Source organism: Argopecten irradians, chromosome 6 (genome assembly GCF_041381155.1).
Source record: "Argopecten irradians isolate NY chromosome 6, Ai_NY, whole genome shotgun sequence".
NCBI lineage: Eukaryota > Metazoa > Mollusca > Bivalvia > Pectinida > Pectinidae > Argopecten > Argopecten irradians.
This window is the reverse complement of record NC_091139.1, coordinates 12,503,700-12,566,808: the sequence shown is the minus strand read 5'-3', so window position 1 is coordinate 12,566,808 and position 63,109 is coordinate 12,503,700. Positions and strand designations below refer to the sequence as shown.

General features: G+C 35.6%; 1 protein-coding gene across 5 annotated transcripts; it reads right to left on the bottom strand.

Annotated features, from left to right (window-relative positions):
- Nucleotides 1-27,177: 27,177 nt before the first annotated feature.
- LOC138325015 (uncharacterized) lies at nucleotides 27,178-59,738 on the bottom strand. Of its 5 annotated transcripts, none has more exons than XM_069270350.1 (3): nucleotides 59,578-59,738; nucleotides 35,926-36,424; nucleotides 27,178-29,502 (listed from the first exon to the last, which is right to left on the bottom strand). In XM_069270350.1, exons 2-3 carry the CDS (start codon nucleotides 36,013-36,015, stop codon nucleotides 28,615-28,617), a joined length of 978 nt encoding a protein of 325 aa, XP_069126451.1. In that variant the 5' UTR covers nucleotides 36,016-36,424; nucleotides 59,578-59,738; the 3' UTR covers nucleotides 27,178-28,614. The 5 variants fall into 5 exon arrangements, with proteins under 5 accessions (XP_069126451.1, XP_069126453.1, XP_069126450.1 ...); XM_069270352.1 differs by having other exon boundaries at nucleotides 59,589-59,738; XM_069270349.1 differs by lacking the exon at nucleotides 59,578-59,738 and adding an exon at nucleotides 40,428-41,059.
- Between the last annotated feature and the right edge of the window lie 3,371 nt (nucleotides 59,739-63,109).

The window sequence follows — 63,109 nt, the reverse complement described above, 5'->3', positions numbered from 1 at the left end:
CTCCGAACAGAAATGGGCATGTGTTTTATTTTGGGTGGTGGAATGTATCTCCAAATTTATAAAATGCAAGAATGAGTGCATGAATGTAATTGAACACCTTGGTGCAATATAATAAGACAATATACATATATTTATAAGCTGTTAAAGTCATGTTTATTAGTCAACTTTTCCAATAAGGCGGACACATGATGGATCGGACAGGAAATTCTGATGTCTGTAGAGGTTTTATACAGGCAATCCGACACTATTCACCGCCTCTCTGTGATATACGTATAGGTTAAATCACACGGATGGTGTTCCGTCATATCGTGCTATACGTAACCTTATACTTATGTTTCCGAGGGGGGATTTGATACGGGCGCGGTCATTCCTTCCTTTGGTAACAAAATCCGGTAGCTATATCTGTCGTTTCAATCAGTGTCGTTCGATGTTGTTTGCTTTATTGTCGTACATTGCATAATATCCGGTAATAATTTTTTTCATTATTAATAAATATTAATTGTCAATTTTGTAATGGTTTACGCCTACCCAATTCAAACGATAAAATTACATTACAACACGATAATAAGATCTTTACTTCTAATATTTTGTTAATTTTGAAAGTCATTTTGAAAGATATAATGCACCATTGACATTGCTACGTGCCAACGCTAAAGCATGAATGGCTGCCTAGCAATAATGTATCTATAAAGACGTCTCTTATCTCTCCTTACATAGTAAAAATTATAAGAAATAGAAAAAAATGACTTGTGACCTTTTATGCTGTATAATTTCGTATAATATTCAATGTTTCAAGGAGGTATCGAAGATGATGAGCGGAAATTTGGAATTAACTTTTAATGCGGTTATAAAATCAGTCACAATTTTATGGTAGTCAATGTAATTCAATTCCGACAATTTTATAGCATAGCCATAAATGTTTTTGAACATATTATATTACTATAAAGTTAAGAATAAATCCATCATTATGTTAAAACCTGGAAAACAATTAACGCCATTACCAACATATTAATTTTATCATCTACAAGACATTCATTACAATTGTTGATGAGATATTTCACACTGGTAACATGTCTTGTGGTTTCCACGAAGTAATTTTCATCTGTGATAACCTTGGTGAGACGGTGACCTTGGATTTACATTTCAGCTCAGTTGTTGTCTTATCTTTTATTTTATTTTGTATGACGAAAAAGTAAAGCATTCAGACTTTTTCGTTAGACCTCTAATATGTTTGACTTTTTATAGTTGTTATAGAGGATATTCTTTCATACCTACGGATGTAATACGGGCTGTTTTAGGGCAATTCACCCATGTCGCCTGAGGCTGCTTTGCATGGCTACCCATGCAATAAAGCCTCGTGGTGTCACGACATCAACAAAATTACTATTTCCACGGTAAAATTTAAACATTTTTTTCACAATTTTGACTGGTTTTACTATATAAGATGCAAACAACGGAATTAACGTTGGAAATATCACGTTATTTATCATGTATGGAAAATTGATTTCTACGAATTTATTTCAAAATGGCGGGATATTATAGTTGTAAAATTGCAATAAAACGTCGAGGTATGAAAGAAAAATACTCTTATATAAGTGGATATTAAGGATAGGGATATTCTACCCTCGGATCACAAAATTTTGTAAAACCTTCGGCAAGCCTTTCATTGTTCAATATATTTTGAGTTTATGATATCATGGACATAAAACAAACGGGCATATAGACTATCCTTCCGATTTTTGTCTATGTACAGGTTTACGACGGGCGCGCAAAAAAAAAATATAATTAACAACTAAAAAGCAGAATTTTTAGCATTTTTTTGCGCGAGCGTTGTGAACCTCTGTTAAAAGATGTATTTTAGTTTGTAGTAGCCAGTGGCTAGATAACTAAAATGATATCCCGTGCAAATAAAAGTGTTACAGTTTAGTTAGAGAAAGTGCACTCTAAAAACCATGTGTATTACATACAAGGTATGTAAAACATTCTGTCTCTGTACTGGCGAATATTCTACACGACAAGCGGAAATAAGTTGAATTCGAATATAAAGTGATTTTATTGTTTCTCTAATTCATTGCTGTCTGTCTTTCTATTATGACAATTATGTAATGTGATAATTCAGATTTTAAGTACAAATTACATTGCAATAAAATTAGGAATTTAATTATGATTACTTAACAAAGCATGAACTATTCACGAAATTATTGAAATAAGAATTTTATCGTACATTTACGAGACGTATAGTTGATAATTGTAAACGTTAATGAGATATATCAATTTTGTTACTAATTTGTTTAGTAAGGAGTGGTTTTCTGAATTTTTATCTGATTATATTATGGTTCTTGGAAAGACACTAAATATATAATACAGTAATTTGCATGCGTTGCCATTCAACACCTGACACTTATAGGCAGCCATTTGTTAATATAAACGTGGATATCCAATCCTATCGATGACCTTGGATGACCTTGAAATAGTATATCCGATTAAAAATAAACGTAAATAATTCCAATTGAAGGAGTCTTAGTTGAAATCCGTATCAGTACTAGTATTCCATTCGCAACGCCTATATGACGTAGCCGTCGAATGTTTTTTCACAGTAGAAATATTTTATTTTATTATATTTTTCGCAGTGAAATATAAGATTTTATGTTGAAAATATAAGTGATATTTTCACTCGTTTTTGACCAATCGAAATGCAGCTTTGACAGTGAAAATATCATTTTGATTGCTACGTCATTAGTTTGTGCAAAAATATGACGTTATATTTTTGTGTAGAAATATGACATTATGCTCACAAACATACGACGTAATTATCGCAAGGGTAGATAACCTTTGGTGAATCTAGTGGTGCTGGTCATCTGTAAATGAAAGCGAGAAAACAAATGTAATAATTAGAATATTCCTCTATTTTATTTCACCAGTTTGCAAACATTTAAGCTTAGGATTTTCCCCAATATAGCTAATATGAAGAACTTGATATACAGCATAATAAACTTGTACAGTATTGAAAAATTATCCTGCAACCAGCATATTTTCTTTTAACCATCTGTATTTTTTCACGTGCGCTGGTTCCATCGACCTCCTATTGGTTGTTACATTATTTGAAACGGATATGTTTGTTTTGAACATTGTGATACGAATATGTTAATAAATGTAACACTGTTATATCTAATAATCATATTATTCATTTTTGTAATGTTACAAGATAAAAGAGGCTCGCCACTTAAAATTGCCTTTCTGAACCCTCGCCAAAATACAGCTTATATTTTAAGACGCTAACCATGTAGTCTCTATACATTGACAGAATGTTTAACGTAACCAAACCACTATGACCTATGATTTCATTTTTCTTTCTGTATTGCAGACTTTATTGTCAGAAATATTAATAATTATAGGTAATCATTCAAAGGGAGTATACGATGTTGTAGTCGATACTGAAACCACTGAATTGCTGTATCTAGTAAATAAAAAAATGTATACTTGTATTCTTATTGTTATCATTTCTGATCTGATGTTATCAAATATTTATTGTGACAATAACATTTGTAAAAGTGATGTATTTACATCCCTAATACTTTTAAATCAAATATAAATATGGCCAGGCATGACTGATTTAAATTCAGATTCTTACATATTTTCTTGGTGTAGCTAAATATTCCTCTGTAAATATTCGGAATTTATACAAAATCTTTGCTTGAAATCAATAACGTACGTGCAGTTATTATTTTGATCTGATAAATCACAAACATTTCGAACACCCTTATCAAACTATCTTTTGTTAAAAAGGATTTGTTACTAATACACAATACAAAAAAATAGGGTTGCACTACAAAATTAGTCTAAAAGATTCACCTGTACTGCTCCAGACAATCTAACCCATAGCTTCTAAAATATATTAGCAAGGAACATTGACAGCTAAGTTCTTCAGGGCCGAGTTTCAGGAACATTCCTTAACTTAAAATTTCCTGTAGGAACGCATGACAAAACCCTTAAGTTTTTCTTAAAATCTGTAATGGTTTCCCGTTTAAGTTAAGGAATGTTCGTGAAACTGGGCCCTGAAAACATTATTTCTATAATTGATAAAGTCTTAGATGAGCAAATAGAAATATCGCAGATCTAGGTCACTATGTTCAGATCATATAATTAAATTCACCAAAGCATATCACTAAGAAAGAAACTATTAATATTAAAGAATATTTCACTTACAGTTTGGATGATCACAGAACAGTGCAATGTTTCGAATGACTATGTTACTCTCACTAAGGTATGTTGTTGTATTTATGAACAAGAGGTCACTAAACTGCATTAAACAGTCCAAATGGATTAATATTCAACAGAAAAAATCAAGATGAAATAAAAAAAAAAAGTAATAAACAAATTAACAATGAAAAGGCAAACGCAATAATGTGGAAGAATTCTGAGTAATGTGTTAAAATGTTACTAATATGGTGAAATAAAGACTTGACCAGTCATACATAGCTACCTAGCTAGTGCCTGGACGGTGCCGACATTCTGTGGCGAAATTCACACCCACCGGTCTGGCCGCCTACCATTAGGCCGAACCCAAGGGACCACCAGTCGGCCTTTATATGTCTGTTTGTTTTCAGACTTGTCGCCAATAATCAAACAGAATTTCGGGAGATGTTAGGGAGGACAGTGGGTACCCTAGGGGACTGATCTCACAGAAACATAGACAAAGAAAGCTAAAATCAGTGAATGAGTAATAGCTAGCAGGTTCGGCCAGAGATTGATGGCCCATCAGGGACACACGTTATGTATATACCATTCATAGCAAAATTAACGAAAATGGTAATAAAAATCGAATTTCTACTGAAATATTATCTTTATATGGTGTATAGCTATTGTCAGCCTACAGAGTCTGGACCACTCATTTAGGTTTACTATATACTAAAGGTATTTCAAAGTCACGTATTTTTAGCCATTTGTCGTATTCCGTTGTTTTCTTCTTTGTACTGTAACCACAGATGTGAATATAAACGATATCACTTTAACTCTGTCAGAATATATCATCGAATTTTAATCAAAAAAAAAAAACAACATAGCAATTTACCATAAAATACTCTTGCTTGTAGCAACAATTATTTCCCATTGATTATAGATTGTTTTCGTTTCATAATACTTAAACAATTACGCCGTTTTTATGACGCTGTTTTTATTTACTGATATGATATTGTTTTAATTTCTTTGAAAATCAAATTTTAAATATATTTCAACGGATTTTAATACATTGTATTTTGAAACATATTAATTGGATAAAAAAAGAAAATCTGAAATAAATTTTTTATCACATATATTGAACACACGTGTCGGTGGGTAACAGGATGCTCACTTTAATTTTTATTTCGGGGAATTTTATTAAACTATGGTTAGATAGTCACGATTTACACTAGTATTTTTTCCAGATATACAATGTGATCCAGGTCGTGCCTACCGCAGCCAGAACTGTGAGATGATACGTATTCTGTACTGTGTCTAAAATGTTAGACCACATTTGACCTAATTTTGAAGGATATGGTCGGGTGAAGGATAAGTGTGTAAAACAAAACATGTGTGTATAAATATACGTAAAGGAATTAAAATACACGATGTAAGTTATGGTAATGGCAGAAATTTACATGATTTTACATTAAATATGGATTTGTAGTGTAAAGGAACATATGCAAATTTACATCAAATCTTATTCTGGTTTTCAACATAAAGTGTTGTCTTTGCGATTGATATGTGAAATATCCCTACAATAAAAGAATGAACCATGATTTTAAAATAAACCGTGATCCAGCTCTGTCACGCATTTAATTTATCCACACCGCATAATACCCATTCTTATACATTAGCCAATTAAAGGCTTTCGTTTACCACAATCTGTCCGCGGGGGGTCCCACTAATGGTTCATAAGTCAGTAATTATCTCCCTTGGTCAGGTATGACTAAGGTATTGCCGGGATTATAAGTAAGATCACAGTGTGTTATTCCTTTGTGGTCAATTCGCATTTTAAACCACGATCCCCTCTTATTAGATCTACCTGAATATAGAAGGTAAAACGATTTTGTTCTAAAAATGAAACCTTGCTATAAATATATGAAAAGCTCTTCTGATTCAAGAACATTTATTCGGATAAGTCTTTTCACCGGCGTAACGCTTAAAATTGATACGTACATTAATGTGAGCATTTGATTCGATAACATGCATACCTAGGGTTAGGTTCAATTCAACAATGAGAAACTTGTTTAACATAGTATTTTGGAACTTTTCTTACAAGTTACATTTTAACACAATAAACCTGTAAAATAGCTTCCTTACATGTCAGTGTAATGACGATAGGAAACGCAATGGACAGATATTGATATAGTTAACATCTTGGGTGCGTTCGTAGGTTGCTATTTTGCCAGGATGAAAAATGCCGATGCTAGAGCCGGTTAAAGCTGTTTCGGAAACACAAAATTTTAAAACAATGTGTTAAACTGAGTGAAAAAATGAAAAAAAATGAAAAGAGCATTTCGTTTGTGCATTTTCGAATGTATTAAATCTGGATAAAATCAGAGAATGGATTCGCAATGTTATTTAGTACAGATGTCAATTGTAGAAAAGAATATGTAATATATATATGTAAGAATATGTAAGTTTTTTTTTATTCGATCATGCATGCCCAATGTGAAAACATAACGAAAGCGGCCAATGAAAGCTGTCATGTTGTTTAATTGGAGGTGATGGCGGCACCAGACCCGTGTGGTAATATGTATAATCCTCTGTGTCTGATAGATGTCGGTGTGACAGGTGTGACAGCCCAGGTGACAAGTCTCAGACAGGTAAGACGAGAGATATGCTCATTGATTAACATTTGATTGCAACTTCATGACATATCTTTAATTAGATAATTTAAATAGCGGAAACGGTGTGAGTAGAGTACATACCATCACGTTCATGTTGTGGTGTGATAGGGCTGTTATCTCGTCAGGATGTGTACATCATATGCCGTCATTAATTACATGTTTATCATCATTCCGTTAATATAGCAGTTAATTCCTACCGATTTGTATATATTATGTGTAGGTTGTTGAACGCTTACAAAAGGTCATGATTTACATTTGTGCATTTATTTGGATTTTTTAATAAATTTAATTCACATGTATTTTCCATATCTCTTAGAAAGATAAAGAAATATCTTGGTACCTGAATGAAGTACCAATAGGAAAGTATTCGTGTTGCTAACAGCCCTTGGATTCGTGTCCCCGTTTGGCTCCAACCTTCCCGGCGGTCCACGGGAACGCCCAAACCATCCCATCAATTTGATTTATTCCCGCCATCCAAACTGACACTTCCATGTCTAATATTAATTAAAGTCTGGTGAACAGAATATTTACGTTCATTAAAAAACACATGACCTTATAGTGAAACAATACATTAACAGGATATTGAAGGCTTCTGGATGTCGGTATGATATATATTAATTAATATTTTTGTAATGGTATTTCTGTCGGTATTTGTTAAAAAATGTGTCTCTGCAAACATTTTAAAACCAATGAAAAAAAAACAATATGTCTGTGTATGCTTTTCTGGTTGATATATACAGGTCGAATACGCATGCTGCTTAAAGTTATATTTTATGGAATGTTCACTCTCACAAATGTTATAAAACATACAATGCGTGAATTGGATGAATATCTATGATGATTTATTTCCATGAAAGCGCTAGTATAACATTAAGATAGGGGAAACTGTTCGATGCAAGATCATGCATTTTAAAAGAACCGCAACAGATCAATTCCATGTTTAAAACTTTCGGGTAACATCGGAAATGTGACCGACACCGTCTAAGTCGCATCACGTGATCAAGATCGGCGATACCCGGACAGTTTGTAATAGATCGGAATACCTCGGAGTGTTCCGATCTATTTTAAACGTGCCTATGACTGAGTATTTACACATAGGCAGAACGTTCTAGCATGAGTGACAAATATAGTTTCAGATAACGGTAAATCATTACCCAAATAAGTAGCTACATATCAAGGTACATCAAACAGAAATAACAAAACTTGTCACGCTAAATATTGATTCCATACATATTTGCATTTACATATATGCAAAATAAAAAGAGCATCTATTGCCTATGGAAATCTTTCAGACAGTTTAGATATTGATAGTGTTAATATTGTCTAGCAGTCCTATATCAAGTGTAATAAATATTAAATAAATAACCCCATATATATGCGCGTATTACTCATAAAACACAATCTTTTCCTTACAACAGCATTCCTATCCAAATTTGAGATCAATAGAACTGCCAAGTTTAAGTTTTCAATGTACTATTGTGTAGGCTTCATATATAACATAAGGAATACCACAGCATTTATAATTAAGGGTAAACATAGCATGGTGAAAGCGGAGAAATAAGTTACAATAGATACAATTTAAATTCATAAAAAGACAACTGGTAAAGTGTCATGGTAGGCGAACTAGGAGATACGGAAGGCAATAATGCCATGTTTTATTATACGTGATGAGTGAGACACAGTACAGAACTTATTCAAGGTAAACATATTTTCGCCATTTACCTTTGAAACCCTTGAAAGCGTCATCAACCAGACGGATGTTTTAAAAAAAATGGCAATGTAGTAAATTTCGCGAATTTGGGTATATACGCGAATTTAACGAAATTAAAACCCTTCGTGATTTCTTTTGTTTAAAAGAGATTTTGTCAATTGATCAAATATTCTTAGTTACATAAATTGAAATGATAGAGCCAGATAAGTGTACCAATCTCCTTCACAACTGTATGGATGATCTTTGAAATATTCACCAGTATTCTTTCTCATTTATACTTTTCCAACTGCACAAAGGACCGATCGCATTGTAAACATGACGTAGACTTCTGTCATCTAAAGTATACATACATGTAGGATAAGATGGAACCTCTATTAGTCAATTCACCACTCATCATAAGATCGGTATTTGAAATTAAAGCAACAGGCTAAAGACGAATATATACTTCATAATTTTCAGTAGATTAAAAAAAGGATAGGTTTTGCACCTAGTCAATTCTATGGGGTTTCTTGATTCCATTTATTGTAACATACCCAATATTTATGCATTTATTTGTATACAGTTTCTCCACTGAACAATATTCGGCGGTACTCATTCATTAATGAAAGAGATTAAATATTTATTTATTTCGGGATATAAAATGTATCTGGAATAAATCCTGTTTGCATATTTGAAAGTTCTTCGAACATGTACGGACATAACTTAACGCTAAAAAATTTCTCACATTTACCAAGCACATAACGAAGACAAAACACATTTTCTTAGTTTCTACTTCAATCAGTAAAATAGCTTTTAAATATTCAGATACTTGATTGACGACAATCTTTCGTATCATATAACATATTTTCTGTGAAGATACTCTAGAACACGTCTTTGAGTCTACGTGTTACAAGAGTAGTACAAATACAAGGAATTCCTATGTACAAAATAGTCCGAAACAAATATTACATGTAATGTACTATTTATGATTCTGCAGTATTTGGAAATTATCATTTCGTACTCACCATAAGAATTTTATAATTAAAACAGAGAGGGACCACGAAATTCATTTTCGGCCAAATTAAATATACATTATAAATGTATTTAAAATTTTATTATCGTGGATATTTTACATACCATAATTATGCCTAATCATAGTTGTTTAATATAGCGGAATGTTTTAATGTGGCTATAAGTTGGTCGCTATGTATAACCACTAGTTGAATATTGATGAGGTGGTGGCGTGAATGATGTATCTATTATATATATATGATTGTTGAATCAGACATGTTTTATTACTAAGACACATATTTTAAATAGTTGATTCGGAGCCGCGGGGACTTCCCCATACTTGAGGTCTTGTGTTCACGCAAATTTAATAACTACGATGTCATAGACTGTAGAGGGTAATCAAGGAAACAACATAGGATTCCGTGAAAACATAAGCAATGATACTTATAATAGATTCAAATGCATTTATTATGTAACAAATTAACATCTTGAACGTGTATAAACGATAATAAGCGAACGCTCATTCCGTGTTATATTAAAGGTGGCAGAGGTGGGATTCCATTCTTTTTGTTTTTGCAAGCGAAAGCTGCAATCATACATTAGACTCTAAAGCGTTAAAGTTTCACTGGAGAACGATCTGGCAGTCATTTGTCAGGATGTAAGCGTGCTGTTTATATCTGATTACCGTTAGTGGATCATTTATATGGGTCTATATTTTGGAGATTTTAAATAAAAACAGGTAAATCAATTTAAGAGGTTTCAAATTTTCGCTATTTTGCCATAATGGTATTTGGTATGTTTAAAGCATATTACAAAACATTTCGCGAATATAATTTTCGCGATCAAAGCAATGGTCGTGAAACCAAACAATATCACCTCCGCGTAAATAACTGTACGGTAGGTTACAAAAATTACCATCGACCGGGAAAAGAACAATAAGATGCATCGTTAAGAACTATGGAAGGACGAAGGGGTATGGACATGTATAAATCTCAGTTTTATAACATGTAGTTAAAAGCGACCAAAATATGAATTGTGGCGTTGTGCTGGTCCTAAAAACCTTATTGTCTGGCTGAAAGCAGTGTACATTTGAAGATTGGCATTGCCATAGTCATAAAGATAGATATTAATCGAATGGTTTTCCATTGATCTGGTTTTATCTGCATTGTCATTCATACTTGAACCAGCACCAACTAGTTTTGTTAACAAATTTCAGCTCTGCCTTATCTAACGTGGTCCCAACGTAACGCATAACATAATTGTATATTTTGAAATACTAAAGAGTGATTACCGAAATGATTATATATGAGTGGTTACCGAAAGTGAATAAAATGGGTTTTTTATATGTATGCCTGCATAGAAGAGTATTGACATAATTGCAATTTTATAGCATGCACATGCAAAATACACTTATCACTATGAAATAATACATTTGGTTGCAGCTAACAAAACTTAAATAACGAGGGCAAACTTATGATACTGTAAGCGTACATTTCTTCGCGTGGGTGTTATTTTCGCAACGTCAGTTTCCAATCTGTTTGTGATATGATAATTTCCATGACGCGTCTATGGAATAAGTAATGTCAAAGTTAGAATTTATTGATATGTTGGGGTGTGGAAATATTGGCGAGGAATCATTGAAAGCGAAATGTCCACGCTGTAAAGAATTCCACATTTACAGTATTGCATTAATTTTACGCCTATCACGCAAAGTGACATAGAACATAACACGGATGTCCGGGTCGATCAATATTCCACATCTCTTACGTCGAAAGAAAAATAAATGTGGTTTTAAGCTATATCTACACATGGAAATTTTATGATATATATATGTATATAATCGGCTATTACAGAATTATGGTATTCTCTGAACAGAAAACTTTAAGCATCAACTGTACATTTAGTCCTTATAATAAGGTTTTACCAATTGTTTTAGAAACTAATTATCTTCGTTTTATTATGAATAGTAAACATCACTTCTTTGAAAGGATCAGACAGGCTTGTAACATATGAAAATACGGTAATATGGCATTACTACGTTCTGGTGCACACCAGTGTGCCCTGAACCTTCTTATAGTATTTCAATAAATATCAAAATTAAAAAAAATATATATACTTCTACTATTTATGGTTGCGAGGTTTGGGTGTTATCAAAAAAGGGTTCAAGATTTCATTATAAATTCTATACAAGGGTTTGACAGACGAACCAGAACAGATATGTGTACATCACTAGGAGGATGGACCTCTATTGAGGCATATATTGATATAAAAATATTGTTCCTAGGCAGAGTGTGTAGAAGGAAATGAACTAATATGATTTTTAGAATTTTTAATGTTATATATTTTTTTAGATACTGTGAGTGCAGATATTCAAAAAAGTTTTATTCAAGACATTACTTGAATACATTAGAAATATAACTTATTTGAATATGTCTAAAAAAAATTCGATGATGGATCTTTTCCTACTAGATATGTTTGGAAGGCCTTAATCAACAAATCTGTAATTATGTATGAAACAAATTCGCGGATATTAAGAATGTCAAATGACGTAGAATACACACGAATTTTTATCATTACATGATTGCTTAAAACCCCATTAACTTTGCAAATTAGCTCTATGTCATTCAAATTGCCTTGAAAATGAAAGATATACAGGTAGTATGGAAATAATTGTATCTATACGTTTAGAAAATTCTCCAATATTATGTCACTATTGCGGACACTCTTACACTGATATTGTTAGTCACATTGTTTTAAATTGTTCATTAACTGATCAAATAAGAGATGAATGCTCAATATCATCAATCATAAATTATTTTTTAAATGTATACGCCCTTCAAGTTTTTGAGTTAATACATGTATTATTAGGAGGTCCCTTGGGCTTTACATTAGAAAGGTATGCGCGTATACTTTGAAAGGTATGCGCGTATACTTTGAAAAAAATGTTCCATTTGTATATGTAGCTGATTTACAATTACTGCAAACTTACTCTTGTATTTCTTTATTTATGCATATGCATACATTTACATTGAAATAATTTTGATATAGAAATATCCGGGGGATTGTGCACTCTTCTGTCTTTCTCTAATATACAATAATTATGTTGTGTATTTTCTCTCTCTCTCTCTCTCTCTCTCTCTCTCTCTCTCTCTCTCTCTCTCTCTCTCTCTCTGTCTCTCTCTCCCTCTCTCTCTCTCTCTTTCCGTATTTTGTAATACCATTTTATGTTATTTCCATATTTATTATTATCAATATGTACTCTTCATTTTGGAGGGAAATAACGATAATAATAATAATATCTAACAACTTCTCTGGTTGACAGGAGTTTTATGTATTTTACACAATGTGTTTGTTTGATTAAACTAATAATGGAGAGGGAATGTTTTGATGAACTACAGCCTAAATGATGAAGATGTTGGCATCCATTCCTTCAGTACAGCTATCATGTACTATAAGTGTCAGCCAAAAAGTACACGTTAACTGTATTCATGAAAGGCGAGTGTTGAAGTACACGGCCATTGTCTGGTACTGATGGCTATCGGCCATGTTCCCTGTAAATCAGGATCTGATTCCACCCCCTTCCTGTAATTTACATTCCCATTAGAACATTACAAATATTTATACTCTCAACAAACAATCAATTAAACGAGCGACAATTAGTGACGCAGTAAATGAAACAAGTGTACTATGTGCTATCAGTGGGGGAATCTGGATCTAGATTACTCAGCTTACGGGTATTAATGTTGTTAAGACGATTTGGGACAACATTCAATCTCAGCTGCCTTATTGGTATCTATAGCGTTTAGACTATTTAGGACAACCATCAGGTCGTAATTGTTTTATAAGTACATCGTCCTCGACAATGTCGCAAGTATTCAGAAAGAATTATTAGGTATCAACGCTTCAAACGCTACACCATCTTTCTACTTTATGACGTTTCCATTTTTAAAACAAACGAGTAGAGATCTAGTGGAATAGTATTTCCGACTGAAATATTTACAATAATGCCATTCTGTACTTGCATACTATAGAGTTATCTACCCTTGTGAGAAGGTATCGATTGTTATGTCATGTGTTTCAGAGTGTAATGTCATACTTTTCGGAGAAAACGATGCGAATTGCGCTCATAAAATCATGACGTAACAATTGATACCACCCCAAGGGAGCTAACTCTTTAAATGCAAAGACGGAATATTTATTTATTATCTTGTGACTTCACCCATATGCACATGTCAGTTGTGTGTTGTGATAATTTTTTTGTGCAAGGAAAGAAATGCGTTGTGAAATTCCGATGTATATAAACTAATACTAGTTGTATGCTCTGATTTTCCACTATTTTCATTGGTTTATTTCACTGTCACGTGAAGGGCGATATCATAGCAAATCGACTAAACGTTTTCATTTTTAAAAACACCGAGTCAATATTCCTGTAATCCCATATCATTTAGCATGAAACAAACTTTGTAAAGTAATTATCATATCTAATAAAACATAAGGACTATATCTATATCAAAATGTATAAGTAAAAAGAAACCTTCATTCAAGGTCACAGGGATCAAATAATAAAACAAAAAATTTCATTCGTTTTTTTGAAAGTTCTGATTCTGATCTAATTCATATGAGTAACTTCCCTAAAATAGAATACGCAAGGTTTATAAACTTCAGATGCAAAATGGTGGTGAAAATATTCTTAGAAGCACATTGAAAACTTTTTTTTCAAATTATCACTTTCTCTCTTTATTATGATAATTGCTTTCCTTGGCATGTTATTGATATTCAAGGAACGTTAAGAATACATAATTCGTCATGGATTTGAAGCGTATTTGAAAGCGTAGGTAAAACGTATTGAATTGGTTGTCTTTTGTTGTTCTAGTTCATATTTGCGACGACGTAACAAAATGGTGACCTGTACTAGATTGCGTACACTGCATGTTTGATGCTGAAATTCTTCGGAATTAAGGTTGTTGCAGATTTGTGTTAAACTGTATTTCCACTTTATGTTGATTTCATTTAGAATTGAGAAGTCAATTTGTATGTTTTGAATATTATTTACAAAGGCTTCTAATCATAAAAAAAATCAATAGTTCGTTCATATGAAGAGTACACTCATTTCAAATCGTGTATATAAAATTATTTCTTCAATTGTCGAAAATTAAGTGACGATTGGAGCCTTTGTAATTAAGATAATCGATGGTTGGATCCTTTGTAATTAAGATAATCGATGGTTGGATCCTTTGTAATTAAGATAATCGATGGTTGGATCCTTTGTAATTAAGATAATCGATGGTTGGATCCTTTGTAATTAAGATAATCGATGGTTGGATCCTTTGTAATTAAGATAATCGATTGTTGGATCCTTTGTAATTTAAGATAATCGATAGTTGGATCCTTTGTAATTAAGATAATGATTGTTGGATCCTTTGTATTTAAGATAAATGATTGTTGGATCCTTTGTAATTAAGATAATCGATAGTTGGATCCTTTGTAATTAAGATAAATGATTGTTGAATCATTTGTAATTAAGATAAAAGATGGTTGAATCCTTAGTAATTTAGATAATCGATGGTTGGATATTTTGTAATTAAGATAAGAAAAGTTGAATATTTTATAATTAAGATAAAAAAAGCTGAATATTTTTAAATTAAGATAAGAGAAGGTTGAATATTTTGTAATTCAGATTGGTAAAGGTTAACTTTTTTGTAATTAAGATTGGTGAAGGTTAAATCTTTTGTAACTGAAATTGGTGAAGGATGAATATTTTGTAACTGAGATTGGTGAAGGTTGAATCTTTTGTAATTGGGATTAGTGAAGGTTGAATCTTTAGTAACTGATATTGTTGAGGGTTGAATATTTTGTAATTACGATTAAGGTATTAACGGTCCATGTTATGCACTTCATTATGTGGCGTTACTTCTACACATACAGTTTACCATGCGAACCGGGTAGTAACACGAGAACAACGGACGTTTTAAACATGAGTGCTGAACGAATTCGGCAGCAGGCAAAAGGAGTCGATGTTTTCACATGGAATTGTTATATCGACCATAACATGACCAAAAACGTCAACTTTGTTTTACCAAAATGTTCATTTTGATAAAAAAAATAACCTTGAACCAAAGTATAATATCGACTATTAAATGGCCAAGAGGCGTTGTCTAAAAACATGTCAAAACGTTCATTATTTTAATTTAGATCTATAACAGGTACAAATACACACCATGGGTTTACAAAATTTTAACATCTATGATAATAGATATCGAGGTATTATTGAAATTGTGTTTGTCGCACAGTTTAAATGAATGTAGGTTTGAGTATAGTCACTGTACGTGTCATCTATCAAGAGTCATTTATGTCTGTGGTTTTATTTAACACATGACATCAATATACTTTTGTACGTAACAGGTTAAAGATTATCTTCTAATCTTTATCAGAAATCTATGGAAATCAGTATTACGCGTAAATCGTAAAGATATCAAAAGACCATAAAAGATTTATACAACACATTCTATGCTTCCATAATTCTCTTTAGATTTTATTTCAAACTGATTGCATTAAATATGTAACAGTGCATCTAAACTTGACACCGGTTCGACTGTATTCATTTCAACGTCTAAGACAAGCTCAAAGCATGTCTTCGTCCTTTTCAACAGATCATGCATGTTAACTGCTAGTTTAAATGTCTGGTTTTTGTTTGATTACTATTCCGTATCATTGGCGGTTACAGCCCTTACGGAAGTCAAACGCAGCTATCACCTTACCAAAAGAAACATAACAGACACTTTAATACGGCTACACTTATCAATTCTAATTTATTTCCCCACTAATTGAGGTTTACTGTATCAAATGCGTGAACCTGCTCGCCTTGGTCTCTGATGATAGCTACAGACAATGGTATGTGACCTGCATGCTGTGCTGTGCACTTTTATGCTGCACTTTTCTTTTATTGTCCAGAAATACAATACGGCGTGATTTGTTGAAGCCCCGTTTGAAGTTGTTCGTTGTGTCACAATCTGGTGTTGAATTCTGGGATAGACTGTTTACCGTGGAGCTATCCACCCGATGGTACAGAGCCACGTCATCAAACACATTACGATGTGTGGTCTGGCCAGGCTAACTCACGTATTGTCTTCTTGTTTTGAAAATTACCATAAGGCGAACGGTTTTTATTCTATTGCTTTGGTTAAAGGGGCATGTGTTCGCTTGTAACGACTATTGGGTGTTGCAATCAAGCTTAAAAGAAAAATATTATTTTCCTCGAACACCATAATACACAGATTAACCGAAAATTCAATCAGTATGGAACTTTCGACATTGATTAAGTCAGCCGGTGTGTCACTATTTACCGTCAAATTCCTAACAACAAACAACGGCTTTTGTTAATTCATCCATTTCATGCAGCGTTCGGTAGTAATTCTGGCACTGATAATATACCGAAAATGATAATAAAGTTAAATATATTTATGTAAGTTGTAATTGATCAATTTCTAGTTTTAACACTATTTGTAGAATCTTCACACTTTCCTGATTATGTCTGAACGAGAGCATGACCTTTAGAATTAAATAAGTCTGCCACCTTTCGATAGCATCCTTTTATGAACTTTTCAGGAATATTTGCATTGAAAAATCATCAACTTATCAGAGCATTACTTCTTTGTTATAAGACTGATAGTTTTGAGGTGATTTTTGTGTGTAATGTTATGATGTTATTACTACTAGATTTACTAGTTTAGCGTATGGAAACTTTGAGGAATTTTAACGAATTCTTTGACCCTTTTAAAGTACAATATGTATAGAGGATCGCTCGGAAGTCATTGTGGTGTGTGTGTTAGGAGCTGGAGGCTAGGGGCGGGGACGAAGAGATAACTCACCCGATCACAACAATGGTACGGCTGGTCTAAGTACAGCGCAGAGGTATGTGCTGTGTCATCACCAATAAACACGTCTAAATCAGGTCCCAAAGGTCGGTTGGTGTAGAACCCAACTCGGTTTTGTTCCTGTCTTAACGTTTTAATCTCTTTACGATAGTAGTCTAGTCCCATCCTTACCTAAAATGTCAACTATTCAATTGAATTTGTCATTTTTCAATTGTCAGTTTATGCATTTTTTCTTAAATTTAATTTTTCTTTTCCATTTTTCTGTTTTCTTTTTCTTTCTCCTCTCGGCCGCGATAACCTAGTAGTTCAGAAGTGCCGACATATTACCTCAAACTTCTGGGTTGCAAGTTCGAATGCCATCTGGGGCATTTGCTAATCACTGATTACTGGTCGGGGTTTTTCTCCGGGTACTCTGGTTTTCCTCCATTATCAAACCAGAAACATATATACATAGAGATTGGAAACTCCTTCTTTGTCTATGTTGACAGGCAGCGGGATCTCCGGTTTATAGGCATTTTCCCTTGGCTAACTACATTTAAGTGTATTCATTTAAACATGGTATTTTTGCATCAACACAAAGTTTAAACATCATATCATGGTTTGATGTGACCAGTTTTCCCGATTGATGTTATCTAATATGATTTTTGAAAGCATGAAAATCAGCAATTTTACCTGTTTTTTGGAAATGCAGACATTCAACCCGGAAGTGCAATTTGTTTTATTAATATGTAAGTTAATATATTATTTTTCTATCCAAAATCTAACTCAAACCATCTGAAAATTATTGAACTTTTATAACATATCAAAGTTATTCTGCTGCATATAACTATTGAAGAGTTTTTTAAAAACCCCTAAGCACATACAGAGGTACATCTGCCGATCATAAAAATGGCGGAGTTGCCAATCTCTATGTACGTATATATGTTTCTGAGCAAACGTGGCAACCCCGGCTGTTAATAGGACGTAAAACTACACTTTTGACACAGTAACATTTGGAAGAAAAAATATTATGTTTAATGTGTTATAACATATTTATAATACCCAGACGTTCTTTGTAATAAAATAAATGATATTGATTTAATAAAGATTATTAACTAGACAATAACAGGTAGATCATAATGTTTGCGGTCACGTCTTGCCCCTTAAGCACAAAATCTGACTCGATGACGTGATTTGTCTGATGAACAAACGGTAACACATTCCTATCCATTAAAATATAACAATACAGAGTATCAAATTCTAAATCATCAGTCTTTGATACGAAGATAAATTGATTTCGAGAACATTTGAGATGATATATTCATTCTTTATATGTTATGATTATTCGATTCCCTCCCACAACTTTCACAATAAGCTACTCTAATGTATTGATATTATCTATTCGATATTGTGTAGATTAAACTAATCTTATATTTCATGTCCTTTCTTTTTCCATACAAGAACTATATTTGTCACCTTTTCTTATGCGAATGGACATTCTATCTAAGATATTTCGGTTCCGTTAAAGGCGCCAACATGATTCTCGATTGGATTAAACACTTCTAGGAATGAGATAAAATGATCAAACAAACAGTATAGAAATGACTAGAACCATTCACTACTGACTGTTGTACCATGCGTTTTTCTTCCAATGTGATGTGAAATTAATATTTGGCAGCGATGGCATGTTGTTCTATTGACTTCCCCACGGAAATAATTCAATATCAGCTTCGGAGGAGTGTCTTACTTCTGTTGGTGGGCTTTTTTGGTCTTTTTTTTTTTTTTGTCTTTTTTTTTTGTCTTTGACGTAATGGTTTCTTGACGGCTGTATCTCTTTCTAACGTCGATCCCATGCGTGTATGTGACGGCTACGTTGAGTGGTGGAAAACTCCAGCTGAGATAGTATAATAACCTTGACCTCATCAATACGACATCGTGTGGGAGGACGGTCTGTTTATATAACAGCCAACAATAGAACAATCAAAAAGACGCGGTGCGGATGGCAGCCATCGAAGCAATAATAACTTGGTTTATGTTTTAAATTGTTTAATATTGCCTACACCACCGTAATATTACAATGCCAACCGGCTGTCTCTATAGCGATTTATAATTGTCCATTCTTATGTTCAATATCCGATATGGAAGTTTTTATTGCCGGCTGATGTATTTTAAGCAACATTTTCGCGTCAAATGGAGCTTGCGGGTTCTCGTTGCAATAATGATTTCTATGTGTGGTTAGGATTGTAATGACTGGCCTGTTTAGGGGAGATTGTGTGTTAATAGGACCTAACCCGGAACTTATAATAAATCGGCCGTTTGGTTTGCTATTTCTGATCTATTTAAGATATCACTGCAATGATGTATGTCCAGAGGATAGTCCACCAGAGGACTTTTGCAGCGGACGGAAAGGTGATTCTGACCCGAAAATAATAACATGATGCCAAATATAAATAGTGCATTGAAAATAAAGTTATTCACGAAATAACAATGATAATTTAACAAAAACATAGGGATGGTAACTCTTCTTTAAATTGATAATGACTCACTGTATGTTTTGGGTTATATACATGTATATACACACTTTTTAGGAAGCTAACATTGAATTCGCTCTATATAATGATGAAATCTTAGTAAGGTAAATGGGATCATATTGGAAATTTTACATATTCATACTTTCTGTTTGCCCCATTTACACCATTTTGCAACTAAAATTGACCAATGTAGAGAGTAATATCTGCTCTTTCTTTAAGTCCAAACACAACACCTGAACACAGAGGAATCAGAATTCAAACTGATCAAAAGAGACAGACTATTCATAAACAAAGTATAAGATAAGTTTCAAGTTGAATGAGATAGTCTGGTGCGTGTCACTAAAAAAATCAGCATTTTCATTCATTTTAATTCATGAATTGTAAAAGAAGAATTTGAGAAATTTATTTATTTAATACATCACTGTATATTAAACACGACGGTCTTTAATAATTTGCGTATTCATTTTTGTATTTAAATCTGTATTGCTTCTGCTCATCTAATTGCATGATTAATTTCATGCAGATTATTTTATGTACAATTCGTGCAATTGGACAAAAATCACGCCGACCGAAGTCTTTAGATCCTTACCAAATGGGGGTCATTTCGTGTGAAATCGCATCCACATAGTCAAGCATGGACATAATGATAGACGTCAAATTTAAAAAAAAAATGATAAAGTTCACAAGACATTCAAACAGTTGCAAACCAACTTATTTGCATATCATTCCATTATGAAATCGAAAAATATTTCAAAAATGAATAGGAGTGTTTTTCATTTTGCCATCCCAGTTGATCACATGGCGTTTTTATGTAAACTTTGTTATGAATACAGCTTAGGTTGTGGTCAGACAGTTAATAATGATCTTCTATAAATAGTCAAGCAAGTTGAAATTTGTTATAGGCAGGTCTTATCGTTTTTATCTTCATGGGATGTCGATAATTTAGAAATGTTTGTTAATTCGTCTCAAGTACCACATGCAGCCCCCGCCACCAGTGATGATGAAGAATGTTGGGATTGCCGATAATAGAACATAGTGTTTGTAAAGCAACCATTAGATTATATAAGAAGATATTAGAATGTACGATTCTTTTTTTAATTGGTATACATTACAGGTTTTAATATTCCATATATTTGATCAACAATCTTTTATCTTTTTCAGATGCGAAACATTTGAAAGGAAGTGAAAAGTATGATAATGTAGATGCACATAAAGTTTTCGAGGACAATCGATTCAACAATATGGTATCAAATCCTTAAGAGATGTAGAAGTGGTTTATGCCATTGAACCATCCGTAAGCAAGGAACAATGGTAAATATTTTAACATCTTGTCATAAGCATCATAGTATTCTACGTAACAATTTACTTCGTTCTTTCTGATGAACATTGCAGGAGGGTGTGTGTGTGTGATACGTGACCGTTAACTGTCACCAGTTCTGACCTGACCAGGGACATTGAGGAAGATGACTTGCAGATTATATGTGGTTAATTTGATGATACTGGACAGCCAGTTGTCCTTGGGAGCTATTGTTAGACAGGGTCGTCTCGTCAGGGTCTGTCTGTAACAAACAGAAACTACCCACGGAACACAGACCCTTGATTACAGTTTGATGACAAAGCTGAAGTGTTCTTATTTAGATTAATATTATTATACTAAACATGAACTGAGAGATTTATGTGTATCTGGTGGGGTCAATAGCCCAAGTGTTTGATAACGTACGCGCGATATTTGATATGCTCAAGGTGCAAAGTAGGTACGGGAATCAGAATCTATCACATATTTTTTTCGTTGGATATTGATGGTAATCTAGTCCGGATTCCGATCGAGATAAATGACTGCTCGCAGTAATATATGTACCACTGCTCATATTACAAGTTACAAAGCTGGTCCAGTATATTTGACAATTTTGCTCACAAGTCGCCGTATGTTGCCGGTAGCCATTATGTTAATTTAATTAGTGTTTCTATTCTCGTAAAATATCAATTAACAATAATTCTATAATTTCGCCATAAAAGCTACACTTGTTTATTTTTGTGCCCGCTGCAATGGATAGAGGTTGTCTCCCCTCCTATAATGAATTCAATCCCTGCCGGCGATGTGTGCGATGGCCTTGCCATGGGCTGGACATATTGTTCTTTGTTTTCTCGTGTCACTTGATTCGCGTATCAATTAGAAACAAACCAATGGCCATTTCGTGTCATTTATTAACAATTCACATGATGGGTAATTACAAAACAGTAATAGTCTACTTAGATCTATCTCCTACAACACATTTAGATTTAGATACATGTGTCCGATAAAGATTTATTAATGTGTGTGTGTGTGTGCATGTGTAATTATGAAATAAATCCAAATTCACGATTTGACAACCAATCTCGTATATTCTATGCTAAGTCATATCGCTCAGGTTGACTGCTTCCATACACACTATATTTCTATGGCATTAAAGTCCGAAAATTGTGCAGAGTCTCATAATTCAGGCAAATTCTATTACATGATATTGTTCTTTCATGTTACATTGGCTAAAATCGTTATAACCTTGCTAGATTTATGCATTCCACTGAAACTTGCTTGTTTTTAAGTATGATCCATGATTTGCTTATACATGTAAGAGCAAAAAAATAGGATATGAACATTGCACAAGATACACCTGCTGTAATTAATGTACAAAATAATAATGCAGCATTTCTTTCACATATTTGCCTATACCTACAATACTTTCACAGCCCAAATGTAATTAATATATTACTTATTTGCTCATATCTGCAAATCTATTACTTTTTTGCCTATATCTGCACTACTTTTACTGTCAAATGCAGTTAATGTAGCGTTGTTGTAAGTTGGGTACATTAAGGTGGAGACAGTATTGGACTAAGTTCTCCATTTCGGGGATTACCATGAATGACACGAATTTGTTTATGAAGAAGATCACTTGTAGGACAGACAGACAATGGTTTGTGTGTAGAGAGTGTGTTGATCTTGTTGGACAGGGCCAATCTACCGTCAATGTTTACAACATAACAGTCAGGCCATTCCACGTCTATACAAACAAGATCCTCAAGATATCCCGGGCTGTTTCAGAAAAAAAATCATCTTATGAATTTTGATAGCGAGACTTTGGATAGGTATCAGCGTGGGCTGGGTAGTGATGCAGAAACACTTGTATGTAAACAATAGCGAAAAATCAAGGTGTTTGAATATCAGCCATGTCTACTGTGACAAGTGGGGCTCGACTTATACTCCAATTATTTGGGGCTAATCACGTGATAGAAATCTATTTGGCTGAGTGGACAATACTTATCCAAACCGATATTACACGCCAAGGCCGCACAGTCACCCTTATACCCGGGCTAACAGACAGTACTTCTACCCTGTTATCGCCACCATAGATTCTCTCGCCTTCTTTACCAGACGCGTCGTCATGCATAAAATGTAGATTTGATAGTAAGCTCATCTGTAGCCTCGCCTTGTCACAAAGGGTGGAAAAACAAGCATGTCGTTTAAACGAATATGGTTCAGTTAATATAAGATCAGGGCATAATATAGAATACATGTTGTCAGTATGTATATTATTATGAGAAGAACGAAATTATCAGCAGATCCCTTATTTTGAATTCGAATAATGTATTATTTCGAATATTTCAAATTTAAAATAAATCTATACAGGAATGTGTGAATGATCTACAAATTATTTCTGTAACCTTATATTAATTCTCCCATGAAAGGTTTTGGGCACCGATAAGGTTACGGTATCCGGGCCTAAGTTTCGTAATGGTCACGAGCTGGCCTTCAGTCAGAGGTATTTTCTTTCACTTGTTGCTTCTAACAAAAATTGTCCAAAATTACTAAATCTATTATTGAAAGGACTGAAGATTTGATGCATGTGTGATTGGGTGTGTTAGGTAATGTAAATTATAGCTGTTGTACTGGATGTATTTAGTGGTGTAAAATTTATCAATGTAAAGTTTTGCTTGTGCATTTCGCTGTCAGATTTGATGGTTGTATTGGTAGTGTTAAACCAAAGACTAGCTGCAGTTGATACATTTAGTTTGATATCCAATGCAATCATCAAAGCTAGTAGTTTTAACATGTTTAGTAATGTAAATCCTTTTTACGTATATAGTTTTCTTCCTCACGGACTCCATGCTAACACTTTTTATTAACACGAGGAATGTCTTTCTTTTCCAGTTGACTGTGCAATCTTCAAACGTCTTACATCGTTATAGTACAATCTGTTGCTCGTAAAATGAAAGTGAAGAGGGATTTAAAGATCATTATTATTATTCTGTTTCCATTTCGGAAACTGAATGACGAGAAACATAATGAACCATGGAAGGTGTTGGGTACACGTCCTTATATAACAAAAGCTATTGTACAACATGCCGTGTGCTGTTGGGGACATCTTCAGACACACCAGGAACATTCTATCTAAAGGATGGTCTCATAAAGAAAAAGGGAAGCTTGACTCGGCATGATTATGTCCTATTTTCAGCAAGAGTAATTTTAAATCCAGTACTGTAAAGGACATTCCGGAGTACATGGAGCGAAAAATCTACATGTGTCTATAGCCTTGTAATTGCCAAATATGTGACAGGAAATGTGACTGTGAGCTCGATCGCAAGTTAAATCACGAGAAGAAAGAAACGAAACCAACTTTTTTTCTTTCTGTTCTGCTGCAAGATGCTATTGCTGATAGAACCTTCATGTGTTTTGAGATTAAGACGTCCAAGGATGTTAATCAAATAAAGGTTAATGTCAGCATTTATTCTTCTAATTCATCCAGTATATATTGGCCTTCGCATCACGGTAATGCCAGCTTCGTTTGGGTCATCTGGCAAAGAACATTATGTCAGATTCTGATGGAATATTTATGGTATAGTTCGTTTATCTCCCTTTGTATGTGAGGTTCGACGTTCGTCCGAATTATGTCAACATATGTACTTGTTACAACCGCCCCGATTCGCTTTTCTCTTTCCGTCCCCATCTATTTAGTGGGATGGTTTTCGACCACTCACTCCTATCATTAAATGATTATCGTTGAGTAGTCATCGGCTCGAGCCACATCGCGATAATGCTATAACTTGCTTTCTCCTAATGACGGGCAATATTTAGCAACCCTTCGTGCCATATAAGGTAACTTTAAAGTTCTGAAAAACATAACGGTTCTAGACATTTAGTATACCGACTCTTTATCTATTTATCAGACAACGGTGCATGTATGGCCATTCTTGATTACATAATTTATACTGTACGATTCATTGATGATGTATTGCTTTGTCCCTTACTGAGGCCTATTTGACTCCAACCGTACAAGCCGTATGCTCTTCCTACGCCGAGCCTCTTTGTCCCTGACTTAAGCTCTCACCAGACGGATCTGTTTGCAGGGATGCCTCGGTGTCGTTTTTGTTCCCTCCACTTTGTCTCAGACTCTGACAGTGCATCACAATAGAAAATGATATGTGCCTATGTAAAAGTACATGGTGCGTCTTCCATGATACATCACCCACGACAGTTAGTTAAGTGGGTGTATCTCTACAAGCTTACGGTATTATAACGTTGGAAATTGGTCAGACCTCAGAGTACAATTATGTTATATTCTCCGGGTATCTTATGCCCATATGATTAAAGCCACAAACGTTTTAAATTGATGTATATATTAAGCCAAGCGATACAGTGGAAGATAGAGAGGCAATGTATTAAACCAATTATAGATAGGGACACAGTCTATAACAATCATTGTCAAATTGATTACTTAGCCCATAAATACTCAGACAATCTGGTGAGGATGTCGTCGATACGAGGGGTGAAAAAAAACCACATATTGACGATCATTAAATCAGTTCTGACATCATCAATAATCACTTCATCTCGTTTTCTTTTCAAAGAGTTTGGAGATATTGTCAGAGAAAAAGCGTTCGTCATTTATATATTAAGTAACATGACAAAAGTGGGTGTGAGATGTTAGCGGAAGTGTGATTGCACGAAAACACCAGTGATGTAATCACTTATCCATTGATGGCAATTTAAAAGAGATTTGAAGCACCCTATCAACAAGCTGCAAAACCATCTTCATTCTGTCTAACATTGGTTATCATCAGTATGTAAAATCGCGTTAGGTCCATCCATGTATCTCACCAGTCAATAGAAGGCTTATCGGCTTGTTTAGATGTATAGTAATATTTACATTTATGATTTAAAGATTACCACATATGTATCGTGTATTCAGGTATTATCTCCTATAAATATATCAACCATGATTAATAATGCAAGAATTCTCTGAAATATTTTGTTAAATGTTTTCGTTTTCGTTTGATCCTGTTTCTTCTCGTTGTTTTCGTCTGTGTTACCTCTAACTCCAAACGCTCTATTTAAATCATATTGTCTTGTTCACCTTAATTGTATTTAGTTCCGTGTTTTCTTGCATGTCTACCAACGTTTCATTATTTAATAATACTTAAACCTCAAAGTGTGTTGTATTAATTCCCTGAACACAACTTCTGATTGTATACTTTGTAGATCAGCTATACAGACAAAGATGATTCATTGATCTTTCGATCACAGATGACCAATAAGTGCAGCCGAAGCTAATCTAAATAAATCAATTCGTTGCGATGTGCTGTTAAGTAAAACTATAAGTAAATCTCAAAGGCACAGAGAGGTGAAGGTATTGTTTTGTCTTTGGAATATTTCGTAGAAATAGATTAGTCGATAAATACCATGATATAACTCAAACCAGAGTCGTATCTGAATGTATTGGATTTAAATGAGATAATTAAGCAATCTTATAAAAATTAGAGGTAATTCATAGAATTGCATTTTGTTATGCATTAAACGGATATTAAAAAAACCACTATAGGCGTATACATATGCAATAGTATAGAAATTGATTTATACATATTTGTCTCATTGCGCATTTCACGTTACTACACAATAGAATATGGTAAATTTGTTTTGGCGGTATTGTCCTAGCAAATACTTTATCTAGTCCTCTTATGATTTTCAGGGTCGTTTCAAACTACACTAGTACAAAAGGATGGACGATTATTAGTTTTGGTATTTTGACTGCAATGAAAATTCAGCATTGTTAACGTTATTTGGCTTTCAGAGGATCAACTTATACTACTGAAGGTTTCCTCCTACAAATACTGACCATGTTTCATTAGGTTGAAATTTTTTCAACTGTAAAGTTGCTGAAGCCTCGACACTCTGTAAATACCCAAAGAAAAATATGATAAACATGTAGATTTTTTTCAGTATTTTTATATAATATTTTAGCTTTGTAGAAATTTTACAATAATTTAAATAGTCATAACAAATACCACATTCATTGCGATAACGTAGCTCTCACTCTAACAGACGCATGCACACCTCTACCACACACCCTCGCACCAGCAGCCATTACACGTGCTGTTGCTGCGAGCCCGAAAGGTTTCTACACACTATGGCAATATATCAACTACAAATGTTTGTGAAGCCATTTGTATCGTCTCGTCAGTGTTCAAGTTTTTTTTCCAAAACATCTTCCTTAAATGACTGAAGCTGTTAAACTTTGGAAAAACAATTTTGCCTTTCCGCGTTGGATTTTATTTGTGTCCTTAGATTTCCTGGTAAAAGGAAACACCACCACATACCAGACGAACCTGCCTTCGTCATTGAACACATACATCTCTGCTAGCACGATATGTGTGTAGACACATGTATACATTCTTGCTAGCACGATACGTTTGTGAACATGTACATCACGATGTGCATATGGACACATACATTCTCGCTAGCACGATATGCATGTGGACACAAACTTCACTGCTAACACGATATGGGTGTGAAAACAAACATTTCTGCTAGCACGATATGGGTGTGAACACAAACATCGCTGCTAGCACGATATGCCTGTGAACACAAACATCACTGCTAGCACGATATGCCTGTGGACACAAGCATCACTGTTAGCACGATATGCGTGTGAACAGAAACATCACTGCTAGCACGATATGCCTGTGAACACAAACATCACTGCTAGCACGATATGCCTGTGGACACAAACATCACTGTTAGCACGATATGCCTGTGAACACAAACATCACTGTTAGCACGATATGCCTGTGAATAAAAACATCACTGTTAGCACGATATGCCTGTGAACACAAACATCACTGTTAGCACGATATGCCTGTGGACATTGAAAGGTTACCCTTCCCTTACACACACTTGTCATGCTATTTGCTTGAAAGTTTGTCGCCACGGAGTAACACGGAATGTCAACGGAACCGACAGTAGCTAGTCCAATAACAACGATAAATGCAATATTATAATAATCAATAATATATCACAACACGTTAGCACGGGTCCGTGTCTGAAAATCATTGCACGCATCCATATCACGTCACCGCCCGTGCACAAGTCCTGTCTTGACGGGCGGTATATATATGTACTGGCTACACAACTTTACCCCTCCCGCCCCTCGCTGGATTTCATAACATACATAATAAATATCTGACTCTGGCTAACACCCACAGGCCGGAGAGTCAGATCGGCCTGTCTAAGTAACAACAAGTGGAACTTCCGACAGAACAAGTATCTCTGCCAATAATAATCCACGTTGGGCTGCGGCACCATTGTATCACAGTTGGCGCATGCGCAAGAACACATCTCTGTCACGGGTAAATAACTATAAATATCACACAGCTCGAGGCCGTCGCCGTCGGTTTTTCCGCTTCCGCTTGTTTCTTGGATTACCACATTCACACCAAACGTTCACATGAAGTTTTTCAAACACCCATACCTCCTCGTATGTGGTGTTTAGTCCCACCGTCGGAACTGGGTTACACCGGTTTGGGTCCATCTTAAACAAGTTGATTGTGTAGCCCTGCTCCACGCACTCATTTAACTTATAATAACACAACTTTGTTAAACATTCCACCGAGTTATAATACTTTGGGAAATAACCTGGCTTAGTTTTATTCCATATCTTTTTCATTTTACATTTCCATGACAAATGGTCCTTCCTTTTCAGTTTCAGTTTTTGTTTCCGCCGTCTACCACTGCGGGGACCCGCTCGCTTATGTCTTACATTTAATTGCATTAATCTTTGGTAATATGTCACATCTTCGTCAAAATCTTCCTCCTCCTCGTCCTCATCCTCCACCATAGCTCGACGTTTTTTCCGTCGCATGAATTTTTTAGAATCTATATACGAGTCCTGTGTTTGAACCGTTCTGTCTTCGTTCAATGTTTTCGAAATTGAATCTATATTCATATCAAAATCGTCCACAGAATCATCGAACTCATCATCGTCCTCGAAATCATCGTCGTCCTCTATAGAACGTTCTCTCATCGTGCTCCTTTTCACGTCCTCTTCATCCATGGCCATCCTCGACTCGTCATACAGTTTACCCATACGATATCGCAGATGTTGTGGGTCCACTGGGCGACAGCGAGGTACGGTGATTTCCGTGATGTTATTAAGTTTTGTCGGGGGAGGACGTTTTCTAGGATAAGCCAATACTGGGCTGGTCAACATCACAAAACAAAGCACGAGGGACAGAAACGCACTGGTTCTCTTTGCCTGTAACAAAACAAAACCCCATTAAAACTCAAGCTTTGATACGTGGATGAACATATATTTTTAGTTTTCAATTTTACGTTTTTGTTAATCAAAATAAATGAGCATTATGAAATATGAAATACAAATAGACACATCATACGTTGATATATAACTTATGTGAATCAGATTTTATACTATCTATTTACGGACAAACTATATCTATTTAGCCTAGATTGAACACACACCATATCAATGCTATTTAATTAGTGGGCTTCCGTAATACATCTAACAAGGGCGAATTACAGCCATTATTGCCCCATTTAACCAATTTGTTTCAGTCGGCATAGCTCGCGCCACCTTTTACGCTAGATTTAGTTCCCTATTGATTTGCTTTATTTGCTATATATAGTCATTTAACTGTTTGGTGCCTGTGGAAATAACCATAAACGTACTGGCTAGGCCGACAGACATACATTCGTATATAGATTATAGTTTTAAAGTTTATGGTACAATCATAGGAACAGAATATCATCAAAATAGCTAAAAGTCTTGCAATTTTATAATTAGGAAGGAAATTATGGCAGTAAGAATCTAACACGTGAAAGCAGTGACCATCGACGAAGCATATTTTAAAGTAATATCCCTCATACAGCCTCCATGAAGCTGTATTTTCCCAACATTGATACCGATCATTGGTTTGTGATGTATTCTGAAAGTGTCGATAGTTAGTCAGGAAGGGGCCAGATACACAGACATGTGGAATAGCTGATATCTATTACAGATAAAAAGGTATTATATATGACGTGTATTAAGTCTGATATTGGTAAACCTTTAAACACAAAATAAATAGCCCCATGGCCTCAACCCGCTCACAGAAGCGAAGCGTACTTGCGAATCCTGAATTGTGTCGACATAAATTACGGAAAATATTTCAAAAGCCGGCTTAGAACAGAACGTTAAAGTATTTTGACTGCACAATAAAACAAAACTTCTTTCTTATAATGACTGCTTAAAATCTTATAATATCGACTTTTAATCCCTTAATAATGACTTTAAGGCGTTATGTTGTAATCTTGTAACAAAGACTTTTTAACTTTCGACATGTATTTAAATCTTAAAAAGTCATTTTTACCATAACGATTTTTTATTGCTCGACTTAAATCAATTTTATCGTTATGGTCTAGTTTGCCTATGTGAGGTATAAGCATGGTATAATTATATCTTAGAGGATGATAAAAATATGTCGTGATGTCATTCAGTGTGGGGTTTGTGATACCCTAGTCTTTTTGTTTACCTACTTTCAAGACAAAATATAAAACAAATATCTATTTCATTTAATTATGCACATTTGCGTTGAAGATGGCATCATTGAAATAAAAACACGCCAAAAAATAATATTATTAAACTTTAAAGGAGGAAATGCTGAATACTTTGTCTTTGAATATGTTCAAACTATCTGGACGTTAATCAAGGTCTCCAGTAAAAAAGATCGTTAATACATAGAACACAAACTTCGTGTAAGCTGTTGTTACTAGTTTGACTACGTCGGTATTGGGTAACACACGAGCTTAAAGTCAGGTCCCAATGACACTCTATCCTTACAGTGTAATTAGACAGGCACTACTGAGACCACGTGTGTGGTGTATAGATGATAATGGTGACGTGGTAATACGACGTTACACCATAATCATAATATAAAATCAAAGTGGTTATTGAAAATACAAGGGAAATATATAGTTTTACTGAGAGTTTAGAACCAATTATGTCAAAGAAATAGAGCCAGGTGTTTCGGCACAGTGAGCGTCCATTTTCTAATAAAAATAATATCTAGGCCAAGTGTAATGCCCTTTAATATATACACCGTACAATTTTTAATCACCAAACTCCTACAACATCGATCATCTATGTTAAGCTATCTAGATACCTTGTCATGACATTGCACTGTTTTACGCATTAATTATCTAATAAGATTTGTATAAGTCATGTGCACCTGTAAAATAAATATTCTGATTTTATCAGTAGTTCACCCGTAACACCCTATAGGCAGGGGTTCCACCTCGTAACTCGTAATGTTATTATGTTCTAAGCTGTATGAATCTATGTCACCATACCAATACATGTCGTAATAGTATTATCAAAATATTGTGTCAATTGTGTTCACCATTGTCAAATATAGATTGTTGATTTGAAGTATATTAATAGATAATCTACTGATCAATTGAACAGCTTAGAACATTTCGTAAGCTAATACCTAGCTAGCTAACTCGTTCTGAAATTAATATCGAATTGTATATTTATAAGATAAAATCATATCATATTAAAAAAGACTAGTGTTTGACTAGAAATAATTGACTACAGAGGTAACATTTTATATTGTACTAAAAATAAAATATTATTATATTATGTTTTGAAACATGTTCAAATTTCATTGTCATATTTTGCCGATCATGATGTTTTCTATAACATTAATAAATGAAGTGTTTGTGACGTTGAACCGCTCGTACATGACGAATTGTTCATACCAAAGGTATACCAATAGTAACGTACATATTTACTTGAAGGTATCCTATATATCAAGGCCTGATTATCATTAGTGAAAAATCAATATACTGTAGCTTGTTTTGTAATTAAACAAGTAGATCAGGTGTTAAGTCAAGGTCATGTGAGGCATGTTGATTTAATTATTCAAATAATGATCCACAATTACTCTTATCGATAGGAGATTTACATGAACTTTAAATGAAAATGTTCGATAATGTACTATTACAAATTCAAAACTCTAATTAAATATCAAGATGTATTATGACGCAAGCAGTCTGTTCATTTCCTCTTCTGTATGACAGATTAGTTGTGATACGGTTTAATGCTCATGGAAACATAAACGGAATGTTATTTTACGTAATTTGTAAAGTCTTTGCTTTTTAATAATGAACTACAATCAGTAGTTGTGTGTGTTACCATTACGTGGTGTCTAGGGTCCATATCGTTCTGCCCGTGCTGTTAAACATCGTACTATCCACACGTGTAACATGTCCTGGAAAGCCACTAACGTATCTATATGGGTAGCACACGATTTCACCGTCGTTATGAAGTAGTTCAGATTAAATACGCCCCCAAATCCGGCGGTGTATAATATAAATATAAGTATGCGTCATCATACTAAAAAGATGGTTTCCCCCAACATACTAGAAATTCTTGGTTAAAAGACAAGATGTCAATACAGTCCTATATATAGTCTCGAGTGTTTGTTGTAGTGACTCCGCTAAAAAAAGCTACCGAAAAAACGTACAAGAGCGAGGCCGACTTTGATGAAGGGTTTTATTTAAATTTGGGTGTTGGTCGATTTAATCATTTTGGTATTTGTAGAGTACTCGATGTTATTGAATGTATGGAATGCTATTTTCACCTGCAGTATTATTCAGCTGTAACACGTTTTAATTTTCCGTCAGGTACGGGCATAGAACAACCTGGAAAACACCTGACTTAAAGGATGATTCAGAATACCTGTACCACTGCCTTCAAACATATATAGTTACACTCACCAGGCTCCATACAGTTGACGTAAAACAATACGCGTGTTTTGAGAATTATTCAAACATATCAGAAACACTAACATCATTATCGGCACATTGAGAGTTCGAATTTTGCTTGTGTTAATGACACCTGGGTATACCTGACAGTGACGTAGCGATACATAAGGCTCAAATATTGAATAACAATTGGCAAACACAATCATCGTAATGTTCTACAGTAGGATTAGGTTGTAAGAGTACACAATCACCCAAAACCGCATTGCTTTGTGAAGTCATACAATCGAAATGTACACTGAGCAAAAACACCAGACACAACAGAAATTTTCAAATTGATACCTAAATGGAAATATCTTTTACATTATAATTCTCAACTAATTCCCTGGTTACATCACCACTTACAATACAGAAATCTTTAATTCATATCGGGAATAAATCAGACAGCTCTGAAAGGCCTTACTCATAATGAGGATATATCGGACAAAACAAAAATCATTTATTCATTCCTGTTTTACAAATACGTCACATCAAAAATCTCTGATTCATGCTTAAAATTACATCAGAAAGAATTGGAATTTGTAATTCATGCTGAGGTCACAAATCAGACCTATCAAAAATCTAATTGACAGACTTCGTTAATTCCATAAGGAACCAGTCCTTAACTGAAGATTTTTTTCTCACTAAAACGTGATGATTTCAAGTAGAATAGAAATAAAGGCTCCTTTTATAAATCTTCTGATCAGTCATTATCTGTGGTTAAATCTGACACAATCGCTAGAATTTAACTTGTTCTGACGACGAAATCCAAACAGGAATTTAACCGTCACTACTTCCTAAAATATCGTAAACCACATAAACCACAATGCTAGCGAGCAGAGACTAAATTCGGGCGCAGGGACTCAGGCGTCATTATCACGGAACCCTTCCTAAGCAGGGAGGGACAGAATCATTCGAGGGAAAACCTGTCAATGGCCACGTGGAGAAACACTAGAACATTCCAAACTAAGGGAGGGACACACTTATAAAGGGATAAATCCAGTCAGCTTCTCATGCCATGAGGAGAACGTCATTCGGGGGGACATTCTCTCAGTCTCTAGCGGGAAAACAAGCAGATGGCGATAGTAACACATTGTTTTCGAAATCAGGGGGAAGGATATTTACATTTCACTGAGAAACTAACAATGTTAGCTCTTTTATGAAAGAGACAAATAATACACGTAATTCAGTACTCTTATTATCTAGTTTTCAATGGCAGGGATTTCGGCTCTGATATGGCTGCAATACAATTTACAAGAAAGTTGTAATTAATGCTTCTTTTTAAACAAAACACCTATTCCGTATCCAGGTTTGTTTTACACTTTTTTCAACTCACTGTAATTACATTAACAAATCAAGAAATGAATATTTACACCCCTTTGTTTGACATTGGTCTTTGTGTGATTGGAAGAACATGTATATGTAATTAATCTTATTAGTATTTTCCAAAAAAAAAGTTTATTAATGTTTTAAACCAAAAGTATTATGAATATTATAGCTTTACGTTCGACATTTATTCAACCTTTTTAAAAGTCACATCTGATTTAATAAAGCACTCCGCAAGATATCGTGAAATTTCAAATGATTTTGGACCCAAAACAATGGTATATTGATAAACATGTTTTCGTAATATCAACTTATATATTTTCATGTGTTTTGTTTACTTATTTATGAATAAATAGTTTTGACAATGAAGTTGACAGCGACCGCCCCGTGCGATGACTTCCCACCACCCTGACTGTTATTTGTTACTTTAGTTTGAACAATATTTTATTCAAGTAAACTATTATTACATACACATATACAAACAAGCTAATTGCTTTTTTGTGACTTTGCTGGGGGTATTCTACTACTAAACCACATCCTGTTCAGACTCTCAACCATCTGTGGCGGGTATTTGTTATAGCCTGATAGCATAACTTAAAACATTTTTCATGTTATTTTGTGAAATCAGCATTATTGCATCCATAACTAAAAAAAGATATAAATTAACGTTCTATTGAAATTAATGTAACAAAATAAATATAAAAAAACTTTAAAAGGGTCACTGAAGGAGATCCCACTTCTAGTGTCTAGATATTGTTAATAGACAAAAAAATGCATTCCACCATCTTCCTTCTCAAAGACGATAAAGGAAAATAGAAGTAAATTATGGGTATTGGTTTTTTGTCTCAACCTATGGGTAGAAATTATACATGGCCACGTCTAGGGGAAACCATAGGGAAAAATGTCAATGTCTAGTAAAACTTAATAAATGCTATAGATTTACACCGTTTCATGAATATGAGAACTGTCTGTAGGTATCTCTGACAGTGTGATACCTAGAAACAAGATTACACATACAATCAGAAGATTTAGCTTGTCAGAATTCGGGTTGTACAGTTTTGTTTAAGTGTGTGTAGGTGAACAGGAAGGAACAAGGAAGTACTACCTTCTACTTGGACCCTCCAATGGCAGAGGACGACAAGGCAATGGACATCAAACATCTCACTAACTTATATCATCGACAAACGTATACCAATTCGTCTTAAAAGATGGTTCGAAACGCTCTACTTTGCAAATAAGCTTCGTGGCATTTCGACATGCCATTTAGTGGATACGTTCAATGTTAGATACCTGCTCTGGTCACTGGCGCCTGCAGATTACTATTTAAAGTTGCTTTAAAAGTACAACGGAATACTTTTTACAACAACTTAATATCGTGATCTGCAAGCGCCTTTGGCTCTGGTCACTGCATTAGCCAAACGCCTGACCTACCTTTACATTTATTCGGGATATAGTGATGAATGCCAATTTGTAAAGACTCCCTAAAAACTTGTCTTTTCTATGACATTTTGGTTTTGATTTTCAATCAAGATTGTCAGTTAGGAATACGTACCTGTGTCACAATCGAAGAAGAAAACATCTCACGACCATTGGTACGGTAACTAGGGCTCCTCACAGATGTGTTAGGTAGGGATGGAATCATATCAGGTAGGGCCGGGGTGTCGGCTCGCCGGTCTCACCCCGGGGACACACGGCCATCACCCCCGGACACGCTCCCTCAGTAATCCACCAAAAAGTTGGTACTATTTCACAAGGTAAGAGGTAAAATCCCGACAGTATGCCTTATTACATCTGAGTGCGGTTTTCCCTGCCTTAGGGCTCCGTCACTTTCTCATTGACAACTTTGGCAATGCTAATAAAACATGGGAACACTAATAATCCAAAGTGAAATAAAACAATATATATCCTTAGAATTCACACCATTTCAGAGTAAATCCGTGTCGTGGCCAACTATCCAGAATTTCATTGAGGTAATCTAGCAGTTTGTCCACTCTTTTAGGTCCAGGTAGATGTCATTCCACGTCACACACGTGTTGTGTGTGCAAGCATACCTGGAAAATAGCAAACAAAATTCTCTATTTATTATAACGATGTCGCCAAACAAGTATAACTGTAAGTGAATGTGATACAAGATTCCAAGCCGGTTGTTTTAAAGTTTTAAGCTAGAAAGTATTTACCAAGTTTCGCAAGAGTTTGACCAGATATGTCTATCAGTCGGACTTGATATAGCGGAGAAGCCCCATAGATTATATAGTGTCCCGTGACTCATAAAGCTTATATAGGAAACGGTTCATCAGCATATCCTAGAATCGATCACATCCGCACTGCCCACTCCCGACCGCGACCAGACTCTGGTCCGCCCAAACGCCTCCGTCCGTGCCCTGTCGCCGGACCAACGCTACTCAATGTGGTAAACTTTTCGTTTTTAGACTAGATATGTAAATTTTGACAGAGAATAACATTTTGTGGTTTGCCATATGGCTCAACAAAATTATCACTTGCTCTGCACTTTCTGTGTAGATAAAAATGATCCTCTGAACCCGCAATGGTTGCGTAAGTAACAATCGTGCCGGTCGTGGCTGAGGGCCTTCGGAGGAACACTTATTGTGGGACACATTCTAACATATTATTTGGCTGCGCAATCATGCGTATTGTATGCTGGTATCGCGTGGTATCTTCTGCATACCAGTCACATTCCTTACCCGTACACGCTTCCATTATCATTACAGACATTATACATATATTTATGTTTTATCACGAATCAAATCTTGAAAATTCTCAAAGTTTTGTATTTGCACCAGTTCATTTTTTGCACTTTATATTAAATACCTGTTGACTGTTTACTTGAGTTTGTCACGACATTTAGTGGATGACATAATTAGCATAAAACAAGAACTTTATGCACGTGCATCTCTATTGTTACACAAAGGATTTAGGACCTTCCCACGTTCACGTGCGACAAAGCGTTAAGCGACAGGCAGAGTGTTGGATATGGTAAAGGTTTTAATTAAAGGTGACACAGACCACAGGTAAGGTATTTTACCTGTTACAGGTGTATGAGAGAGATCAGCAGTCCAGGTGTCAACAAACCCAGGGAGGGGGTAGAATCGCACATACCAACCACTACTGACGTACGACTGGATCTCTCTCAAGTACCTACGCTCGTCTATACACTAAACTTTGGTTTCTAACGAAAGTTTCAATTCTTTTTTAGTTGGGTTTGTTAGCATAACGTCCCGGGTCGTCTCTTGTACACAGCCTGTATATACAGCTGTAAGCGGCCTAAAGAACGCTATGTTAATTACTTAAACTATACTGTTTAGCACACACTGATATTATATTCAGAATAAATATTGGAGTTTGATTAAACACAAACTTTTTTTTCATCCCACAATACCTTACTTAAAGAACACTGGGTTTGGAAACTAGGCGTTAATTTTTTCAAAGTGAAATTCGTCCTACTTGTAACCAGTATTAGCAAAGGCCCTGCAATTTTGGCACATTTTAAAATGTTTCTGACACGACAAAAAAAAATCAAAAGTGAAAAGATTTATTTTTCAAATCTAAATGTGTGTATAATTTATACATAATGAAGCATAACTTAACAGGCATGACAAGACAAAATGCATTTATATAGATGTCTCTAAAGTATTTCATACATTTCAATAGACAAATGTAGGATATATCTCTTTTAAATTTTCGTAGATATATTTATATAACGATATACAGTGTAATGGTAAGACTTTTACCTGTAATACTGATCATTACATTAAGTACGAGTCTTTAATGATCATGTAAAAGTTTTTTTACGGCAGTTTTACATAATAACTTGTAGGCCTAGGCTGCCTGTAACATCTACCTGTGGATTAAGATACTCTTTTATCATTGGTGCCCAGAATTTTGTTTTTTTATATTTATTGCAGCAATACTCTGTGATCTGTTTGTTAAGGTCTACCTATATAATGTGTTTCCTACTTGTACCAGTTTTACCTATATTATATCCTTTGACAATTTGTACCTGTGAGGTTTAATTCTATTATTTGTATCTTTAGATCTTCTTTTAAGTTCCAAGTCTAAAACTCCACGTTTTACCTGTAAATTTTGTACCTGAACGATATACCTGAACAAATATAATTTTCCTGTAAGATTTCTACCTATTAGATCTATTTGCAATTCATGCATTTTTCTGATCTTTCTTTAAGAATTGTATCTATGATATATACTTACAAGATTTATAGCTATAAAGATTTACCTGTAAATTTTGCACCTGTATAATGTACCTTTCAGATGCATTATATGATATTAATTTAGTACGTGTACTATCTACCTGAAGTTTCCTAACTCAATTATACTATTAATCTTAATACAAGTACTAATACAATCTACCTGTACGATTTGTACCTGTAAATGTATAATTAAGGTAAGTACCTGTAAAATACCTATATTAGATATCTACGATCTACCTGTTGTGTATACCCCCAGGACAACATTGCTGGGTACGAGTTGGTTTCTCACTACCATTGGGTAGACCAAATAATGTAGCTCTCGAGATGATGGTTGTTTTATCAGCGATATTTGTCAATCATCTCCACATTTGTATCGAGTCTATCCTCATGTACCATCGCTATGTGTGGGGGTTTTATTTACGATGGTGATTCACTGCTTCCCGGATCGAGTGTCGGACCCGGTCCGGGCCTCGGACAGACGGTCCATCAGCATCCGATGAGTAATACCTACAGATCAATGACGGGGGGAGGAATGACCACGCGCTCGGACAAATAGATCCAGAGGGTCGACCGTTCATCAGGGGTCAGCGGATCAAATGAATCAACTGACCAGCGGTCACTTTATCGAACTGATCAAATCGACGTCTGTCGTCACTTTTTGAACGACTCGCGCCTTGGACATATAACCAAGGACATGTGCAGACATCCTCAATGTGTATAGATTGTCTATTCACCCCGGCTCTATCTCCAAATTATCCAAATAAGGTCCAAACGTGGTCAAATAATGTCTGGCCAAATTAATCTCTATAATATTAAATACCTAGCAAAACTATTATTTACGAAGCTTATATTTCATCCTATCTCATCCCTCACTAATAATAGAAGGATATCATTGTTATTCCGCTTATAAATAACCATCTCATCTGCCATGATACCACAACATGTTTTTATCCTACAGCCTAATGTGTCTTACACCTAACCCTACCCGCTGTAGAACTTGAAGAATAACAACACTTAATCTATGATCATTATCTAAACCAAAATAGCTAAAGGATCAATGAAGACAATGGCGCCTCTTAAAATCACGGTTTCCTGATTTACAAATTTAGAAAATACTTCATCGATATTTTTTATCGATTTTAAAAAACAAAAATATGAATTGCGCCTTAACAACGCGTACACAAAAATATTCCAGAGCCTAAATGACACATGTGTTTTAGCTGCACGACCAATTTATACCGATATCGCCAAACACACACTGGAAACACCTTACCTCAACATATCAAAGTGTGTAACACTATTCGGCATATTAGCTATACCTTAGTAAAAATAGCTCGTTGATTATAAATGTAAATTACAAACAAACAAGCCAACTAGAAATATAACAATACCAGAAAATCGAACAGACTCGACACAATGTCTGCTGCATTAAATCAGGTAATATAATATATCCTACCATATATAAAACGTATCTATTTAATATTAATAGCCACGGAATCAAACTAAGTTATTCAGAAGTGTCGTTTGAAAAAAAACTTCTATCTAGACGTCTACTAAACAAAATTCCTACAAAGAGCAGGTTAAATATTCAATCTCGACTTCAGTTAGGGCCTCACCAAGCAATTTTATTATCAGTCATAACCACGGGGAAATACAAACGACTTTCTGTCTCCAAATCTGTCCAATAATATGTCTAAAATAATTCAAATAATTTTGAATATCTAACTTGTGCGGTAGGGAACAGGGAAGCCCGCAGCAATTGGCGCGGCGTCGGTAATTGTAGTAATAGGCCAGTTTAACTATAAAGATGTACAAAAAGAATGTTTACCTGTTGTTAGCAGAGATCAACATAGTAGTCCACAGGTATCGATCGTAACTCCAGGTAAGAGACACATGTAATGATACCATAGGACTCCCAGTACCGATAATCCTTGTGGAATCTCACAAACTTTTCCAATAAATATTTCCTATAGCCAGAGGTATACGTTAAACACTGTACAATGTCGAGCCCACACTGGTTCGACCCTTTCGTAAGAGTATGGCCAATAATAATTAGGATACAGAAGTCACAATGCCACATCGAACTTTTACCAAGCACGTGGAGAGACTATTCCTGGCTAACTGCACGTCTCGTAGTACTAGTGGACTTATCAGTTTAAAATCCATCGGAATAAAATGTTAAAGCTGAGTACGGACGTGGTCCCAGGCTCGCTATCATAGTATGTATGAGCGTCGCGCTCCGTGCGCACAGGTATGTGTAGGTCTGTCAGGTCCTTAGTAGGACGGCTTTCTGTCCCGCCGACTTTCCTTACTACACCATCATACACTGCATCGTCAGGACTGACTTATATTAGAGGTAATTCTAAACTTAAACGACTAGAGATGTGAATTTTAAATATGAAACGTTTTCCAAATCTGTGGCGACGTCTATAACACCATTATAGCGTGTGTGTATCGGTATAGACACACGATATAATTAATTACTTTTAATTGATGCATAAGCCCAAGATTAAAGTAGATCGGTGCCCATATGTGTTCGTCTAGGAGACTACAGGCTATCAGTGTTAGGCTATAACACGTGGCGAATATATCACAAGCCATGATTTATCATAATGAAACACTTATACTTTATGTTCATATTTTTAGTTACAGTTGCTATATTAATTACCAGTCCCTGGATAGCATTCCATCCATCAAAATCTGCCGAACAATGATGAAGCAACATTCCATAGGCGCAATGATAATTTCAACGCCAGTACGTCGACTCCATGTGCTCTCGATATCCGGAATTTCACACAGGGACAGAAACACAATTCAAGATAGCCTCCAAAACACAGAGTCTTTATTCCTCAGCCTCCAAAAGCAGAAACATCGTTATACCTCAGCCTCTAAAAGCACAACCGTCATACCTCAGCCTTCAAATGGACTCCCATGAACCTTCTCAAACACAGTCATACCACATTCTCCAAAAGCAGAAACATCGTTATACCTCAGTCTCTAAAAGCCCAGCCGTCATACCTCAGCCTTCCTCCATGAACCTTCTCAAACACAGTCATACCACATTCTCCAAAAGCAGAAACATCGTTATACCTCAGCCTCTAAAAGCACAACCGTCATACCTCAGCCTTCAAATGGACTCCCATGAACCTTCTCAAACACAGTCATACCACATTCTCCAAAAGCAGAAACATCGTTATACCTCAGCCTCTAAAAGCCCAGCCGTCATACCTCAGCCTTCCTCCATGAACCTTCTCAAACACAGTCATACCACATTCTCCAAAAGCAGAAACATCGTTATACCTCAGTCTCTAAAAGCCCAGCCGTCATACCTCAGCCTTCCTCCATGAACCTTCTCAAACACAGTCATACCACATTCTCCAAAAGCAGAAACATCGTTATACCTCAGCCTCTAAAAGCACAACCGTCATACCTCAGCCTTCAAATGGACTCCCATGAACCTTCTCAAACACAGTCATACCACATTCTCCAAAAGCAGAAACATCGTTATACCTCAGTCTCTAAAAGCCCAGCCGTCATACCTCAGCCTTCAAATGGACTCCCATGAACCTTCCTAAACACAGTCATACCACATTCTCCAAAAGCAGAAACATCGTTATACCTCAGCCTCTAAAAGCACAACCGTCATACCTCAGCCTTCAAATGGACTCCCATGAACCTTCCTAAACAAAGTCATACCACATTCTCCAAAATACGAGCATTGCCTCCCGCAGGCCCCTGCTAGCAATACCAGTGACAATAACCTTGACATGACATTCCTAAAAACCCCAGCTTGTCCCCGATCATATGATTCTTTATAGATACAAGGTGTATTATGAAAATCAATAAAGTAATAGAGCCATTTATGTGCTGCAATGGATTTCCGAAAATCAACATTGTAACCTGATCATAATCTGACGACAGTCAATCTAAAACATTTCGGTTCTTAATACCCATGTACATGTTGGTTTAAATCAATGAAGTAGTGAAACTGCTAACGTGAAAAACACAAATTATAGATACAACTAGTGAACAGGACCTTACAAACCTGAACCTTTCAAAGGTATATATCCAACTTATCAAAACTTAATGTCTGGCATCCAATATTCAATGAAATAATTATGTTTAGCAATATCGACATTTGAAGTTGACATGCTGATCTGAATGTCCATCCTCATACACTAACATTGTACATGTATAATGTTTTAACTCAATCCGTTCATTCTTTCTGACGTAACTACAGAAAACCCAAATCAAAATATAATGTTAAACATGTTCTTCGTAATAATGATTTATATAATCGATATTTTGATACTAAAATTAATTCCGTTATGTGGTTTTTTCCATAAGTAATATCAGCCATATCCATAAATCTAAAGAAGCCAATATTGGATAACACAAATCCATTTCAGGTGACAATAACCTTTGTTATTGTCCTCAAATTAAAGTTTATTCTGTTTTACTTCTGAACCTACTATTGTAGCAAGTTTCGACAAAATTCACCAATATTTTCTAAAGTTATAGACTGGAAACCCGGCCAAGATGTCTTCTTACGGCGATGATCTTTGAAGCTAATAGTTGTTCCTACTTTTAATCCCAATCTGTGTTTTTAACATTGGATTGAAGTCTCAACCATCCTTTTTGTAATCACTAATCCCAAATTTGAATTTTGTAGAGGACTAATAAAAAACTAGCAACTCTCAGTTTTACCAGAATCTACCTAAACACCCTGGTCCCTTAGTCAGCATAAAAGCATTCGCTACACTTAATCATACCACAATATTGCACTTCAGACAAACACAAACACACCACACAAACATACCATATTTTTTTACACTCAGTACCATAAAATATCAGCTTAGTTTTGGTCTTGATTGACACATTGAACATTTTGGAACATTACTTTTATTTTTTACATTTTGTTTTGCTTTCAACAAAAGAAGTTTCCATCAAAGATATTGGGATGTGGTGATAAAGTGTTAGTGTTACAATGGTTTCGACAGGGCATGAGAGACTGAGAAAATAAGAAAGTATACAGAGGAGGAGTTTGTAAATAGGAAGTGAGGTGAAGGTCAAGGGAGACATACTTGGAAGTGCTGATACGGCAGAATAGTGAAACAGCAAAGACGATAGTGTGAAGAGAAGCGCTAATATAGAGTACTACTTGGACTACAACAGCATACCACAGTCTCCCAAAATACTCATAATACAAGTCAGATGTAATTTCAATAACGTAAGTTAAGGTTGAAACTAGTTGGCCGTACGCTTTGTCAAAGCTTTGTTGAATCTTGGTCATCTAGTCGTCCTACTAAACAATGAATTTTCTTCCTTGGGTTGAGGTCTCTGAAGGCTAACATACCAGATGCAGGATACCAGAAAACTTCTTATACTTTTTGCAATTTTGATTTTAACCAATGGCGTCGTAACAACAATATTGTGACTTCAATACACATTGTAACCAACAATTCCGTGAATGATGTTAATGAGTGGGGAGATATATTTTTATTAAAGTTGACAAATATTCGACTTCTCTTCTGTTGTGCAACTGTAGAATAAATTCCTAAGTTTACGATCTCCAACTGCATCCCCAGTGGAGGCAAACAATTCATTGGATCATTTACGTTGTAAGTGTTATCGCAGTAGGCACGATACAAGACATTGGTAGGGTAGTATTGCCTGTAAATAATGTTTTTACAGTGTTTCACTTTCAATATTAAAAGTAAGTGTACGACCCAAATCAACAAGCCCGCATAAAGAATCCACATCAACGGGAGAAATGCATAGACGATATGAGAGTGTATACAATCCGAGCGCTAGGTATGATGATTGCATACCTGTATATTATATATAGTGATAGGTAATAATACGACTCAGGTATGTACACCTGTATACATACCAATAGAAGCGTCTGTCCCACTACTTTACTATATAAGGCTATTGGGAGTCAAGCAACTATAAAAATGAACTTACATATTTATCATGCGTTTTCTTTATATGCAATTTAGGGTTTGAATTCCTTCGTCAGCTGTGTATTGTGAGCGGTACGTGGCTGGATTACCAACCTCTGCCTGTCTGCTAAGTACATATCGCATGTGAAGCTTTCAGTTAAGCGGATTTACATAGGTACATTAAATAGGCAACATCTCTATGCTCTAGTCTCTGATGTTTGTATATCGTTATTGCTTTCTTTTTTATTCCCAATGCTGAACTATCGCACACTTTTCTCATGTCAAAGCACTCGCTAACTCGGGGATCCAATCATAAAATTATCAGAATATCACAAAGGCTTCAGTATAATAGGAGGATGCCCTCCAAACAAATAGCAGATTGAAAATATAGCTTCAATGAGATTGCGCTATAATATCTGGCCAGTGGCACTGCGCCATTCAAATGCAGCATACGGCAAAGGTACAAAGTAGAACATTGTATTAGCTCGATTTATGATAAAACCGAGCAAACCACTCGTCCCGCTCCTAACATACTGAATGTTAAGCAGATAGAATAACTACATTTGCATACACTGATGCATAACGGCCGAGGACACGATCACTTAACTGGGAAGGGCAATGTGTCAGGGATATTGTTAGAAAGCCTAGATATGCCAATGAATCCTGTAGGGTCTCGTATCACTGTTTATAGGTCCTTGAGATTTTTATTTTATTTTGATTTGGAGTCATCAAAGGTCATAGTTTTTTCTAGTGCAACATTTCAAAAATCCATGATACAATTAACATGTACCAGTATAACAAAACAATTATAATTCACATCATGCATTACCAATATCGACAGGATGAGAAAGTCTAAATGCTAGTAAGTCTCTAGAGGTAAGGAACAAAACAGGGAACACATGTCTTATCGCTGATGGAAAGCATAAATGTCTTCGGAAAATGAAGTTCTCTAGGCGGCATATCAGGCACCCGACGTACACACATGGAAGTGAAAACTAGGTCAAATTTGATGTTACGTTCTTGATGTGGAACAAAGTTTGATTTTGTTCTTCATCTTGATTTATCTACCCTTGTAATCCCAACAGGATATTTGAGTTTTTGGGAAGACAATGAGACATCGCGTCAGCCAGCATCGAGTTGTAATCAAAGCAAAATACAGGTAGTTTGTTTATGATAAATAGATTTATGTAAAGTAGTCGTAGAGGATATAAGAATGGTTGCAATGTGTCTGTTGTCAGTGCTGACCTATCTGTCATGACTAGTGTCAACCAAGCATCAAAATGCATTCCATCATAATTATATATATTGGTATATTTAATTGGTGAGCACCGGCCTCTCTGCATCAAGCGGCGCTGCTGTCAACCCTAGGCCACGTGGAGGCACGCCAGTAGGTAATGTAAACAAAGGCGCATGTTTACCTCAGTGTCATTTCGCTAACCTAGTCAGGCAATTATTACCATGGGCTTGATTTATGCAAATTCGTATGCGACATTAAATCCCATTACCATACAGTTCCTTGCGTGGACTGCCTGACCCCCTATACAATCAGCATCAAATCACCGTATTGTTTTGTAAACATCACTCGTAACGTTTACAAATCATGAGTGTGGAGAAATAAATCACCAAAGTCTGAAAATAATGAGAAAAACAAAGAGCATAATGACCTAATTGAATATATCACCGGTTTGTTTTTATACTAAGTATTCTACAAGTATCTTCTTCCGGATAGACGCATCCCATATCCCAGTATCGATAACCTTCCTGAATACACATCGAATACTAGTTATTCCATATGATGACTCTTTGCTACATACCGAAGACTTTGTGGTAAGTGTTACAGGTATAAAGTCTATGACGAAGTCCTTGGTTCTCACGCTTATCAAGATCTAGGAGTTAATTTTCCGTATGAGTGAACTGAAACGACTTTGTAGGAATCGTGTTAATGATTGATTCAGCCAACACAGTCCAAGGTCATCTCAAGGTTAAATATAAAACGCAGGTAAATCGCTTGTCCCGGACGTCACACCTTAGGCAGGTGCACGTTACTATACATAGCCATGCGCGGAATACACGGATGACACCCTGCGGTCCTAACAGAGTATGACCATTATGATATATGGTTATTTCTTTCCTATCCATTAGCTTTCAGGGTCACTACTCTGTAATATACATTTACCTATATTTAATAAATTGGATCATATTCATATAATTTTCTTTTTATTGAAAATAGCACATATCTAAGTCATGCCATCTATATCAAAGGAAATCTTTATCGATTTAGTTTGAAGAAAAATGATTTTCTCCATTAAGCACGCGTCACCCAACTGTGTCATACCGACCCCCCGCCATGCGAGCTGTAAAACAGGTTCCGGATATCATAACATTTTTTCTCTCTTAGTACTTCCTAATTTGTCTCTTTCAACACGTTTTATCCTATGATGACAGTCACATTGCGACTCTTTTGTGCAGCCCATGAATATTGCACGTTGTAGGTATTATTAGCGTAGTTTGAATACAGCTGATCTGAAATGTATCAAAACTAATTACCTGTCACGCTTAAACTGATTCAAAAAAGTGACACGGTTCATTGCTTTAAAAAAAATCTTGATTAGAGCACGGAATTTACACGGTTCATTTCGTCTTCAATTTGTAGGAGTTTCCACATTTTGTGAAGATTTGACCTGGAATAATTTCCTCGATGTGCATTGATTTTGCATTATAATGTGTTGTATTATTCAACGTTCAAATTACATATTCGGATTACAACATACAGCAATTGTTTTATATAATCGATCTATCAGGGCGTGGTGCTATCAATATGTCATCAATCAAAAATAACGGATTCGTATCATTTTTTTTACATATATAATAGTGTTATTTAAGAAAAAGTGATGAATAGTATATGCATGATATGCTTGGTTTGTGCTGAATATTTAGATTAATGCAGACAATTTTGCAGTTTTTGATTTTCTTTCTTAAGATCGGGTGTCGAAAACAAATGAAACAAATGACGTTTGTGTAATAAATCCTGTAGAGTATCTAATTGTTATAGAAATTGTGTTAAAATATTTCAGAAGGTCAGGTGGTGTGTTTAGGTAATAACATACTTTCTACGTATGCTCTTCCATACTGAAAATCTACTGAAATATCTTTTGATTGATGATACGTTCATGTTACCTTAGACCGACAATCTAACCTTTTATGAGCCGAAATCTGCCTACTAAACAGATATGCATTTTCTCTCTTTGTTGCATTGTTTTTTGCGCGAACATTCTACACATAACGACGTTTTAGTATATCTTTGATGGTTAACTTTAATCATAATGGGATCAAAATTATCTTCGATTTTGATATATTGCGTAATACATAGCGCTGTTTTGTAAATACATAGATTAATTTTACTACTCACCTAACTTCATGATCTATGCATTATATTAAGACATGAATGAATATTACAATGTGTTACGCAAGAGATTTGCAAAATTATCAATATAAATGTAATTATTATACATAGCTAGTTCGTATTTATGGTGATGCTCAAGGTTATAAATGTTGATAATGTTATGTAAATAAATCCGAAACCTGAACTTGAAAATAGATCATACAGAAAGCCAATGCCTTAGTTAAACGGAGTGTGTCATGTGCATTCCACACTAGGGAATATTAACTCTCTTCGCTTAGGACTGCAAATATTCTTACATCCATATTCTGATATTTCGCCCGATGAATTTCATGTAAATATCATGACAAGATGGTAATATGTCACATTATCATTACATTTTAATGAATTTCCATAGCCAGTTTATAAATTAACATATTGATTTCTTTCTATGATAATCATAATAACGACTTCGAACTCCGAATTTGTATTCTCCCACCACACCAGTTATATGATTACAAAAGTAATACCGTTCTAGAATATTTTGAGAATTCGTACCACAAATGTTGACAATATCAAACATGGCTGACAGCTTGTATGTTCCAGACCCAAACAACAATAAGATTCCAAAATGTGTTATAAATTGTTGCTAAACGACGCCTGAAAGTGTCGATGTTACATTCCCGGTACATACCCGGCATTCTTACCCTTACTTTTATAGTGACCACGTACATTCTCGGGGGTCTTCATCTCCGAGTGGGGTAATGATTCTACATTCTCAAGTGTACATACAAGCCTCGATGACCACGACTACCTTTGTCATTGGAGTGTCCAGCTGGGACGCTCTATTGACCACCGATGTTTTGTAAATGGTCAAATTCAGCTACATCATCGTATAATTCCAAAATAAACATGTCGGCCTACCATCGGACAATGTGTATTAGACCTGGTAGCTCAATATTATACGTTTACTTTCACGCTTGGCAGCTTCACTAAACAAACGCCATCATCACGATTTGATTCAATTTCAACGGCTGTAAGATTCATAATTGTATTATTTCGAATCCCCAGATAAAAAGTCAGCAACATTTACCTGTACGTAAAGTCCTGTGTATGCAACGAGGCGGACTTTTCGCGCCTCATCTCCCCTCCTAATACAGCCTAATGTCGGCCATAGCACTGGTACAACATGATACATTTATTATACCATAAACACCTTGTATTGAACAAAATTTACACCTCCCCCCAACCGTATCTGTCTTTGTGTTACAGACATAGAACACCAGAAATAGCAATAAATGGATTTGATATAGGGTACGTCCCTGATATGGCCAACCATACATTGATATGATACAATCCTTACATATATGTGATGTTGTGTGCCATACATTGGTGATACAATCCTTAAAGATATGTGATGGTGTGTATCAAACATACATTGATGATACAATCCTTACAGATATGTGATGTTGTGTGTCATACATTGATGATACAATCCTTACAGATATGTGATGTTGTGTGCCATACATTGATGATACAATCCTTACAGATATGTGATGTTGTGTGCCATACATTGATGATACAATCCTTACAGATATGTGATGTTGTGTACCATACATTGGTGATACAATCCTTACAGATATGTGATGTTGTGTGCCATACATTGATGATACAATCCTTACATATATGTGATGTTGTGTACCATACATTGGTGATACAATCCTTACAGATATGTGATGTTGTGTGCCATACATTGATGATACAATCCTTACAGATATGTGATGTTGTGTGCCATACATTGGTGATATGATCCTTACAATCCTTACATATATGTGATGTTGTGTACCATACATTGATGATACAATCCTTACAGATATGTGATGTTGTTTGCCATACATTGATGATACGATCCTTACATATATGTGATGTTGTGTGCCATACATTGATGATACAATCCTTACATATATGTGATGTTGTGTATCAAACCAGACGTGGCTTTGATACGACAATGACGTATATCTTACTGCCATAAAATTTATTGCCGAAAAATTGTACCAAGTCCACCTTACTATTATGATATCAAATTTTGTACTAATGATCCGTATTTCGGTATTGCAAACCAATAAAATAAAGATTACGAATGAGAACAGTTGTCCTTAAAGGTATGAGTTGGTTGTTTCACCAATGACTGAGTTCGGAGTGAGAGTGATAATGTCGCTACCTGTCATTAACTGACACACACCCTACACTTATAACCCCAAAATGTGATTTTTCACAGTCAGTATAACATCTTCCTTAATTTTTAAACTAGTTAGATAAAGATAAACTGAGATGTATGTGGTTATATGTAACAGGGTGCAGGATTTACAATAAATTTTAATACCTGCCTCTGCCAGGGATCGAACTCGGGACCTCTGGATTACTAGTCTGACGCTCAACCGATCGAGCTAAAGAGAAGTTCTCTCTAGCCGAGCGATATATTGCGGCTAGTATTGACCAGGGTTACATACTCCCCCTCCAGGAATCAACTCGTCCTCGAGTTTCCAGGGGTCACAACGATTCCTTCGCAGGTATCGTGAAGTATCATTCCCGAGTCCCTACATGGGCGCCAATGTAACAGGGTGCAGGATTTACAATAAATTTAATACCTGCCTCTGCCAGGGATCGAACTCGGGACCTCTGGATTACTAGTCTGACGCTCAACCGATCGAGCTAAAGAGAAGTTCTCCCTAGCCGAGCGATATATTGCGGCTAGTATTGACCAGGGTTACATATATGTGGTTATATATTGACGGGAAGCATTGATGTCCATTCACAAACTGATTATGTTATATGTGTTAAATTCATCCAATTGGCATAGCTCTTAAAATATAATTCATCAGGATGTTTCCACTCTCAAATATTCCTTAACGCGTACCATTAAAAATGATTTATTATTTTTCACTCAAACTCTTTGAATGTGATTAAGGATTCTCTACCCAGACAGGTGCCAATCATTTTAATTGATCCAGGTGCAATTTACCCCATTTGTATTAATTCAATGCATACTGTACATCATATGGTTGAAGTTAATTAATACGTTTTTGAATGGTATAATACTATACAAAGTTGTCAGCTTGATTTTATAATCTAATCAACGAGTATTTATATCAGGTATTATGCATTAAACTACGAAAGATGATATATGAAGCAAGTGCGTAATTTATGGTATGGTCTTATCATTTTTAACATTATTAATGTAGTTTAATACATTTCGATTGAGGCAAACAGAAAAAACTCAATATTACAATGAAACATACCCCAAATGTCTGCACACCACGCTCTCGAATATCTTCGTAAAAGTATGTTTTGACGACAGGAATTCGCTTTTAAAGCAAAATATGTAAACATAAATTCTGCTGTTTATTGGAATTAATTTTATTACATTCCTAGTAAGTTAAATATATTACGCCTTAAAGCATGTTGTGGTCAACTTTGAAGTAAGCAGGCGTCATGTTAAGGGCGTACATTTAGTTCGAAGTTCGCAAACATTTGAATTCACGTCACAAGCCTTCCCTGTGTAGAGGATTGGACATAGCTGGAGGTGCTGCAACTGCACCGAGAGACCACGGCCGACAGAAAATATCCCTGTAAGACGTAAATCCTAGATTTTATTAATCTTTATAAATCTGGCCCTAAGGTCTGCTTCTTGACAGACGATCATTTATCGATAGATGGAAACGGAGACAATATATATGTTCCAGAAGGCAGTGTCAATAGTGCAAGTTATGGTTATTGTAATCAAGTTTTCGTTACACTAACATATGCCGTAGATTTCGACATCGTTTAAACGCTTAGCCAATTTCCGATAATGAAATAGGATCTCCTTATTACTTTCCGTTATCGCCTCCACACACTACAATAGAGTAGTAAAGTATGACATTGTCTTAGTTATGGATAACCTCTTGCAGACTTGTATTTTCTACCACTTCCGGGGTAATCATATTGAATAACACATAACTGTACAGACACTGGTTGTGTACCTGACATTTTACCCATAGAGACAGTCTTTGATTTAGTGTAAAAAAAAACCACCTAAAATAGCCATATGTTTATATACATCAGTGACATCCATTATGATTTAATCTAGCAATCTTAATAAAGACTGTTTTCATTATTTCACAAATGACAGGGTCGGGCCTGATTTAATGCCTGTCCCCATAACTTAATTTCTGACTATTTAACAAAATCCTTCTGTTGCTAGTGTCATCTGGTTCAGTTCCTAAGTGACGTTGACAAGAGAATGCCAAGACAGGCATTGTTTAAATGCATCTGTATAGGTAAAATTTTACACTACAGAATAATTGGAGTTTGCATAAAGAGCAAACACAAAGACCTGCGACTCCACATCTCTGAGAGAATGTTACGTCGGTTATCGCAGTATTTGCATGGTTAGTTGGTTACTTGGATGAGTTTCAAGACCCAACTGCAAATAAGTATCCGGGTGAAGTGGAGGTGATGTGATATTTTACTTCCTGGTTTCTGATCAATCTATTGGATATACGTAATGCCATTCCAAATGATATCAAGAGACATAAAATCCATCATATTGACATTGTTGTTTTAAGAAGCTTCAAATTAGCAAAAGGAAATGATATTTCTCTTCACTTGCTTGGAACTTTGAACCAGTTCCATGTTTTGTCATTGATTAAACATAGACATCACCTTACCCGAAATCATAATGCCGAAATAGTTTGCAGTGCCCAAAATTTAAAATGAAGTTGGCCTCTCAAGTTGAAATATTAAGACCAATCATTGTATGCGGATGTGTTACGGAAGAGCGGTTGTCATCGCGAGAAACTTCCTGATAATTAATTACGGGCCTTTAAGGCACTGTATAGAAATCGTGTAAAAGTCAGATTAAAATGCATGTTAAAACACCATATTTGTTACGTAGGGTTTTTACCCGGAACCAGCTGGGAAAAACAACGCCACTAACTAAATTCGATAGGGGCGTTGTATATGGGTGGTGATTGGTTGTTTGTAGAGGGCACATTTCGTGTAATTTAAGGCTGGTCCCAAAATGTAGTTCACATGTCGTGGTGTAAACGATGTTATATTAAAGATACGTGAAGAAGGACACAATAATGTGTTCATAAAAAGAACTGGTCCCCATATATCAAGGTTTTATGTACGTATACATCGTACCTATATGGTAAACATATGGCACTCATCACATCAACGTTAAACATGCTTACCTATAAAAGTGTGATATATGCTAAACTACTCTAACTAGGCTTAAAGCATTCATTTATCAACCCATAATAGATGACAATGGAAATAGACTGAATTAATCTTTTCTATCATTAACATGCATACAGGCGTGAAATATGCACCGATCTACCCTTGTACATAGCGGGATAGAGTTTGTTTACGGGAAATGTAAAATAAACAGGGGCCACAACAAGGTGTGACGCGGTGCACTTACATGACTAGGGCGGGCACAAGTTTAGTCTGCGCAAGGATACCACAAGGGGCACAACATGTTAAGATGGATATGTGACTTTGACTCTTCGCTGACCTCAAATGTCACAGAAAAACGTGGATATCCTCAAGAAGAATAAGAATGAAGCCATCCAAGTAGGGAACACGTGTAAATGTTCCAACATAAAGAACCTTGGGCTAGAGACATGCCAACTCAAGTTCACAATGCACTACATAACACCTAAAATTCGACAGGTTTGAAAAATGATTCCGGTGGCAACGAATGTGAGAGGTCGTCAGCGATGATTGGCGAAACATGGACAGATGAGAGCCAAGCTAAGCCCTAGTAAGTCTGTGTGAGATTCACTGAGGACAACGGTACTGACTCTATGTTAATGTCAGGTATAGAAGGTCATTGCTAGCGCCTGTGTTGACTTGGCAGCGTTCTCGTGTAAAGTCAAGTGATAGGGACTCTGTCAGGTGTATTTACATCTGGTCAACAGCGTCGCAAGCTCGCAACGCAACTGCTTAATGGAATTCTCAAAACCATTTTAAAGAGCACACTTCTTTCCCTCACTTGTCTATTTGTCTTTCTATTATTTACATTAGCAGAAAGACGTTGGACTATATTACCATCGACCGCGTATCTATACATCATGAGTGAAAATAATACCTTCCTCAGTCAGATTTTTTCGTGATTTCCGTAATGGATATCGAGATGTAAGACAGAGTGGTTGCTTCAATCTTCACCCACGTCGAGATGACGAGGTTGGTGAACCCCTGTTGCCAATACATATATGAGTGTTGTCCACTTTTTCTAACACCAGCGAACGCGTATTGAATCAACTGAGTCTTGTTTGTCCACTTTAACAAGATATAGTTTAATCTGGGACGGAATACATTCCTAATCTGGACTACACACAATAAAAGGCAGTGCTGGTTTATCATATTTCACTTGGTCATGTTCTTAAATTGAATGTTCAAATATTGTTTCAGGTAGGTCTATATATTTTGGCTTAATTCGGCATTAACTTAGTATTCTATGGATCACTGAGGCAACTCTGTGATTCTTCCTGGTAAAGGTAGCCAGTAAAGATACATCAGATGAAACACCTCCGTGAAACCCGCAAAGTTTAATAAACGATTAACCTTTGCGTGTTAATCATAATTCCCAAATAGACTTCCGACGATCGGATACAGAGGTATTGTCCGATGATCGCTCGCTACATTAACGCTTGAGCTGTTCACAAATGTAAGGGATTGCGATTTTGAATTGAAGAGAAAGAGATCAACACCTATAGTAGTATAAAGGAATAAGTTTGCTTGCATTTCATCTCTTATTATTTTATTAGTAGGTGCTGATAATAAAAAACACATCTATATTAAAGTCTAAGGGAATATCATAAGCACACCTTGGGTAATTAGGCTATATGTTGGTATTTGTATTGCATATCATAACAATACAAATGTCTCCATATGTTGTAATAAACAACCACTGTGACACATGTATGCAAGTTCTCAATCCCACCAACGAAGTTATCAATCCGAAAAGTGGACTCCATTTTCATTATTAGAGCCAGATCTATCGGTGCCCATTTCGTGACGTCACCGGCTATTATTTGACTCTTAGCCTAGTTGGGTAGTAGCCACCAGTGTCAATTGTTATTAATATGTGACATGTTTTCGGGGATTCTGAGTGTCAGCCACTCCGACTACACGACACGGAGGTCCCCGACCCCAGATACTCCCAGATCGCGTGTTGGACCAACCCGAGTCTGTTTTACATATATCCTAGCATCCGATATTACCGGCTCATGTAGCACTGCCTATGAGATGTCGCTTTTTCAGGAAGTTTGTTTTTCTTTAAATGACCAAAAACTATAGAGTGTAAGCTCACAGTAACAGGTGGTAGGTCGAGTGCCATCTTGTTTTGTCTGGATATCTATTTCAGCATCAAGAAGGGCGTCTTTTGTAAATGTTTATTATATAATGTAGTACTGTGCTGTACCAAGACGTACACAATGTACGGACACACAATATAAGTAAAGATCTATAAAAGTATGCATAATATCCACATATCAATCACACACACTCTAGCGTTAAGCTTATTCTGCTCTTTACAACAAGATTTATGGTTCTCGTTTTAGACGTTTGATGGTTTCCGGCGTTTTCCTGGATTAAGGATAAATTATGTATCTGAATTAGCATATATGTATGAACATACCTACAGCATTATGTACAAATTTTTATTCGAGGACGAAATGAGGATAAAATAGAGTAAGATTAACGCCTACACTGATGGCTTACTTAGGCCTAGAGTGCCTCCACATGTCAAACAGACCCGTGTCGACAGTGTGACGTAAAGGTGAAAGACGTTACGTTAGATATTCGTTGTCATACCTGTTTTTATAATACATAATGTTCTAATAACACTTACGGTCGTGTAAGGACGATATGTGTAACATCCGACAAGTACGAGTGTTACGTCTGTGCGTGAGTATTTCCTATAGTGCGAGGTTAATTTGTAGTGTTACTTCAATGAACCAATATGACAACGCTTATTAGAAGTTTAACTGGTCAAATAATGTGATCTTACGTTTGGTAGCAGTGACTTTATGATATAGCAATGCATTGTACACTGTACAGACAACATTGTAAAACATTGTACAGACAACATTGTATAACACTGTACAGACAACATTGTATAACACTGTACAGACAACATTGTATAACATTGTACAGACAACATTGTATAACATTGTACAGACAACTTTGTATAACATTGTACAGACAACGTTGTATAACATTGTAAAGAAAACGTTGTATAACACTGTACAGACAACATTGTATAACACTGTACAGACAACGTTGTATAACATTGTACAGACAACATTGTATAACATTGTACAGACAACATTGTATCACATTGTACAGACAACATTGTATAACATTGTACAGACAACATTGTATAACACTGTACAGACAACATTGTATAACACTGTACAGACAACATTGTATAACATTGTACAGACAACATTGTATAACACTGTACAGACAACATTGTATAACACTGTACAGACAACGTTGTATAACACTGTACAGACAACATTGTATAACATTGTATAGACAACATTATATAACACTGTACAGACAACGTTGTATAACACTGTACAGACAACATTGTATAACATTGTACAGACAACGTTGTATAACACTGTACAGACAACATTGTATAACACTGTACAGACAACATCGTATAACACTGTACAGACAACATCGTATAACACTGTACAGACAACATTGTATAACACTGTACACACAACATTGTATAACACTGTACAGACAACATTGTATAACACTGTACAGACAACATTGTATAACACTGTACAGACAACATTGTATAACACTGTACAGACAACATTGTATAACACTGTACAGACAACATTGTATAACACTGTACAGACAACATTGTATAACACTGTACAGACAACATTGTATAACACTGTACAGACAACATTGTATAACACTGTACAGACAACATTGTATAACAATGTTCAGACAACATTGTATAACACTGTACAGACAACATTGTATAACACTGTACAGACAACATTGTATAACACTGTACAGACAACATTGTATAACACTGTACAGACAACATTGTATAACACTGTACAGACAACATTGTATAACACTGTACAGACAACATCGTATAACACTGTACAGACAACATTGTATAACACTGTACAGACAACATTGTATAACATAGTACAGACAACGTTGTATAACACTGTACAGACAACATTGTATAACACTGTACAGACAACATTGTATATTATTTACAGACAACATTGTATATTATTTACAGACAACATTGTATAACACTGTACAGACAACATTGTATATTATTTACAGACAACATTGTATAACATAGTACAGACAACATCGTATAACACTGTACAGACAACATTGTATAACACTGTACAGACAACATCGTATAACACTGTACAGACAACATTGCATATTATTTACAGACAACATTGTATAACATTGTACAGACAACATTGTATAACATTGTACAGACAACACTGTATAACACTGTACAGGCAATATTATACAACACTGTACAGACAACATTGTACAGACAACATTGTATATTATTTACAGACAACATTGTATAACACTGTATAGACAACATTGTAATAGGCTGTTCAGACAACATGGTATCACATTGTACAGACAACATTGTATAACGCTGTGCAGACAACATTGTATCACATTGTAGAAACAGCGTTGTATCACATTGTACAGACAACATTGTATAACATTTACAGACAACATCGTATAAGACTGTACAGACAACATTGTATAAGACTGTACAGACAACATTGTATCACATTGTACAGAAAACATTGTATAATATAAGGTATGTATTATTAAAATATATACATGTACGTAGTTCAGACTAATGAACTGTTTCAATTATTTGTACGAGTTTGTCACATTGAAAAGTGAAGTACATGCCACTGTACCGGTACTAGTACATGGATATTGTGAAATTTCCTACATTGTACATTATTTCTAAAGAACAAGTGTACTACGTGGCACAGGTAATACAAAATGCCTTACACATGATCTGGTATTATGACCGTTTAGTGACATGGCTTTGATAGTTATGCAACGTACCATCATGTTTACGTTATAAAGTCAAATTTAGTTTAAGAACAGCATTAATATTTACATGGCGTGGTCTACTTTTTTAACATTCCTAACTTCGTCCCTAATAGGCGTCTCTATGCTAGCCTTCAACATGCCGAACTGAAGGTAAATTCATACACACGGCGAATTCTCCTCGTCTGAATATCGACACCTCTATACAATGTGGCCGTATAGACATCGGGTTTTATCAACGATACAATAGCATACCTCAACTCCCTTAATTCATTGCAGTTATGTAAGAAATGTACCGTGCACACGGGTAAATACCCGAGTCCTGAAAGCCATTGCTTTCCCACATGCACAAGGTCAATCTTAGGTCGTTTAAGTGAAACATTTTTTTTTTACAAATTTTGATATTGTGCAGATGAAATATGACTTTTATCACGAATTACGATATGTTTTGTGTCATACATTCTGGTCTGTATATATACGTGTAACTACACGACACAGTAAACGCACTCATATCACAAATTTATACAATTAATTATTAATATTACAATCTTCTTCTAACCTGACATGACTTTTGCTTTTTGATGTGGTTCGCCTATAGTGTTATTGAGAATATCTAATTGGTTGTCAGTGTAACACGGCCGTAGATGAGAGCTTGTTATCAGAGGGTGTGGCCTCTAGTTCCCATGCTCTCTGATGCTGTGGACACTTCACATTCCAACAACGTTTAACACTTCTTTAAAGTATTTGCTTTCTTCAACAAATTACCTTCATTTAAGAATAATGCAGTGTCGGATGTACTGTACCTGAAAGTCATTTTATCAGCGTTAGTGGATTAATTTTAAATAGGTTGTCGATTAGCATACGCCTGGATTGAAATGGTAGGGTTGTGTTATAATATGGGTAGGCGAATCACACAGCAACGCTGTCAAACACAACGCCCTGATATTGACTTGTTCTAAAATGGTCATTATTCAACTAACATTATTGTGATATTATAGCTGATGCTTGATGACATCAATTGGTAATAAATATTACATCTCTTCTAAAATCAAATCCACTATAAAACAGATCTGGTTATAATTATTATTTTTCTGTTTTAATACGAACAAAAATGACACGTTATAGCTAGTGGTCTAGTTTCTACTTGCAGCAAGAAGTTTCATGTGTTAGGCATCAGCTTAAGACGAAGTCGTGATTTGACGATTGGCTGATTTGTGCCGTCGCGCTTCTAACTGGGTGGTTTGAAACGTCGTCTCTTAATGACCTAAATATACGATAGTTTCTGATTGGCGTATTTCTACAGCCGTTTCTAAATGGCTTATTTGTAATTTTCGATATTAACATCTGCCATTTTCAATGGGAATTACTCTATATACTCTGTTGGTTTATCATTAATCCATTTCTTCCATCTACAGATATGGGTGTGTGATATCCCTGACCATACCCGTCCTGGTCAGGGATAGCATCACACGCCATGTTATCATATAGAATATTATAATTAAACATGAGATACAACTCACCAGGTACGTACCCGTTCAGTACTCTTCACAATTCTGTGGCTCTCTGTTCTTATCGGCATAACCCAAAATGGCGGTCCTAATACACTTCCATCTAGACAAGCTGATGCAGACTTTATCGTTTCAAAATAGGTTCTTTCCCTGAAAATAAACAGAAAAAATACACTTGATGATCATATGACAATATCCATGGCCTATATCGCCTGCTTTTATCTGTATATTAAATAGTTTACATTTTTGTTGTCACATAACATAGCTTTGTGTGTGAGTGCCTTCCGTTACCTGTATAATTAACAGTGAACAGGTTTATACAAAAAAACTCTACACTTTACGGACGTCACATATTATAATACAGGTCTCAAATGTCTGACTAGTATGTAGTATTGTAACAGATTCGAGCTGTGCTGATGATTAATCAAGACGATTTAAAAAATTTAATACTCTGTCTGAATTTTGTCGGATTAAACTGACGTTTGGGACATTCTATCTAAACATTAAAAGAAAAATAGATTGACACTTCGCCCGAAAAATCATCACAGTGTCAAAGCATTCAATTGAGCACAACATTTCTGTCACTAAAGCTTCCTAGTTTCGGTTCAGTCCTAATGTAAGGACCTTTGACCTTACAAGTATTACCAAATACATATTTACGTTTGGGACCCTATCTTGTGTGTCACTCCCTAGTATTAAAACCAAAACAAATTCGCGATTCATTTTGTTGCAGCGTAAAAAGAGTTTCTCTATTTCAATAAAAGCAACATTCATTAACGTACTTTAAAAGTGTCCTCTAATGTCTTTATAATGAAACAGATGTTTAGTAACCAATAGAACTGAGGGAGCCACTCTTGTACATTGTACATGTATTACCATTATAATATATAATCTTATAATTAAAAATGTCGTTAATCAATCCTAATCGTCCTGATGCAATATAGTAGAGAACTGATGGCCTTTTGGGATCATGGAATGAGATTATGTAATTGGGTTCTTGGTATGTAGAATCAACCTCTCTTTACTCTCTGTAATAAGTCAATAAGAATAATTCTTCCATTTTATCATCTATGACCTTGCACTTCCGGCGCATGCCTCGCTGAAAGTGACACCGGAAGTGGGTGACGGTTGGCATAGTTCCCACATGTCATCTTCTGACGACAAAATGAGATTGTCCTATCGGTCGTTGTTGGTAGGTAATTGTCCAGAACAGTTGTCTGCGTGAGTCTATCTATGCTCTAGTCTGTTACGTGGCTGTTAATGAGGTGTGGAAGCCATGATGAGGCTAGTTACAGGTAATCTACAACGCTAAAATAACCTATTAAGGTGAAATCCTCAACATAATTAAATGGGAATGACATTGCTTAAATGTCTCTATATGAATTCTGACAATACATTTTTTAACATTTCAATCAACTGTTAGAAGACAGTCACAGTGACAAATTCTTTTCAGTGATGAAACATTCCTATAACTGCTATGTGACATGAATTTAAGTGCACAAAGCACATAACCGGTCGCCATACTCGATTTACCTATCCATATCACACAGTTGTTATTGGTTATTAAATAGAATATATGCTATATACTATTTAATTTCTTTTATCATCCTTACAGTTTCCACCTTGTAATAACATTGTTTTATCTATTCGAACACGTTTATTTACCACATCTGACAGGATCAGCTACTATCGAAATTCCCCAAAGTATTAGTATTTCTTTAAGAATCATTGTTTTGATGCATTTCAGGGAAAACCATATGAAACAATGGACTGTAAGATTAATTAATGTTCTAGGCCAGTTCGTCGATATAGCGGTATATGCATTTATGATAATGAACTACGAGCAATACGGTTGAGACTGAACTTCGTGCAGTACCGTTGTAGTTTTGGCTATTGATTGTGTGCACTTTAATGAACTACGTGCAGTACTGTTTAGTTTTGGCTATGGACAGTGTGTCCTGACCTAACCTGGATTGTAGGCAGATCTAAGTTGTATGTGATGATTGACAAGTTTGCGCTCTCACAGAATGTCTCAGTCAGTCACCTTCCACTACGGCGTACGTCATCAGTTTATTTTGGCGACATCACAAGAACCAAGAATCACAGAGACGTAAATACATAACTATTCTTAACTCCATCCTGTTGGTCCGTAATAATTATACTAACATAATAAATTAATTAAATTGTTGTATAAAAAACTATGAATTAGAGGTGTCATCCAAGCAAAAATTCGTCCCTATGTTGTAGACCCACAACGTCTGGTACAAGGTAGGCGGATGGATATGTGCCGTACAGGGTTACTATCGCATGTTGTGTGTCCGAGAATTGGAAATCTATTAATAGATAAACAATGTGACGTGTTGTGCGATAACCAGTCTTTGTGAACTCTGATGTATTGTGGATATTAGTCGTTCGCAAACGGACTCTACCCGGGGTGTGAACACATTGGAACGTAAAGCTAATGTGTCCGTATATCAAATCATTATCACCAAACTTTGCAATTTCGGCGATAAGATCGCGGTAGAACTAAGGATCAACGTGCGCTTGTATATCAGCCTGGCCACCCTTTAGTCCACAGGGCGCCTGACTGTGTTGGCTGGGCCAGCCCGGGCCAAATTGACCGGAGATCGCTCTGACCTTATCAACAATATCGTTTATTTAAGAATCACAAGGTGCTTTTTCATTGAAACGTTTCGTATAAATAACTAGAGAGGGCGACCATTACCGTCATCTGAGGGATCAAGAGCTTCCACAGCCTGAGTCAGATTGTTTTTAATTGAACATATCAAACACAGAGCTATTCGGAAACTTCTAATTCTAAGCTGGCGATGTCGGGTTGCCAAAAACAGCCTGCCTTGTGCTTTTATCGTCAAAACCTGTTACCATAAACAATAACGTTTGTTATTTTATCAACATCACATATTTCCATAAACGAAAATATTTCTTATCGTGTTATTTGTGTTACCATAAAGAGCTTATTTTCCCGATTTGGCGCCTTTGATGTTACGTCGTAACACGGTGATTTCGGTTGGTATGAAGTAAGGATGTCCAGTTCCGGGCGTGAGATCGGATACAAACTAACGCTTAAACCATCAGTATTACGTATGCAGAGTTGTTGTCAGTGAGACGGGAGAGTGTATAAATAATTGTTTTTTACAAGTGACTCTCGTTTTAAGCAAATATGGTAATATGTTAACCTCCAATAAATTTCTCTTTTAAATCGTGCACTGTTTCCGTAATCTCCTCATTTATAACATAACAAATGCTGGATGTCACAGAGAGCGTGATTGTTGTGGTGACACCAAACAAACCAATGGAGCCCCTGCAGCACCGTCACCACTTTCTCCTCTTATGTCAATGCCTACTCCAACTATTTGCGCATTCCCTTGTAGTTATATCCGAATGCTAGAACTTTGGCGGGCTATCTCAAGAGCCCAGAAACAACACAAACTTGTGTCCTTTGAAGTTTGTTCACAAGTCGAGATTTGGTACGAGGTTGATATAAAAAGGTCACAAAAGGCTGGCATGTTTGACTGCTGCTGTA

Coding starts and splice junctions, on each gene's coding strand:
- LOC138325015 (XM_069270350.1), bottom strand. CDS start 36,015: ATGATTCCATCCCTACCTAACACATCTGTGAGGAGCCCTAGTTACCGT. Junction 29,503..35,925: donor CTTCTTCGATTGTGACACAG/GTACGTATTCCT, acceptor GTTTTGTTACAG/GCAAAGAGAACCAGTGCGTT.